This window comes from Bacillus rossius, chromosome 1 (assembly GCF_032445375.1).
Source record: "Bacillus rossius redtenbacheri isolate Brsri chromosome 1, Brsri_v3, whole genome shotgun sequence".
NCBI lineage: Eukaryota > Metazoa > Arthropoda > Insecta > Phasmatodea > Bacillidae > Bacillus > Bacillus rossius.
The window spans coordinates 125682046-125754134 of NC_086330.1; the positions used below are offsets into that span (position 1 = coordinate 125682046).

Here is a 72089-nt window from a genome sequence, read left to right on the forward strand (position 1 = left end):
AAAATTCTACCACGGCGACTTTTTCTCCTTCGATATGTACGTATCGCAGAACTTGGCTCATTTGGTCATTGTGGGAGATGACTGGTGTGCTGTCGAAGATTACGCAATAATATTTAGCTTCTTGAATACGACGTATGATGGTGGATCGAACTTGCTGTCCCAGTAAGTTTATAAATTCATTCTGGGTTTCTGGAGATAGATACGAAACTGAGACTCTTGCTCCCAGCTTTATCTTTGTCAGGTGTTCCATTAGAAGAGGGTCGTATTTAGCTAGGAGGTGCACTAACTCCAGAAAGTTCCCGCGATTGCCACTATCATCTCCTCGAATGTCTTCTCGATGTCCTCTGAAGGCCAGATTCTGTTTGGCTAAGAACTGGATAATATTCAGCAACCTGTACAGTACATCCCTCCACTTCTTCTCCTCACTTTCGAAAACTTCTTGTTTCTGATCGATGGTTGCTTTACAGTTCAGGCGAACTTCCAACTCCTTCCATTTCAAGAAGCTCTGTTCATGGCCCAGGCTATTTTCATGGTCTCCTATTCTTGGATTTAGCTTCCACCATTTGTTGAATCCTTCTTCAGATGCGAAGTTAGAGCCGGAATTGCCAAACAGCTTGCAAGAAAAACAATACAAGGATTGCTTCAAAGGCGAGTACACCATCCATGTTCGGAGAACCTTTTCGCCGTTAGATAATGGTTTGTAGAACCACTCTTTGGTTAGTTTTCGGGTACCGCCTTTCGTTGAAGTCCCTGAGCGAACAACATCGGCAAATTTGGAATCGATGTGCTGTACTGAGTCAGATCCGCGACATACTAGAAGCGTTCTTACTTCGTCGGTCATAGGAGAAGGCCAGCAACCTACATCGTCGAGATTCACATCTTTGATTTCGGCAGGAGCAGAAGGCACGATTTCAATTATGTCTTCTTTGGCAACATTCACTTTTTCTGCAGGCTTATGACTAGATGCTTGAGGTACTTTTAATGAGTCGACTTCGTCTTGACCCTGCTCTGTGGTGGGACCAGAACTACTTCCAACTGCGACGGCAGGTACGTCTTCTTCTTGTACCTGTAAAATAAGTTATGTATTCCCATGAATATTGGCCGGAGGACACATTCGAATTTCAAATAAGTATTTTATCTATCACAAAACAAAAGTGGTTTTGGTGACGGCGCGGTTTGCCGGGCTTATAGGAAAATTTACAAACAAAATTGATTTTGTATGGCAGCTACCTTTTTTAGAGTTTCCCGGTAAAAACTGACTGAGTAGGCCATGTTATAGATGTTATTAAAAGATAAAATGACGAGAAATTTGAGAAAAATCGTTGGCGCCATTTTTGAGCTAAATGAAAAATTATGTTTTCTTTGTATGACAGGTACCATAAATAATCAAGATATCCAAAAACAAAAAAAAAATATTCCTAGACTACTATTAGATTTACAAAACATCCCCTATTGAAGTTTTAAATTCAAGTAGCAGGACAAAATTCAGTCGTAAACTTAAAAATATGTACCTTAACTCAATGTAATTTATGTTAATATATTCCATACTTTTTAAACAATAATCAATGTTCAAACAGCTATTAGAGCAATTTTAAGTGTATTATAAAATAAGATTTAATGTACGAGTGTGACTCCGTACTCGCAGACAAACCTAGGTGAATAGGTTTTGCGAGACTAATGTAAGAAATATTGTAACTTTTGTAAACAATAAATAAATAATAATAATAATAATAATAATAATAATATAGGAGTTTTACTGTGTCCCGGTTTGCGGAAGTTGTTTGGTTTGCCCTGGGTTAAGGTCAAACTTTACAGTACAATGCGTAGTAGTACTAAATTCAATGAGTGCGAAAGAGAGCCATTGACACGGGCCGACGCGTGAAACAAAAGATTTTGTATGAGTAATTAACATAATAAGGAGTGCCGCTCAACTCGGCTCGCGCGCGCCGGGCGGCGCGGCGTGATGCGATGTTGCCGTTCGTATGTAAACAAACAAACGTTATAAAGAGCTCTGTCAGTGATTTCGCAGTTTTTCTTTTAAATAAATATTAAAAAATAGTTGGTGCGCAAAATGTTAGATAAAAATGGAACATTATAGTGTGTCTGACACATGTAATGGATGAATCATAGATCAGATCTCAACCCGCTTCACCGGCGACCCGCCCCCGCGGGTTGCCGCCCGGGGCGGGCCGCCCCCTCCGCCCCACCCACGCTACGCCACTGCACGCAGGGGCTTTCGGACCTCACGACCCACCTCGTGGCTAACCACTGCGTTAGCCTGGCGCCCTCCCGGACACGTTTCCCCGCAAGAGAACAGCCTTCCCGCTAGGAACACCGCCGAGTCTCGAACACAAGAACCCGGGCGACGGCAAGGAAACACTATTTTATTACCTGAATCATAGTATTTTGTTGCTGACTAAGAGCTTTCAACTTTCGTTCAAAGAAATCCAACGGCTTATCAACTTCTTTTTTATGCTTGGTTGTGAGATGCTGCGTAAGCTTTGACGGCTTCATACTCTCACGTGATAAAACATCGCCGCAAATTACACATTGAGGTTTATTATTTATGACTGTGAACCCGTATTTCAAATAACTGTCATCGTAATGTCTATTTTTTTTTCTTTGGGTTTGTTTCACCACCACCGCTATTGACACTCGTACCAGATGTTGAAGGCTGGGATCTTTTGAGAAACTTATCCATTTTACAAATGCGCCGAGCAAGTGAAAAACAAAAGAATGACGTCCGTACTCATCGGTGACTACGCTTAACTGGGTGAGATGAGAGTTGAAACAAAAGAACATTGCGGGCGGCGGCGGGCGGCGCGCGCGGGTCGCTTCCTGTCGCCGCAACGAAAATGCAGCGTGGCAACGTGGCCGTCGCCGACGCAGTTTGGCCCGCGCGAGTTGGCGTCCAAGTTAAGTCGCACGTAGCCTTACCAACTTACCTCGTACTTACTTTCAAAACTCTCGCGGCTTCCTGCAGAGTGTAGATCCGAATAATAGATAATTGTACCAAAATAGAAAATAACATTAACGTAGTCTTTTAATTAAATATTTTTTTGTCTTTCTGTGACACAAAGGGGTCGCCGGAATTTTTCAACTTGTAAACGGGTCGTGAAATCATAAAGATTGAAAAACACTGGTCTATGAAAATAAATGTAGTCCTAATGATTCTAAGTTTAAATAAAAATCACAGTAGTAATAATGTAAAATTATACCCCATGCCGTTGAAATATCTGACTTTTCCTTTTTTTCCAGATTCGTTTCTGGCGAGTTGCATGTAACCTCAATCTTATTTTATTTCCTCTTCTTTGTTTGTCTTCAGCAGCTTCCATTCTTCAAAAAATATATAGGTATATATATATATATATTAATGTTTAAAGCAAACAGCTGACCACTATGATGTAAGACTGAGCGAAAACAATCCGGCCGCGTGCAGCGATTCATCCCCACAAGTGCAGTAGCTTACTGCACGCCCTGTGTCAGGGGCGGAAGGGGGGGGGGGGGGCAAGCGCGCCTCCCTGACCCATCTTCACCCCACCCCGCGCCAACACGCCGAGGGTGGGTCTAGGGCCGAAAGCGCGCCACGTGACGGACAACCAACAAGTGCAAAACAGGCAAGCAGTTATACTCATGCCTCTCGTAAATTAATTCAGTGACCCTTTAATTTTATTGGTGTAAAGAATGTAGAAGGTCCAGCGCATGACCCTATAAAGGTGCCACAGAAATCCCGTGAATAGTTTGTAAGATATGGTAGCATTAAAACCTCATTTTTTGACTATATTGAGGGGGTAATAAAATATATTTTACGATTTGCGATTCATTTTGAAAACCTAATAAAGTCATTGCCTGATGTGTGTGTTCTTTTCGTACGGAAGCAGATTTCAAAAAATTTCCGTAGTTTTCTGAAAAAACGTGTCTTTCAAACACACTGCAATTCTGTTCTAAAGCTAGGTAGGGGGGGGGGGGGGGGGGGGGTGCCTTAATGATGAACTAAAAAAAATAAATGGAAAGAAAAAACGAACTCTGCAAGCAAGTTGTTCTTGCATTGTTTTTTTACTTATGGCTTTATTGGATTTTGAACTATCAATTTTTCTTATTAAAACTGACGTACCGCCGAAGGCCACAAAGCCCGGCCTCCACCCGCCAGTATTGGCCCCCGCTGGTGGAACGCACCCCTCGCCGAACCAACACGAGTCAAAGGAAGCACCCTCCGGCCCTTTAACTTAAACATACTCACCTAGCAAGGACGCTAGAAAATTAAGCCCCATTAAACTCGTCAGGTATAATCACCCAAAGTTAAGTGCCGGGAATGGTGCGTCTTAGTGTGTGTGTGTTGGCACCCTAACGGCATCCCAATTCGCTAACGCAAATTCTTTCCCGTGCGGCCTGGGGCCTTAATTATAGCGGAAAACTGCGTGAGTGCATCGTAGTCGTAATTAATTATAAATTGTGCAGCGAGGGGAGTGTTTGAATAATAAGCGAACAGTCGTGAACTTGAGCCCCATTTTTGAATGTTTTATCGGCTAATTGTGTGGCCACAAATTCAATAGACACAGAACCAGTTGAGAGTAGCCTTAAATCTAATTAAAACAAGAGTGACATGTAATTAGCACGTAAGTTTTCCAGCTTATATTGTATAACAGTAAATTCGAGATTTTGGCGCGAGGGAATAATGACTCCCTCCCTGGCACCATTTTACCACGGCAGTTCTTCGCGGCTCGCGGTCTAAGGCGGACGTGTTCGTCCCGCGGAGTTTCATCACCTTTGTCTCACTGGTAATTATTTAATTCTTCAAAACCCTTTACAGTCACCCTCCGCGAGTCCCTAGACCATTTACGGTGCAGGGCTTAACCCGGCCGCTTTTCATTTCACTCCCGTGACGCGTTCATGTCGCCACGCGAGTAACAGCATAACGGACCTGGCCGACTCCAGACCACAGAAATTTTGCTAATAGAACCGCGCAAACGCCTGCCGGTCACAAACTTTAGTAATTAGCGAACACGTGAAGTGTCAATTTAATTATAATTTACGGGGCTGGCCGACTCCAGCCGAGACACAACATATAACTGCCGTTAGGGAGTGTGGACAATTAGCGTAAGCAGAGTAGGAACTCTGCCTTGTACTTTATTTTAATTAACGTGTCAGTGTAAAGTGTTAGTGCAACGTGTCGAATATAATTGTGTACTTTGTAAACAGTGTTTGCAGCATCGCAAAATTAAGTGACACGCACAGAGCATAATAAAATCCACCAATCGGATCTTGCCGTCAATTATTTCACTCAAACCAGTAATCACCTCAACCGACCCTCCGCATATGGTGTGTTGCAAACCAACTCGCAGCCTACGGACCTAGTTAACACGCTGGGGCTAACGAACCACACCCTGCTCTACCATCCCATGTCTTCAACAACGGCTAGTCACACGGGCTAGCCTGGCGCCCACCTGGTAAATTCGGCATAGAAACAACTCACTACACACTAGGTCCTCCCCGGGTTGCGACCACAAAAACCCGGGTGATGGCAAATGGTGCCCCTGCGAGTGACCAAATTTTGAACAAAATACGTGAAAACTGAACAAACGGCAAGAAAACGCCCATTTTGGACGCACGGGATTAGGCGGGCTGACGCGCCAGGATCGACGGACAAAGGATCCCTCTCCCCCTCCCCTAGCGATCGACATTACAGTGGAGCGCGCGATGCGGGCCACCGACGTCACCACCAGCACCCCGCCACACCTCTCCTCAACCGCGCCCGTTTCCGTCCTCTGCTTTGTGCGGCTGTACGGGCGCTCTCGCCCGTCGCTTCACACGCCCATCCGCATCCCCTCCACCGCCGCGGACATCTTCCACCTCCGCTTTGTGCGGCTGTCCGGGCACTCTCGGCCACCGCCACGCACGGCTATCCGCACTCCCCCTCCTCCAGCTCACCCGTTTCTGTCCTCCGCTTTGTGCGGCTATCCGGGCGCTCTCGGCCGTCGCTTCGCGCGCTGATCCGCAATCCAGCCTGCGTCACGGCCATTCTCGACCCCGCTTTGAGCGGCCGTCCGGGCACCTGTCCCCCCCTCCCCTTTTTCATCAAAACCGGCGCGGAGCGCGCGCAACCGCGTGCGCCAGCCCTGTCAACAGAGCCCAGCTGTCAACACCACCGTGCCCAACCACGCACCATGCTGCCGTACATGGCTCACGCGACGTGTGCACAATGCCAACGGCCTAGGGCCCTAGATTTACTGACAGGCCCATTACCTTGGCAGAGCACCTGCCAATGCCCACCACCGGGCAAAACACCACCGACATGAACTACGAACAAGGGATCAACTATGGAGAGGAAAAATAGAAACAGGATTAGCCATACCACTACAACCTATGCCACCGACCACGGTGACAGATACAAAACCGCAACTGTGCCCTGAGTAAAACTTAAATCACAAAATGGGTAATGACTGTGGTTTTTACCTACACAGTGATAATAACCGGGCTGCACATTTTCAACTGCATCTGGCTTTTTACATGCTGCAAGCATGAGTTTAAACTGCACGGCACACTCCTGCAGGTGATACAAGTACAGCTGGAGTGGAAGAGCCAACATCATTAACAACCTGGTGATTATTACAAACTCATCACATATAATTTTGAAAGGGTTTTTGTTTTGTTTTGCACACAGGCTTTAATACTCATGAGATTAATCTGCATCATTTCATAAAATACCTGGCAGAGCCAATTGAACAGGTTGTGTGTTGCAACTTAAGTTATTCCGTTGGTTCTTTTTGTCATTTTTTAGAGAATCCTTGCTGGCCATGTAACAAGTTTATTGAAGTGAAGGGTTATGTTTATGATTTTTGTACCTAAATTGTAGTGAAAAAATAGGGTATCCCTAAAAGAATGTCCCAGTTTCAATGTTATATTATAACAGTTTAATTTAGAGTATTTACAACAAATAATACATCAAATTGAAGGTAAACTAACCTAGCTTTTCTTACAAATGTTCAAAATGTGCACCTTTAGTTATATGGCACACATCCAACCTAAAGTCCAATTCATCCCACACTTTGGTTAACAAGTCCGGAGTAATGGAAGCAATAGCCTCTTCAATTCTGTGTCTCAACTCTGGCAAATCATTAGGTAGCGGCGGAACGTAGACACAATCTTGTATAAAACCACAAAGGAAAAAAATTGCATTGCATTATCTCAGGTAAACGTGGAGGCCAGCGGAAAACAGCTCTGTCGTTTCGACCATTACTATCAATCTAACGGTCAGGGACTTTGGCGTTTGACCATTCTCATACAAAGAGATTCCAATAAGGATGGGCTACATCCTGTTGCCAAATAAATTTACAGGTTCGACCTCTACTAATTGGGGAAAGAGACATTATTTTGTGCTGTACACAAGAAAACAAACGCAGCATTCGCACATGGGCTTACCTAAAATTGTTTGAGTTACTCTTTAATTGTGACCTTGAACCAACACTACAGTGCTTATGGTTGATACTATTAAATTTTGTAACAGGGACATACTTTTATGGACGTACTATATTTTGGAATACTTATGATCACGTGACCAGCAATGACCATTAGCATTCACGCACCTCTCTGGTGCCAGCTGGCACTTGCCTCTCCATTGTTTTTTTCAATGAATGGATTAAGAAGGACGTGACCACGCACCCTGAAGACATCATGCTTTGTTCACCTAACCCAGTAATTTTATTGAACTACGATTCATCTTTAACATTTAGTTACCTCCTCTGGGTCTACCACCACCAGCTTTGCAGAGCCGGATAGTTGCTTGAAGAATTATTAAAACCGGTAGAAAGCATTTCATTACCAACTGCAAAATATACCCCTGCTCATTTTGCCTTAGAAAATAAAATGGCTACTAAGCATGTCGAAAACAATTAAATTACCAACGATCAAAGAAAAATTAAAGAAATAAATGTTTCTTTTTCATCTAGACTAACTAAAATGCTCAGACTCGGAATGAGAACATTTTCTTACCATGTTGGAAAATGTGTTAAAACACCAAAACATCAAAAAATAAAAAAGTTTTGAACTATTTATTTTTTATTTACAAACCACTGAAACTCTGTATTTCTACTTAAACAAAATACAGACATGAACTTAAAAGTAGCTTCATTGTCATCCTAAATTGTTCTTAAGTAAGAATATATCTTTAAGCTTTTTAAAGGTAAACTTTTAAAACATTTATTTCTAAATTAATTTTTACCTTAAAAATGTTAATGTTATTCAGTGCAAGCACCTATTGCAAAACAATAATATATATTTATATGTATTATATATTTTAATAGCAATAAACATTTAAAAACTTAACAGGAACAACCATCTTACAATGAGAATAAAAATTTCATTTGCGTACTTAAACATTAAAAAACAATAACAGCATTATAAATAGGAAACAACTGTGAAACAGCCTTTACAATTATTTAATTATAATGTATCATTTCAAATTTGTATTTGGTTTACTATCACATATACTAGTACTTTAAGCTTAACATCAAACTAACATAACTATGACAGGCAATAATTGTTCATAATATACAAACAATTTTGTGCATCACTTTACCGTAAAACCACTACTTACATAAATGATTAAGTTTTTAATAATATTTTGTATTTTGTTTCATAAGAAATTATTTGAAACCATTTTCACTTCTCAGCATGGAAATAAAAAAATTTACCTACTAGATTGCATGAAGGTAATGTTTACAAGTCTTTCATACAATAAACAAAGTGTCTATTAAAAAATCGACATATTCTGAGCAAAATGATAGCCAAATATGCAGGTAGCCAGTGATTAAATAATTAGGAGGAAAACAAAAACAAAAAAAAACTGATATGTGATGATTCAAACACCTGGTGCTAGAAAATACAGTTTTACTGTTTACAAGAAGATGTGACGTGTAGTAATAAAATCTAGATTGTTTACCAAGCAAGCATCTACGAGCATTCATGCAGCCAATGCATGCAGATAGGCCAGGTGACTGCATTAACTGCAGTTCTTTTTTTGCTATCAAGTGCTTTGTACAGTAGAATACCGATACAAAATACCTCACTGTAACGCATATTTCACTTTAATGTATTTTTTTAAAATACCCAGCCAAAAATCATATATTTTCAATGCAAAATTGTTTCAGTTTAAAGTATCATAATTTTCACTATAATGTATAAATTTCACAACTAGTGTGGCATAGCTACTCCAAAATTTACATAAAATGATAAATAAATTTTCAAATAAATTATTAATGTTATACAACAAACAAAAAATTAATTAAATCAATCATACCACCGCAATGTAATGTCTAACCTCTAAAATCTCAAAAGAAACAAACGTTTGTGCACACTACCATAGAATAATGTGCTTAATATACGACATGAACAACACAGCACCATTTGATACCTCGAAACACCAAACTTTGAGAGAAAAGTGTATTAATTCAGAGGAAAGTATCACACTAATGTATTATTTGAAGTCCATGCAGTGAATGTTATTGTTTTGAATTTATTTTCACATTACTTTTTAGACACCTCATTGTATTTGTTTTTGTGCTACAAAAATGAGTGATTCTTGAGATAAAAAGAAACGAAAGCAATTCATGCTTAAGAAAAAAGTGGAAATGCTCAGAGAACTGGACAAAGAAAAAAACAACTAGCAGTTGCGAAGACACATGGAAATGTGGCGACGACCGTAAGTACGATTGTTAAAGACCGGGCAAAAATTGAAAAAATGTATAAAGAATCTTTGTTTGGTTGTGATCGCAAAAGGCTTCGTTCCAGAGATCAAAAAATGTTCCAGTAAAAGACCCAATGTTACAAGCTAAAGTAAAACAGTTTGCAATGGAATTAAAGACAAGTCAGTTCAGGGTGGTTGCAATGCTTCCGGGAATTACATAGTATATCATGGAAGGTTGTGTGTGGGGAGGATAAAGATGCAGACACAGAGGCAGCAAACCAGTGGAAGGAAGAAAAGCTGGAGAGTATTTTTAAGTCGTTCTTATTAGACAATATATTCAATGCTTATGAAACTGTCTTTTTTACAGGCTTTTGCCTAACAGGACAATGGCATATAAAGGTGAAAAATGCACTGGAGGAAAAAATGCAAAGGAAAGGTTGTCTGTGTTGTTTTGTTGCAATGCCACAGGAACAAAAAAATTGAGGTCATTAATCATTGGTAAACACAAGACTACCAGATGCTTCAAAGGAGTTTCTTGTCTTCCTGTGGATTATGCCAGTAAGACCCGTGCATGGATGACGAGAGATCTCTTCTCGAATTGGGTGGTGAAAACCAGAAAGGATATGAGAGAATAATTTATTGTTTTGTTAATATAAAACTGCGCAGAACACAGTGTTCATATTCGTATGGAAAACATCAAACTGATGTTTCTGCCACCAAACTGCACATCTCAGTTGCAGCCCCTTGATCAAGGCATTATTCAGAATGCCAAGGTAAATTTTCGAAAACACATTGTTGAGAGGTTGCTCATCAACATTAGGTTGAAATTGCCCACCAACATCAATGTTCCTCAAGCAATTGAGATGATCATAGGTGGATGGTGGAATGTTCAACAAGAAACTATTGCCAACTGCTGAGAAAGTTTAGTATTGTAAACTGTAATCCTGATGAGATCACTGCAACTTAATCAGACCAGGATGCAAGCCACACAACAGCAAAAACATGCAAAAGCAATGACATTGACCCTGGCAATAAGTGTTAGCCTCCATGCAGTTTGATGCTATTTCATTCACAGACTATATCTCTGTGAATAATGACTGACAGTGACATCATTAGTGAAGTCATTCAATCACAGTCATCAAAAGCTGAATCAGATGATTATTCTGACTGTGAGGAGCCACCTGTGACAGCTACGGAAGCTATTCTTAGGTTAGAAAAACTGAAAAAATTCATCTTTAAACACGAAAAGGTTCCACAAGAGATCTTTCTACGGCATAGAACACTTTGTTCAACAGAGCATTATTCTAACTCAAAAACAAACTGAAACCAATTTTTTTAAAAATAAACAAACTTAAGTAATGTAAATTACCAATATTTAAACTGATGTCAGATGTTCACCAAATAATAATTTTGTACCTTATAATAATTTATTTTATGATTTTTCTCTTTGTAATGATGATATGTATGTAATTTTCAGTACTAAGTACTTTCAGTACTGACATCGTACGGCCGAAGGCCACCCCAAAGCCCGACCTGCACCCGCCAGTACTCGGCTCCGCTAACGGAAAGCACCCCTAGCCATGGCCCTCCTGAGTCAAGTGAGCGGACCGCAGCCCAAGATAGAGAATAGCGAACCATTTTAATTACGCATGCAACGCACTCCCGTGCCTACAAAATTCCCCACACAATAATAAAGTAATCAAAAACAAACAAAAGCCCCTAATTAATAGAGTGCGACGTAGGAGTGCCCGGATCACTCACGTGTAGCTTCCTACTAAAACAGCTGTGAGTGCAACCCTTGCGGCCTTCAGCCTAAATTCAGTAGTGAAATGTGTGACATAACGCAAACCGCCCCAAATTAGCATTATCATTCGCCACTGAAGTAGTTATCAAGAAACAGACAGTCTCCAGCTTGACTCTAATATTCAAACTTATTTTAGACAAACTTATTAAATGTCAATTCTAAAACATATATAGATATTAAGTTAATCATTAAGTTTTATTATGTGAATTTAGAGCCACTTAAATTTAGTTAATATAGATTTTTACGAATAACGGAACTTTAGAAACTCTGGCGTGACAGGGAGCTCACCCCTCCCCTCGCGCCAGGGCCAGACGCCAGTACAGCGCGACTCGCGGACCGGGACGGACGCACGTCCCACGGGGAGCCAGCATCTCTTTGTTTCACCGAACGTCCATCTGGTAATTATAGTCACAACCAAAACCTTTTTTTAAATACTCCCCGTGTGCGCCCGGTCCTTTTCCGGTGTAGGGCCTAACCCAGCCGCGTCAATTTAACACGCCCCACACAAAGCATTACGTGGGGCCGTGCAGTATACGGTACGGGCCGTCTCCCGCCACCCCAGAACTTTAGTTAATCGCCCAGTGCACAGGAACAGGCTACATCCAAGCTTAAACGTGTTTTTAATTTAGTAGCGAGCCGCGGTCCACACAGGTGGGCCCGCGCGTCGCAAGTTACCGATTAAGAGATTAGCCGATGCTAATCGAACGCTCTCCCTCAACTGCGACTGGCGTGAGGACTTAATAAGTAAACACACGTAGAGGCACGCAGGTGTCCCTCTCAGATAACGTGTGCAGTGTAATCGTGTACGTAAAAGAACCACAGAGTGCCGTTTTGTCAAGTGTAATTGTAATAATAGTGTAATCAAAACTTCTACGTGTTCCGACGCCTCACTGGCAGTCATGTACCGCCGAGTAGACCTCGCGCCCAATGTAATGAACCAGTGTAAATCGTGAACAATAAAACGTCCACCCCGCACCTCCCGTGCGCGACGTGCGACCCGTAGAACAAACAGAACAGTGTATGTAAACTAACCTAAATAACCCAACCTATTCAGGAAACAAATTCCATCACCGCCGACGGTTCTAGCGGGCCATGCTGGGGCAACGAACCCACGACCATCACACGGTTAGACACCGAGCTAGCCTGGCGCCCTCCCGGAACAGAAATCTCTAAGAAAGCCAGCCACCCCGCTAGGACCTGCGCCCGACCTCGAACACGAGACCGCGGCGGACGGCAGTACTAAGTAAGTAAGTACAAAAACTTGAGGTCCCTGTAAGTACTTAGTAATGAGATTCTACTGTAGGTCAATAAATATCTCTATTAATGTTAGTATTGCAGAGCATCCCACATCAAATTCACATGATTTAATACAGATGTTACTCATTTTTAAAATTGTCCATCCCTTTTAGCACTAAGCCATTTCTTCAGCATCAATAAATAAGAATGCACATCTATATATACACAATATACCATCAACCACACATACACTGTCAAAAATCTACATTGGAATCAAATCAAAAGTAACAGAATTCAGTGGTTCCGCAATAATATGAAAGTAGAGCCGGATTCACAATATCTGGGAACGAAATGTAAACGAGATGCAAACACCCAGAGAGCAAGACTAGAAAGGCTAGAATTCACAACACACTATTTTTACGATACGGTACAGTTATAATCAAAACAAAATTTTGTGAAACAAATCATTAACTGTATGTTGGTTAAACAACGTGATGAAATGACAAAGTGGAATTATTTTGTCAGATAAATGCATCTACACAAGCAACAAATGCAAAATGAAATTACTTTTTTTTTTAAATTTTTTAAAATTAATTAATTTTCAACACCTGGGAACTAAAAAAGACCTAATTGGCTGAACGGGAAGAAGATGGAAGCTGGATGGAAAGAAGTTGAATATTTTTTGTGTGTTCCCAGGCTTCTTTCGTCACCCCACTATCAACTGCGCAGCGGTGTAGTTAGCCTAGTTTGAAGTTTCTGAGTGTCTTGTTACATTGCATTCCAGTTCTGTTCTTAGGCTATTGTGAATCTGGCTTGATACTTAAATGTACAAAAGACTTAATTACATTTTTTGTGATTTTGATTGGATAAAAGTTTGATACATCAAGCACTAATAAGTGGCTACAGTTTGTTTTTGCTATAAAATGACAAACATATTTTGTTACATTTAACTGTGGAACATATTTCAAAAGGGACATGTGAATTCTATTTTTATATATGTAATTGAAAACTTTATCAAAGGTTAAAATAAAGATTGATAACTAAATAAAGACAGTGAAGTAAGTTGGATATATTTAAAACAGGGTTCAAATGCACCAAATTTTAATGCATTATATTGCATTGTGGGTCTAAATTGTAGTAACTTTTTTTGTTTTATAGTAGTGACTAATCTAGTTGTTTCTATTGCAGTGTCTATGTAGATTTTTGTAGTTTTCGACCTTGGTAAATTCTGTTGTGCTCTACATTTCAGTGTCTTATTTTTTTCTTATAAGAATTATTTCCATTGAATCTGTTCTTTTTGTTGTATTGCAATATGTTATTTTAGGTATATCTTTGTGGTTTCCATAGGATTCTGTGGTATTTTGTCGGTTCCTTTGAATTATATTATTTTCCTTTAATTGCTGTACACTTATGTTTGTATTATTTAAAGCAAACCAATAAAAACAAAATGACCCTAAAAACAATCAGTTAACTATCAAGCAGGATGCAAGGATTCTGTAAAGGAGGGGGGTACATTATAACCATTATGGGTGATTGCCAAAATAAGGTACCTAAACTATGTATGGTTTGAAAAAAAAAATTATTACAGTGAAACCCCGTATTTACGTTAACGGTATTTACGTTTTCCCGTTATTTACCTCCTTTGTTTTTGGCCCAATTTATTTTCCATAAGGCGGTATATGTCGTTTTCACGCTTGTTACGTCAGAAAAGTTGCTTCATTCCCGTTATTAACGTCTCGTTCAGTGTTTACAAACACCGAAACATGGCCGCCATAGAAGAAAGATACATCAAAAGCTGCGTATGTGAATGCGTTCGCGTCGTGAACAGTGCAAGTAACCTTGCACTATTCACAGTACTTCTATTTCCACAGATTTCCGCTACGAGCGCTGGTAGTATCATTGGCTTTAGCGGTAAATGTATTTGACACATCTTTAACTCTTTGTCGTTATTAATATCTGTGAGAAAATGGAGAAAGTGAAACAACGAAAAACTATTACCGTTGCCGATAAAATTAAAATAATTGCCAAATTCGACGAATATGTTGGATCACGTGTGGACCTAGCGAAAGAACTTTCAATCCCTGTGAGTACTCTTAATACCATCATCAAAAGCCGAGAAACCATCACTGCAAATGCCGCGCAATGTGGGCCAAGTGCTAAAAAACGTAAATATGTGAAGGACTCGAAATTCAAACAGCTGGAAGATATTCTTCTTGAGTGGTTTTCTGGTGCACGTGCCGCAAATTTACCAATAAATGGTACAATACTGAGAGAAAAAGCACGTGTTATTGCCTCTAGGCTGGGAATTCAAGATTTCTCAGCTTCCAATGGATGGATTGATCGGTTTAAGCAGCGTCACAATATTGTTTACAAGGTGGTTTGTGGCGAAAGCAAAAGTGTGGATGTGGAGACTGTGGAACATTGGAAGGAAAAGCTACAGGAAAAAATTGCTGGGTTCGACCCGAAAAATGTTTTCAATGCCGACGAAACAGGGTTGTTTTTCAATGTTCTACCAGACAAAACCTTTAGTTTTAAAGGGGAAACGTGTCACGGAGGTAAGCTCAGCAAGCAACGGATTACTGTGTTATTGCTTACCAATGCAGATGGAAGTGAAAAATTCCCCCTTTATGTCATTGGCAAAGTGAGGAAACCTCGATGTTTTAAAAACATCAAGTCACTCCCAACAAAGTACGAAGCAAACACCAAAGCCTGGATGACCAATGCTTTGTTTCAGAGCCAGTTGCATGCATTTGATTCAAAAATGGCTTTGTAAAATAGGAAAGTTCTTCTTTTCATAGATCAGTGCTCTGCTCACAAAGCAACCATCCAGCTTCGCAACACTGATATTGTCTTCTTCCCAGCAAACTGCACGAGTGAGCTACAGCCCCTTGACTTGGGTATCATTCAGGCATTCAAGTTTTTGTACCGCAGATACCTAGTTTCAAGGGCAGTAACAATGCTTGATGTTGGAAAAGACCCTTCTTTGATGAAGATAAATCTGCTGACTGCATTGCATTTTAGTGCAAGAGCCTGGAAAGAAGTGAAAGTATCAACAATTCAAAACTGCTTTGCAAAAGCTGGATTTGTGTTCCCAGAAAAGCCTTACACTCTCAGTGAAGAAGATTACAGTGACATTGAAGATGTTGAAGGACATGAGAGGGTGTTGCAGGAGAAAATATTTCAAGATTACGTGGATGTGGACAGTCAGGTGATCACTTCGGAAGTGCAATGTATAGAAGATATTGTAGAAAGCCATGTCAGTACTTCTCAACAGGATACTGACGAAGATGATGATGATGATGAAGAAGTGACAACACCCACGAGTAAAGATGCTCTTGCTGCTCTTCAAACTCTGTGAGACTACATTGGAGTATCTGCTGGTGAAAACTGTGATGGTGTTTTTGATAATTTTTATACTTTAGAGAAGCAGATCATGTGCATGAACACTCAAAGATGCAAGCAAACCAAGATTTCTGATTATTTTACAAAGAAATAGACCTAAGTTAGGCATGAAAGTTTTTGCACATAAGCCTACAAAACTTTTTTATGGTAACATTTTATCATGGCACACATTGCTTCAGTGTTGTATTCACACAATTTTTTAAGTTATATGTTGTAAATTTATTTTTGTTTACATAGGCCTAATGAAGGATTTTTTTTAAAGATATTTCGTTCACTGTGTCTTTTTTTGATGTCTCTGACTACTGAAGTAAAAGGAGTGCATTAAACCAGGTATGTTACATTTTAAAAATATGTTTCCCTCAATTTACACACTCCTGGTATTTACACTTTTTGTCTCTGTTCCCCTGAAAAGTGTAAATAAGGGGTTTCACTGTATATTATATACACCTGTAAAGATTCTTAAATATTCCCCTGGTTTCGCCAAATTCAGTACAATAAGTGGTCAAGATCGATACATTAAATTGAATTAATAAAACGTAAATAGAATTTTGGGGCTGTCCACGGAGTGGACTCTACTGTCCACCGAGTGGACAAATTTAACCTTACCATTGATTTTGGTACTTTTTTTAGTCCGTGGTTATGTACACAGAGTCTGTACTTCTTGATAATTTTTCCAGTTAAAACTCGTAACATAGTTCTCATTTTTTTTTTTTTTTTTAGATTTCTCAGTTTTAAAACTGTCTTTTATTTGGTCATGGATAACTTCAGCAAAAAAAACTTTCTTTTTAACTTCTTCTGAATTAGTGTTGTTATTTCTAAATAACTTTTCCACTCTCTTCCTAGGGGTTAGAGTATCTGCATTAGGTTGTAATGAATCTCTTATTCTCTTTATTCTGTTTTTGTATCTCAAGTTTTCTTCGTAGTCTCTCATTGTCCTTTTCCAACTTCCGTTTTTCTTCTTACATTTTCTTCCTGTTTTTCCTTGAACGCTTTTTTCCACATTAAACTCTGCAAGTTGAGGGTACTACAGAATCTGAAATTTCTGGTGGCATTTCAGGAGAATTAATTTTTAATTCTTCTTCAGTTTCTTTCGCTTTTTTCTCTCTTTTCGTTGATGTCGTTTCAGGTCTCTCCATTCTTTCCTGACTGATCGTTCATCCCTTTCACTCATATTCAAAATTAATTTTTTCCTCATGTGGTATCTTTCCCTTTCTTTAGCTTTTTCTTCTTCATACTTTCTTGGGTTGTTAGTTAACCTTTCTCTAGCCTTTCTCATGCTGATCTTTTTCTGTTCCCTTCGTTTTTTGATCTTATTAGCGAAATTTGAAGTTTTCTTTTTTATGGGAGCCATTATTCTGCAAGATAAATACTAAATCCATCAGAGCGTTTATTGGGCTCTGTTGTAATGATAAAACATTTGAAAGAGTAAAATTAATGTTTTTTTTTAAATGAGGATAGACAGACCACAACCGTGCTGCATGAACATTTGTCAAAAGAGAAAATAATCAATTCAGCAGATTGCAAGGTAAATTATTATTAACATTTAAGCATTTAAGGTATTACAAAATCATGTACCTGTGACAATATTTAAATTGTCAAATATCTTTCTACACAAGTATACTGGATCTAATGAATGTAACAAACACAGTACTTAGTGCAGCTGTATGGTAATTTTCATAATTAATGTATAAATTTCATCAATGTTTAAGTCCATAAATATGTTATGGTCTGTTAATAGGCCTATGCTGCAATGTCAGCAGTTCTGGTACTCGAAATAGCACTAACACTTCCATACAGTTCTCATTAATTCAACTCTGGAAATATTTCACTACATGTACAATGATGTCCCCTCCGTAGCCTGTGAATTCCACGGAGGGGACAGAAACTGTACTTTTGTTTTCTAGTCCTTTAATTTTTAAGGTTAGAATATCACTGCATTTGTAAAAGAAATTTATATGTAGTACTTTTTATCTATTCATCTATTAGAAGGGACAGATATCATTTCTCACCTTCAAAAAGTTGTCCACGGAGTGGACTAAGCGATCTTGACCAACCGTTATATAACATGGATCAACTAATGTAAGTACCAATAAATCACCAATCATCCACTTATGACTTGATAGAAAACAAGATAGATTCTTTTCCCTCCTTTTTTGTAGGGTTCAGTGGCCAGTGCTGCACCCTGGAGGTTTATATTGAAACTATTTTGTATGTCTACACTAAGGACCCATTTCCTGGGGACAATTAATAAATATTAATCTTACTTGAAAATTCAAACCTTTGCAGTCCAGCAATTTTATGATTTCTTTTTTAATCTTTGGACATTACAATTTAAAGAATTAATATTAAATAACATAAAATCATATTGTTGTGGATGATTAAAATGTTATCAAACTGTACTTGGGGACAGTCCACGGAGGGGACATTTAGCACTTTCTTGGTCTCGCATCTTAAATACAAAAACATTTATTTAAGAAATAATATAAATAATAGGCTTCTATTACATTCAAGCATATATCTTATTGTAAAAATTACTATTAATACAAATGTATAATATTTTTAAGGCCTAGGGACATGCTTTAGGTACCTTATTTTGGCAAACACCCTTATATAATGTTATATGAGTAAACTTTCTTTATAATTGAATTCATTTAAAAAGAAAATTGATTGTCACACTAAAATCTCAGAGAATAGAAGACTTTTAGAACTCCCAACGTTTATACACAGAAATTGAAGAAATGATTTTGCTTGAGAAAAGAAAACTTAACATTTTAGTTTTGGATTTTATTTAATTGTTTTTAATACTTTTTCTTACGTATATTGTTTGATAACATATAACATGTACACAAACTGGCATTATATATAAACTACTTGGGATAACAATTTCTGCCACTTCTGTGTATGAGGTATGTCGGACTATACTGGGGAGGAAATAATCCATCGTAACCCACTAAGGATTACAATAATCCTTTCAGAATAATGTCTCTATAACCTTATATAGCTATGTTTGTATAATTTTCTTATTCGGTCTTCAATTTTTTTTTCTCTTTTAACTCTTGGAAGGAGGAATCTGGACCCCACATATGATCCGCTGGCTATGTCCCTGCATCAAGGTACGAGAGTCCCAACAAAACAGCACTACCAATGTAAACAGCACACAAAATAAAGCAAAAACAATAATAACAAATTAAAATCTCTAAAAAAAAACCACTGTAACTCCATGTAAACAACTAAAAAGAAACTAAAAATATAATTGAATAATATTTAACAAAGTCAACAATTTGCAACACAAACAAGATAGCAGTACAAATATCTAACTTAAACTATCATAACTCAACAAAAATAAAGAACAATACTTTAGGAAATTAAAAAACACTAAAAAAAAAAATTACAGCCATTGATGATACACAGTACAACATGTAACAAGATAAACAAATTGCAACACACTACTTACAATAAACAAAAAAGAATTGATGGAAATTAAGAGAACAAGAGAAACCTGTAAGATTAATTAAAACTAATTAAAACTCTATAAGGACCAATACAAACCATCAAAAAACAACAGAATATACAATGAAAACCACTATAACAAAAAAAAAATACACAGGGAGCACTGTAGTAAATGGAATAAACACCAAGAAGTATCTATCTAATAAAATAAAAACCAACCAGTCAGAAATACAATATAAACTCAATGAATCCAATAAATAATTTACTTCGAGTGAAAAACACATCATCATGTAAGTCCATAAAATACATACATAAAACTTTTAAAATATTTGGCATATTCATAAGCAATTTTTTTTTTTTTTTTTTTTTGCTAATTTCAGAATTAAGTTAACACTATTTCAATGCTGTTTCAAATCATTGCACTAGTCATTTCACACACATTTTTACTATAATGTATAGGTAACTTAATAAGTGATATCTAAATAACTTTAAAAATATCACAGTTTCGTATTTTATGGCTGCAACACACTTATACTTGATATAAATTTTTTTAAAATATAAGGTAACAAATTCAGGAACAAATTAACAGATCCTACCTGAGAAGGAAGAAAGTTGAAGGGGGGAGGGAGAGTAAGAGTGAGACAGCGAGGGGAGTTGTTCCAGTTGTAAAATTAATTTTATAAATACTAACAATGATAAAGTGAATGAGCATTTAAAAGCTATAGAAATTAATTAACATAAGCTTTTAGTAACTAAATATGGAGAAAAAATATAAAAAATATCTAAGCAACAGTTATCATAAAATTTGAAATAGAATAACTTCATTAGAACATTTTAACAATGTAGTCATTAATTTGCAAATCACAACACACATCCACAATGTCAAGGCATTCTGGCATTATTTACCAAAATTAGGTAATGGAATATGACGGAAAACTTAAAAAATAATATTTTTTTATATATTGAGGTAGAATATTTGTGTTGTTATATATCAATTTATATTATCTTTAGTTATGTTGGTTGTATCTGTTATTGTCTTGTGTTGTATCTGTAAGTATTTGTTAAGTTACATTCGGAAGTGCTGTTTCTGATAAAACAGGATGCAACCAAATAATGTAGTAGGACGATATAGGAAAGTCATGGAAAAAATTTATGACTGGAAAAGATTGTGTAATATTTGGTTTCAACAATTACGATGTTGCTAACTGCTTGAAGCCATTTTTGAAGGTAAACTTCTTTAGGCGCATTGGTGCCGATATTTACGTGTCGTGCCATAAACCTACTATAATATTTTACATAATTACTGGAAGACATATCAAGCGTATTGGTGAGCCAAATAAATTTCTGTGATAGCAAAAATATTCTGGAATACATTTTTTAGACTTTAATAGTCACATAAATAAATTGTAGTACCTTTAAAAATACATTATAATTTTGGGATTACACCATTGATAACCAAATTTTTTAACAATCCTTTCGGTTGGTGTATTAAGCTCTGCGGTAATATGTGCGACTGATATTTAGAAGAGTGTGAGATCAAATCTCCTACTCTTCTTTTTTTTTTAAATTTTCATATATGACTCTTGAGTACATTTTAACATTGTAGTTACAGAAAATCTAATTATTACTTGTTATTTGTGTAAGAAAGTGTTATTATAATGACTTTTAATACACAGCTCAGACAGTTGATTTCGTTATTTTACACTATGTAGGCATATAACATTAATATTTTACCGACAACTAAAATAATTCATATAAATATTAGAAATGATAGTTTGTATATAAGTGAATATGTGTATGTACATAAATGTAAAAAAGACTAGCTGCCCGACCCGGCTTCGCACGGCTATACTAATGGAAAAAAATTAAGCCACTTCTCCCATTTACAGTAATGGCAAATAAAAAAAATTAAGTGAAAATTTATTACAATGCTGTATAATGTACCGGAGAGAAAATGAATAGCACCGATGGTTTCCCAACTCGTGCACGCAATGTACAACTGATGTACCCGTACTTCGCTACGGCAGTCTACAGGCAGATCACCCTTGCGCCGCTCATTAAAGATGCCCCTCCTTGTGGGTACGCCACTGCCGCGCGATGCCCGTTGCCATGGAGACGCAGAAGACATGAACAATGCAAAATCATGTTCTCATGCAGACATAGTACCCACTGTTGCCTGGTTTTAACCACCCATGGGATCTAATTTTCGGAAAATGTCATCCTGCGTAACATAAGGAACATTACTGTGAAGTTTTAAGTCTGTAAAATATATATACTTGAAAAAAAGGGCAATAAAAAACAAATTAAACACAGAGAGAGAAAAAAAACAATAGTTTAGGTTTGCGATTTAAAGTGATAAAAAGTATTTAAATACTAATTATTGAACTCTTATGAGGGTACTGATTGCTTCGTTGTTAATATCACACGGGTGTTTTTTACTTGTATGGGAAAATTAAGAGTGATATAAGGCATCTAGTGCGTGGCAACAATGTTAATAGGCAATAGGAAATAAACTTTTAGCACCTGCGGCATTGTCAACACACACTTCGTACATGTACTGCATGTTGTATCTAACCCCCTCCAACGCATTTGATTCTAAATTGGACTTTTAGTAAGGATCCCTAATGTTATTGATAATATAATATAGCCTATAGCCTTCCTCGATAAATGTACTATCCAACACTGAAAGAATTTTTCAAATCGGACAAGTGGTTCCTGAGATTAGCACGTTCAAACAAACAAACTCTTCAGCTTTATAATATTAGTATAGATTTAATGTTTGCATTTTTTTTATACAAATATGTATAAAGTTTTATTCCGAGTTTGATGATATTTTGCACACTTGACCTTCAAAACAACAGGAATGTTACTATCTACATAAGATTTCTAAAAATACCCCAATTATACTTTCCCACTTTTTAAAGTGTAATTTTGAGACTTCTTGGTAAAATTTTGTACAACTGATGTTTAAAATAAGAGGGCCATTACTGTCCGCATCTAAATGTGAAAAAAATTTCTGTCGACAACCTTTATGGAATAAAATCTAAATGAGATTACTGAGTACGAATTAAAGAAGTCACATATCTGCAATGTTCAATGCTTTTAAATATTTTTTATATATATAATACTGTTTTAAAAGCAATATTGTAAATATAACATGGTAATTTTCTAGGTGCTTTTCTAAAATTAATTAATAAAATTCTGACAATTATATTTTAAGTCACTCTCATTCTATTTTATGACTGCTAAACAGTAATGCAATATTTCAAGTACACCTATCCCTCACTTAGCACGGTTTCAGATTGCGCGGATTCATTTACCGCAATGTGAAATTTACTGCCCATGTCTTGAATAGCACGTCTGTAAATTTCAGTTAGCACGAAATCTCTGCAGGCCAAAAAAAAAAAAGTCGAGCACGATGCCACAAAGTCTGTTTCAACTTCTGTAATTAACAGATGTGCCGTGGGATACAGTTAGCCAAACAAGGGGGGGGGAAAGATGCGCACGCAGGTCTGTCTACGCTATCGGATGTTGTACAAACATCAGGTATGGCAAGTTACATTGCGGCTATTGAGTGTAAAGGAACAAATGTTTTTATGTCCAATCGTATGCTGCCGTGCCGTACAGTTGTTGCCTGGTCACAAACCGGGCCATGAACTCAGTCTAGCCAGTGGCAGGGATTTCACTGAAACAAAAGCAATGTATGCCCATTCAGCTGCCGGCAACGGTACGTGCTTGATCACTCATAATGCATCATGTTCAAGTATTTGAGACAAAACAAGAAGTATTACAGCGCGCAGATTGTCATGAAGGCCACACTTATGTTGGTCGCACTTTAGATTTAAGCAAGTCAACTGTGCACACAATCATACAAATAAGGACTCTTACCAAAAGTTTAAATAAGTCTGATGCCGTTGATTGTACTAGCGGGAATATATTTGACATTATATATCGGAACAGAAATGAACAGATGATTCACATGGAAAAGGTTGTTAAATGAATGTTGTAATGAAAATAATTATCATTGGCTTGACAGGATTGATGTGAACCAGGTGATGAAACGCGAATAAGCACTTTCATTTTTGAAAAATTAAAATGTAATTATCCGGACAGTAATATCGGTTTCACTGTCAGTAAAGGATGTTTCGGAAAAATATACGACGTAAGTTGAAGTCACGCCCAGGCGGGCAAGTCAGCCAGCCGAATGACGATAAAGTACATAACCACGTATCTCCCGTTATGTGGTGTCGTATTTGCCATACAAAGTGCGATGGGAGGCACATAAAGATAAATGGTGTGACATATTTATAGTTAAGTGTTATTCAATGAATTTATATTACGTAAAGTATATTTTCCTACACATTTTGGAACACATAAATAAATTAGCCTTGCAATTTATGGTAACTAATGCTTCTGAATAAGTGATTTCGAATAACACGAGCATATTAAGAACGAATTAGTCGTGCATATTTAGGAACGAATTAGTCGTGCTAAGTGAGGGATAGGTGTATATTAATAATAGTTCTATGTTTGAACACGTGATATGTTTAGGTTAGCTAATACATTTAAAATCCTGTAAATTTTTTGGTTAGTTTAAGTTAGCGACATCAAAAACACTTAATAGTGTTTTCCGGTACTCCAAAATGCCATTGTTTAAGTTTTCACAAAAAAATTTTTCTTCAGATGAGCACCGATATTAAGAAATTAAAATTTGTATTAATTCCACTATGTTTCACGGAATTATTTACAAAAGAAACAATATGCATAACTTAATTTTTAAAGTTAATTATGTTTCATTGTTAAAATATGTATGATCCACATCATGTTTAAAGTTAGGTAATTTTTCATGATTTTTAAGTCAATATAATTTTGTGAAATATAAAAAATTTTCATACAAAGATTTCAAACGACGAGAGAAAATCTGTACCGAGATCATCCATTGTAATACAAGGTAATTTGAATTTTGCAGGCGTTCTTTAGGCTCAGCCGCTAGGATCGTTGCAGTCTGGTGTCGCCAGCTTTCGCCATGTTAAAAAGCCTGAATTTTCTGAATTTGCTATATTGTCCTACTAATAAAAATTTGACGCAACCTTAATCAAATTCCAGGCTGCAGGCAATGAGTTACTAGCTGTGAAAGTATATCTTATTTAATCAAAGCTAATACACCCTGGTCTATCAACACTGAAGAACATTTTCAACAGTCATTTTTTCAGTAGTGAGGTTACATCTTGATGAATAAAGAATTGACAAACAAAAAAAACCATTTATGGATTAGGGGACTGGTTAAACAGCTGACTAACATTACATTTGTACTTTTAAAGTTCACCTTAAGTCCTTGAAAGACAAATAAATATGTGAGTGATTAATTCTTTATCTGTAGTTCTGAAAATTCCTTTAAAGATCCAGATGCAATTTTATTCTTTAGTATGTTGTGCATTGTTTCACAAAGGATAAACATCCAAAAACATATTTTATAGAAGCATTTCAAAAATGTGGTTCAGTTTTAAATAGAGAAGAAATAATTGCACACTGTGTTCATGATTTCCACTAAACCTAACAAAATAAAAAGTATCAACTTGCAGTGTGTTGGTACAATCTCCACACTGGTCATTGAGATATTGGTGTAGAATTACACCAACCAGTCAGTAGAAATGAAATGTGCTCGTGAAAAATGACAATGACCACTGCATCCAAAGGCAATTTAATACAACCTAGACCACAAAAATTTTCCGGTTTCAGTTAGTACAGTTGCAAAAAGCTTCATCCACATAGTAAGTTTCCTTAAGGGGATTGGTGCACCAGCATCGTATTAAAAAAAACAATATATTTGTTAATGATTCAGCTGCTAGAGAAGATTTGAACCATTCTGGTGTAAAATTTATTTTTTTATTTTTTTATTTTAATTAAGTTATTGCTGATTTTCGGGAATTTTTTTAAATTCGAGCTTTATTAAAAAACTATAAAGAATTCAGTGGTAAAACATTCGCAGATAAATTTTCAGACACGGGAGATATGACTGTGGCCATTATTTTATCTGTAATCATTATTAATTTAACGTATTTACAATTTGAATTTTAATAAATAAGCTGCTACGAAATTACGTGATATTCATTTGCGAATTTAATAACATTCGCGTTTTCATTTGTAATTCAAACGCCTACATATATGTCGGCTGAATGATTGACTTTATTTTAATCTTTAGCTTATTGCAGTTGGACCTAAAGTAAAAATGTAGCTGTAGAAATTTGAGCAGCGTGCAAGCTCGGATACGAGGAATTATGGAGCGCGCTGGACAGTAGTGACACCTTGCGACAGTTTTCCAAACTTTTTGCAGCTCGTTCCCACCCAGCCACAGCTGTCTGCTGTTTACGAAGGGGAGACGGGATTTCGCGGGAAACTGATATGAAGGCCAACGTACTCATTTTCAGTAGATAAGAGAACGTGTTTGGTATAGCTCGGCGTATAATTGAATGGTTATTCTCTGTTATTATTTAGCACAGTGATTTAGCTAGATGTTTTTTGTTGTAAGCGTGAGATTTATTCAGGAATAAAATGCAGAAGAAACCTCCACCAAGCAGCGTACACAAAAGAACAAAGCTATCGAAAGCCATTAGAGCGCTTAGAAAAAAGAATAAAGAAAGATACAAGATTATTTTACTATAGCTTTTTTTACCATATATTTATTTTTCAGAGTTGCGTATGTACAACGCGATGGACGCGATGCGACAACAAAAAGATGTGTAAAATTTTAAACATGTTTTTTTTTTTTTTTTTTTTTCAGCAATGCGTGAACCATTCATTAACTATACTCAACATGTATCCTTATAATTACGTTTGAGTTTTTTTTTATGACAGGCACCAATGTTAACAAGTTTATTAAGCCACAATAGACTTTTTTCAGAAAATTACGTGTAGCAGAAAACACTCAACATAGTATCACACAAAATCAGTTTACACGAATGCAGTTTTAAGAAGTAAGCTACGTAAATAATAGTTAAAAATTATTTAATATCTGCTGGTAACGTTTCCAAAGTATCAGCTTCGCCTTCATTCACGAACAATATTCGTGAGCTTATTTATTTATTATGCTGGCTATTCGTTGGTGACTGTTAGGACTGCAAAATTAGTAAATATTTTTCACCCTATCCTGAGTTAAATCTAAGTGTGCGCGGTTACATGAGGACCTAGATGTGTCTCATGCTTACGCCTTTACACTCTACTCATGCGGGGTATTAACCATGCGCGTAAGGGCGCATTGCCATTGACCTGTAGGATAGTCTCAACAATCCTCTACGAACTCGAAAAATGTCACCTGCTCATTGGCTACTTGACTTGTGACAACTGTTTGTTGTAATGCCTGTGATTCATCGTTGATTTTGTTGAGGAGTTTTCAGTGATTCAGAGCCTCCCATTTAACTGTGGCCGAATTGAAGAAACAGTACACATGTTACATGCTTGAATTCATAGCGAATGGAAACCACAAATATTTACTGATGTAGTGGTTGGTAAAAAAAAAATATTATTTGTATCGCGTCCATTGCTTCGCGCCATTATGGCTCCTATATTATATGGATTTATAAAATATAACGATTCATTTACGACACTTAAGATAAGGTGTGTAGGATTTTAAGAATTCACTTGAATTAATATTTAAGAACATATTTCAGGATAACTTGTGAAGACGCTCGTACAGACGGCACCGGTTGTGATGACTCATTGTTACCAGAGCAGGGGCCACGCATGTGAAACCTCAACACAACTCGAAAATCAGTAAGTGTTACATTGAAATGTGTCTGCTACAAATGTTCAGGAATTATAACTTTGAAATCGAGTAGAAATATTCCTGCAATTAGCATTAGGTATATTTTAATAGACATTGAAAGCGAATCATTAAGTAGCTTCAAAATCCAAATACCGGAATACAGATAGTCTGTAACAATACAGACCTCACAGACTAGATATGGTCCAGATTGTTAATACTAACACATTTGAAAAAAAAAACTGACTAGTTACTGAATATGTTGAAATTTTGTAAACCTGTTACTTTAGATGATTGGTGATGTAATAATGTCTCTTGGAAACTACATAAGATTTTAACTGCTTTTATTTCTCCATAAATTCGCAAATCACCATGGCGGCCACTTTACGATCATGATTTAGTTCTTAAATTTTAAATTAGTTTATTTGTTGAGAGCCTGGTACAATGTGTCTGACCACTAAAGCGATCCGAGCCGCGTAGTGTATACTACTGCGAGGTTGCCGAAGTAGGCTCGGGTCGGGACGAATTTCGCTGTGAAGAAACAAAGGTTTTTAATACATGAAAAATTATCCCAAAGCCGAAAATTTGTACAGTAGTAGAATGAAAATTTCTTAGTAACACGTCAAAAGTTTAAGTACTGCCGCAAACCTTGTGCGTCACACCAAAAACGGGCAGTTAAGTCCAAAATGACAATTTTTTGCAACGATCCACAATAATGGATATTGCAAATGCACTTTATGGAGTAGACCGTCAGTATGGAACCCAAAATAATCTAGAAACATTGCCCTATCTGAGGATAGTGATAAAAAGCACAAAGTTTTAACATGTTTCTATAAAATATACCTTTTAAATCATGAAAGTTCACGAATTCACTTTCATTCAATTTTAAGGAAATATAAATACATCTTACATAAACTTAAAGAGCCCAACGTGGAAATCGCTTGGATTAAACGTTGTTGCATATTTATTCATCTTTAAATTGGTATATTTTTTAAGTGTCTCATACAATTAGTCTGACCATTAAAGCGATCCGAGCCGCGTAGTGTATACTACTGCGAGGTTGTCGAAGTAGGCTCGGGTCGGGACGAATTTCGCTGTTAAGAAACAAAAATTTTTAATACATGGAAAATTATCCCAAAGCAAAAATTTTGTACAGTAGTAGAATGAACATTTCTTAGTAACATTGGTGATCACACCAATAATGAGCAGTTGAGTCCTTAATGATAATTTCTACAATGATCCACAAAAATGTTTCGTAAATTTAATAACTTTAATACTTTTTTAAGCCGGTTCTCATTATGGCACCAAAGTAATATAAAAGAATGTCCTACATGGAAACTGTGATAAACACCTCAATGTTTAAACGTCCTATTATTAAATTGGTAATTTTAATCATAAAAGGTAATAAAAATATATTTTTTATAGAAATTTGACTACATGTTACATAAATATGTTGAGTGTAGCGTCAAAATCACTTCATAAATATTGTCTGTGTGTGTTTTTTTTTAAAGGTTTAAATGTGTATATTTTGAGTGTCTGGTACAATAGTCTGACCACTGATGTATTTCAAGATGCGTAGTGTGTGTGCAGCAGTGTTAGTCACTCGTGCTGGGACGTTTTTTGCTCCAGAAAACTAAGGTTTTTAATGTATGGTAATTCCAGACTGAATTTTACTCTGAAAGAATAAAAGTTTCCTAACTGCAAGTGATTTTTGCTGCTTACGTAGATAAAAATCTTCCAGGATGCGATTTGCTTAGTTAAAAATGTTAGTATGATCGACTCTTTAATTTCTAAATTATAAATAAATAACAATAGAACTTCCCGGAAAGTTGTGATAAACTGACGATATTACGCGAGTAGCAGACCCGTACGTGACTACAGCCAGAGAAAGGCTATTTTCCTTGACCGTTAAGATTTCTGGGACGAACACCCTCTCACAGCTGGGGTCATAAAATACGGTCAAACTCTTGCAAAAACATCCACCACCGCTCTTTGCCACTAGCAATTCAACGAAGTAAGCTAGGCGCAGCACTCCAATGAATTAACTTAGAAAAAAAATACTAAATATGTAATTCTATCAATACATTTTACAACACAACTTATGTTTTATTTATTTTCTGGAAAAAAAATAATATTATCATACGAATTATGTTATAAAAGTGACAAAACTCAATAAGCACATTTACGGTGTATCGTTTTCTTCAATTGTTATGTAGTAAACTAATTTCATATAATTAAATATATATATTTTATAATATAGGCTACATTAAAATGTTGCACAGTTCTGATCTAAAATAATATAATGTATTAGAAATAAAAAATAATTATATTTTTTGGTATTAAAATATTTTTTAATAATAAAATTTTTGTAACAAAATACGAACACACTTATATAAAACCAGAGGTCCTCTAGAATTTTGATTTACAAGTTCCAAGCAGAAATTGTTTATTGTTAATTTTATTGTATCAAAAATCATTCATATAAGAAAAAAGAATATGTATATCTCAATAGATGTAACATGAATACACCCTATCATATGCATTAAATATATTTTAAGTAATTCCTAAATAAGACCAAGTTTATTGAGTGTCGCAGTACGCAGCGTGTTTCAAAGCCCGCCGGCCGTGAAAGATCAGTACGGCCGCAGTACACTGCAACGCTTGGGCAGCTTTAATGAGGCAACTAATTATGCTAGACTCTTTATAAATATACTATCTTAAAGCTAAAAGTATAATTAAAAACATTTATTTAGATATTTTTTCTTATTGGGCTCTTCAAATCGGTGTAAATCGTATTTTTTATCTGGGTGGCAAAGATAAAATAAATATATGTCGTGAATAATCGCTTTATATCATATCTTAAATATTAAAAATTTAAATTTTTTCTAACATTAATGGGCGTATTACAGTTTCTAGATTATTTTGGTAAGTTTACGGACAGTCAAAATTAAAAACTGTATAAATGGGTAGCATTTTAATGGACTGATGCAAGTTGCTGTCACCTAGGACTTAAATGCAAATTTTCGGTGATAACGCACAAGGTCTTCAGCGGTAAACTTTCGGTATGTTATTAAGCATAGTCAACTCTACCACAGTACAAAAATTCAGCTTTGGACAAATTTTTCACAGGTTGTCTTGGTTTCCTGGAGTAACACGAAAGTCTACACGGGGAAGGGCGGCTACCTGATCCGAGAAAGAAGGATAGTGCGAGATGGGAAGCGAAGATAAGAGCTGGTTGGGTGTCCGTGTTGGAGAGAGAGAGAGAGAGAGAGAGAGAGAGAGAGAGAGAGAGAGAGAGAGAGAGAGAGAGAGAGAGAGATAGAGAGAGAAAGAAAGAGAGAGAGAGAGAGAGAGAGAGAGAGAGAGAGAGAGAGAGAGAGAGAGAGAGAGAGAAAGGCGATATTGTGGAAGACCTTCGAAAGATTCCCGCTAGATGGCAGGCCTCAGAGCTGCAACATTCGACAACCTCCCCTCACAGAAGCTCTCTCGCCACTAACTTGCCAAATCTCACCCGCTAGCTTATATACGTGCTGGCTGGCCGTACAGTAGTAATAAACAAGCATTTATAAAACACTTAAGCTCATTTCCAACAAATTCTGACGAATGACTGTTTTTTGTCCTGCACCAATCCCCTTAATCATGGTTGTTAGAACAATACATTACACTATGAACAAAAAGTAAGCACTTTATGTCAACCAAATCTCCATCAAAATTGTAGCAATGTACTTTGCTACCAGGCTAAGATTCTGCATTCAAAATCAAAAATCAATTATTAAAATAATTTTTTTAGTATAACCATATCAATTATGTCTGTCACAACCCCTCTAATATCTCAACAATTGCTGATGATTAAGTGCTTTTTCTATGTGCAGAACATAATAAAGATCATAATGCCCACTTCAGTCTACAGTCTCTAAATTAAAATACAACTATAACATTTAGTGAGTCGTTAACTCTGCAAACTGCACAGTTTTCCTAACCTTTGTATGTGTGTTGATGTGTTTGAACAAATGCTCTTTGCGGTTAAACGTCTTTGAGCAGACCAAGCATGGGAACAGCTTAGTTGGAGCGTGGGTTTTAAGATGGCGATTACGCTGAGTGTTTGAGGAGAACACCTTGGAGCATAATGAGCATGGGTAGGGTTTCTCACCAGTGTGGCCACGCATGTGGACCCTGACAGAGTCACGCCGAGAGAATGACTTGCCGCATGTGTGGCACGAGTACGTGGTGTCATCCGTGTGCGTACGCATGTGTCTCGTCAGGTGGTGGCTCAGGGCATACGACTTGGGGCACAGGCGACATGGGAAGGGTTTGGTACCTGCGTGGCTAACCAGATGTCTCATCAGCTCCGTGTTTGTGAAGAACGTTTCCCTGCAATAGTCGCAAGAGAGCGGTTTTTCATCGCTGTGGACCCGCAGGATATGTTTCTCGAGCGTCTGCCTGTTCATGAACCCTGCTTCGCAATACTCGCATGTGAAGGATTTCACTCTACGGTGTATTTGCACATGCCTTTGGAAGTCGTCTGGAGCCAGGTAGGTCTTTCCACAAACTGAACACACCAGCCTTTCGTTATCCTTGTGTATTGTTTCATGCCTGCGCAAGAGATTCTTGCGAGAAAACGCTTTCTTGCAGATGCAACAAATAAATGGCTTATCCTGAGAATGAACAGTTTCGTGTTTCAATAGGTCACTACTAGTAAAGAATGACTTCTTGCACGTTTTACAAGTGTAGTTTCTTTCCCGCAAATGATTTTTCTGATGGAGAATAAGCAACTGTTCAAGAGGAAAAGTCCTGTTACACATGGTGCAAGGATACACTATGACGTCTCCATTTTTCTGGGCAGTTACAGTTGGTGCGTTCTCAGAGAGTAATTCCGTACCAACGGCTGATGGGTCGATGGACACTACGAGATCCTCTGCTGTATCGACGCCAGGATCATCATCGGAACTATGACTTTCAAGTTCAGTTGTTTCCATGGCCTTACTGTCCAACTGCACCTGTGACAGCCACACAAAACACTCTCTGCATTCCATTTTAACTATACATCATTACTAAACTACACAAACAATGCTAATGCTTAAAATGTTCAAGAGCCAAATATGGGCCCTCTCAGATAACAGTGGACTCCAAACAAAGCAATAAAGGATTCCATGGCAAAATGAGCCACTGGTCTGCTGTGCCTACAGTGTGCAATGGTTATTTGGCATTTGTTTAGCTAAACTGATTGTCATGTGACTGTAAAAAATTGATTGGTTAAGGTCAGCTACATTAATAGTAAAATGTATATAACATGTAAATAATAAGCAATACATAATATCAATATAGCTTACCTAACCAGCTTTCACATTAATTTATGTTCACCATTTCCCTCCTCCAAACACAACTGAATTATTACCCAAATATAAGATACGCTTGACAATCTTCTTTAAGACTGAGCATAATCATGCAACTTAAAAACACTCACCTAAAAGTTTTATGATTTTGGTTAAATAACAGTGTGTCAAGTGTGCAGCCACGTAATTCTCCAGATGAATTCTTCTAGAGCCATTACCACAGGTTAGCATACAACTTTCTGGTGAAAAAAAAAGAACAGAGACAAATTAAATATTAAAATTTTGATACGAGACAAAATAACCAAAACCTTAAATATATTTGATTTTAATTAACTTTAGATATTTGAAATTTCTTACACTTTTCTTTTAGAACCTACAATTTTACAACTTCAAATAATAAAGGTCAATGAAAGCATAGTGTAATACAAACATAAAAGTTAAAAACATGACACTGGGTATTACTGTGTTTGTAATTTTTTCGTTAAAAAAAATTGAAAAAAAAAAATAAAAAATAAAAAATAAACACCTAAAAATAGATTTACTGATTCTTGTATTTTTTTAAATATATTTCTAGGTTATCAGAACTGAACTACCTACTTTTTGAATTATTATCTCAGGTGGATTCGTGCATTCCAAGCACTTTTGCCAACTGTTAAAAAAATTATTATCGTTTTACAGCAATAATACACATGTGCAGAAAGGTTTTTTACTTGTTTATTCTATGTCTAATATAATGAAAGATTGACTAAGTAACTTCATTGTATTTAATATATTTAAAATATTGAATACGTAGTTTAAATTAATAATAGTAATACAGTTAGTCCATAAAAGAATGTGCCGGTTACAAAATTTAATAGTATCAACCATAAGCACTGTACAGTGTTGGTTCAAGGTCACAATTAAAGAGTAACTCAAACAATTTTAGGTAAGCCCATGTGCGAATGCTGCGTTTGTTTTCTTGCGTACAGCACAAAATAATGTCTCTTTCCCCAATTAGTAGAGGTCGAACCTGTAAATTTATTTGGCAACAGGATGTAGCCCATCCTTATTGGAATCTCTTTGTATGAGAATGGTCAAACGCCAAAGTCCCTGACCGTTAGATTGATAGTAATGGTCGAAACGACAGAGCTGTTTTCCGCTGACCTCCACGTTCACATGACATAACGCCATGCAATTTTTTCCTTTGTGGTTTTATACAAGATTGTATCTACGTTCCGCCGCTACCTAATGATTTGCCAGAGTTGAGACACAGAATTGAAGAGGCTCTTGCTTCCGTTACTCCGGACTTGTTAACCAAAGTGTGGGATGAATTGGACTCCAGGTTGGATGTGTGCCGTATAACTAAAGGTGCACATTTTGAACATTTGTAAGAAAAACTAGGTTAGTTTACCTTCAATTTGATGTATTATTTGTTGTAAATACATTAATTTAAACTGTTATAAAAGACCATTGAAACTAGGACATTATTTAATGGACATCCTATATTTTGTTACCTATTTGTAAATTTGTGTTTTAAAAGTAAAGGGTTAAATTCTAATTCAAAAGTTGTTTTACTGCATGAGATTGTTTTTCTATCCAGCTTCATACGCTGTTTGAAATGACAAATGGAACAATATGTTCTTGTATGATTAACATTTTGTTGAGAATGGTCATTTGAATGAATTCTGCTTGTGAGAGTATGTCGGGATGCAAATCTGTTGTGTTCAGAATGTTCTTTGGAAGTGTGATGTAGGTGAGTATTCTAATTACAGTTAGTACAGTAGAATCCCGCTAATCCAAACTAATTGGGACTGATCCCTGTTCAGATTAGCGAAAATTCGGATTACCGGTAGGCGAAATCTTGTCATATAATGCCATACATTGTCTTGATACGTCAATATGTATGAAAGGTCAGACGAAAATTACACCTTTATTATTTATGGTACATATTTATTATAATATACTGTGGGACTTTCGGGGTTGTTGGGGGGTTTTACGGTGTAGATGTCACCGTGAAATCTACACTGCCAATAATTATTATCATAAAATATTTATATTCTCAGGGTTTTTGTCGCTTCCTCTCTCTCCAGTAGCAATCAGGAACACTGCTGCTGGTGTAATTATCCAGGCCGTTAGTCCAGTTAACACGTCACTGCAATGTGTTCCTGCTGAGAGAGTAATCATTCAAAAGAAAGTTGGTAGTGTTGTATGATGTGTGAAGTGTGAACAATTACGTTAACTGTAACCAGGTCTGTTTTAAAAGTAATTAAAAATAGCATGAATAAAATAAAAATAGGAATAGCTGGAAAATGTGTTTTTAATATGGACACACATATTATATAGAATGTCTACAAATACACAATAATAACTATATCTTCTATTTTATTCTTTAAGGACCAAGCATTTTGACAGGGCACGGTTAAGTCAGTTTTTTCCGAGGGTGTCCGAGGATTTACTCATCAAGTCTATCCAGTGGTGTAGCCAGGATTTGGGTATGGGGGGTGTTAAGAAGCATTCCCCACCTCCATATTAAAACGGGGGGTCGGGGGGTCCTCCCCCGGGAAAATTTGGATTTTAAGGTGTAAAATAGTGCTATTTTAGCAGTTTTCGGTACTTAAATTTAAATATTGTAATGGTAAAATTTTTATTAATTTTAATATGAAATTTTTTTGAGTGATGAATAAGACATACTAAAGATTTGGTGCTAAGGGGGGGTTTGAACCCCTAACCCCCCCCCCCCCCTGGCTTCGCCCCTGAGTCTATCATACCTAAATTCTGTTACAGTTTTGTTAACCATTAGTACATGCAAGGTTTTTTTTTCATTATCACAAGGCATTTGTAACATTTTTTTTTAGTGCAAGATCCTTTAAATCTTCATCCGACTAGATCTTGAATATGTTGAAGTCTTTTGAACATTCACATTTGAAGCCATGGGATTTAAGATATGAAATTTATCCCGCTCAAAACTTCAATATTCCCGCGCTTATCCCGTACAAATGTAAGGGTAGAACAACATGGGCACCGCCATTTTTGGAACAATATTATTACGGTATCGCGTTGTATATTACTATCAAACATATTAGGAAAAAAATGCCACTTAAGACTATACAAAAAATACCAATCTTATGTTTCGAAAGTTAAGCTGAACAAGAACACTGGACTTATGAAAGGCGAAAAACAAAATATACAAAATAGCACAAAAATAACATACCCAAGAATTCCTGGTAACATGCATAACACTTCTTACAAATAAACGGTAATTATTGTATATATAAAACATGTAAAGCATAGCACCAAATTCTATATTTGTCATTTGTCCAAAATAATTATTACCATTGACGTATAGCATAATTTGACTTAATAACACCATCAGCTGATAAGAAAACGTTGGACCTAGTGGTGGGTCGATAAATATCAACCAGATACTTTGTCACTGATACGCGCCTGTATCAGGTACGGCAAACGAGTACACTTGAAGTACTTTAGTATCAGTTCAGAATTTGCCTGGAACAACACCACGGCCAATGTGCGCAGAACCCGATCGCAGATGACGGTCACTTGGGCGGAGCTTGTGAAAGGGGAGGGAGCAGGAACGACTAATAAGGAATAAAGAAGGGAAATAATGTAGGGGAGGAAGCGCAGGGGAAGGCGTTGAAGGAGAGGCGCAAAGCGAAATTGTTACGAGTCGTTTGGTTATTGTCCCACATCAAAGTACGCTCAGTGCGCAGTGCGTGCACAGTCTCGTTCAATAATAAAACTAATGAAATTTTAATATTAAAAAGTACATTAATACAAGATATAATATTTATATTTGTGCACCTAACAGCTATGAAAATGCAAATAAATTCTCAGTTGACACTAATAACAGATGTAATCAACATATATGGACTTTTTTTTTCGAAAACAATTAGTAACTAGTGTTTTCATACATTAAAAGATTACGATTTTATCAAAAATTATTAATAAAAAAAAACAGATACGTACATTAGTGAGCATACTATATCAATGTTTACGTTTCAAATGTTTCTTCAAGTCCATGATGATTTATAACTCAATTTTTGTTTACACAAATTACACTTAGCAAACTCATTATTTTCCGTGAAAAAATTCCACACAAATGAAGTCTTTTTCTTGCACTTATCCATTCCTTATTTCACTATAAAGATACTAACTACAAAGCATGACAGCCTGCAACAATGTACATGGTGGTAATTAATACACGGCCAGGACGAACTGCAGTGAATGTTGAACTTATTGTTACTGGCTGTATCAGGCAGGCATGAGAGTAACAGAGGTAGAGAATTACCGGGCGTGATGAATAATGTATCAGAAACACCGATACATTTTTTCGCTGGTGATGACGGCACGGAGGATGTGTACCCTGTAACGAAAATGCTGATACCTTGTCGCTTCCAAGGACCGCTACTGCTCTGATACAAAAGTATCAGATACTTGAAACTAGTTACATTACTGTATCAGTATCAGTTTAGAACAGATACCGAAAATTGCTGTAACAACCCACCTCTAGTTGGACCATCCGGCCATGAGTTTTTGATATAGATTCGATAAATGCAAAGGTAATAAAAAGGAGAAGAGAGCTAAACCTACCCTAGAATGTAGTTGTAGTGTAATTTTTGCATTATTAAGGAATTATGTACATTAAAAAAAATTGGTTGTCAGTAAAGTCGGTTTACGGACGAATTTTTTAATTCTTATGTGGCCTACAGCTTTTCGCTAACGGCCAAAGGGTCATTATGTTCCAGTATAAATCTCGATTTCAAATCGTTATCAAATATCAGAATGTATATTTTACACCCATGCCTTACCCGGGACTCGAACCCAGGACCCCTCGCACCATAAGCCGGGGTGCATCCGACTACGCTACGGAAGTCGGCTTACTGACGATAGTTTAACCTCTTCATGCATGAATTTTCTATGGTGTCAAAAAATAATTAATTAAATGATATGAGTCGTCCATTTCCAAAAGTGCCTGATTGACAAAATTGGAAAAGTTGATATTTTAATTGCATGGTGTTGGCACAACTGATATACACATGTTAAATTACTTTTACAGTGGCAAAAGTTTCTAAATCCTGTTTTAAAATAGGAATGAAAATCGAGTACAAATGCAAAACGGTGGGTCGAGCATGGTTCATTTCCTCGCCACCGTCATAGCGACGACGTGTCGCCGGTATGACGGCGGAGTTATGACGGCCGCGTGAAAATGCGAACACGGATCCCATCGTCATATCTCTCCCGTCGTCGCTAAGGCGCCTTACCTACGACGGCTTGGCAATCAATAATATGCAGAGGTTGGCAGTGAATTTACAGAAAGGATGTGTTTTATTTGGCAGTTGGTGAATCTGCTAGCAATTTACAGCCAATAGAAAACTACCTACACGAAAACATGATTGTGGACATTCGTAAAACTTAGGCATGATGTGTCTATCGAATTATATATTTTCCACAACTATATTCAATATTTATATCATTTTTCCTTGTGCGCCTTTTGGTTTTCCGTAAATATAACTTTTACAGACTATTTTTTGCTCTGTAAAACACCTGTCACGTCACAGTCTCAAAATATAATAAAATCATTTTACATAGCAAAGTCGTTTATGATTATTAAAGAGTATATAAGAAGGTTAAGGAGTGCATTAGAAACTGTTGCCGTCACCCGACCTATGTGAAAGGCCCGGGGGGTACCTGACGGGCGCTACGGGCGTCGCGGTGCTCTTGTTGTCCGGAGGGGCGCCAGGCTAGCGGACTGCTAGGCCGTTGATGTTGGGTCGTGGGTACTCTGCCCCCGCGTGCCCCGCCAGGTACACGGCTTGAATCTACCCTGAATGGTTCTCTCTTGACTGTGAAGGCCGCTCGGCCGTGTGGAGGACGGGAGACTCCGGAAAATTAGTATACACGAGTTGGTGAGAATTACCTTTAATCTAGTCCCGCTACAAAACACTCTCACCAACACTTGGCGACGTCTAGCCGTTACACGATTAACACAGAAAAAACATAACGCTACGCGACATTAATGGTTACCGTGGCAGTCTCATGGGACGCGGGTCGATGCTCGCTGGAGACGGCCAGCGCCGAACATTAACGGGTGCAGGGAGTGCTCTATGAGCGGGCTCCTAAATTCAGCGAAACACTTACGTGTGTGCAGCTGGCAGGCATATGCACGGCGTCCTTAAGTAAAACACTTTCGCTGGAGTCGGCCAGTACCGTACGTTTTGTGCTACGATACGTATCGCGGTATCACACTGAAGACGGTCGGGATAGGCCCGGCTCCGCAAAATACGCGCCGAGTCGACGTGGGCAGCGGTGAATTAACAAAAGGTTTTAAATTTAAAGATTTAGTACAGAATAAAAAGTAATAAAATGAAAGAAACTTGGATGCTGCCCACGGACACACGTCTGTTCCCGGCGCGGAGTGGTTCGAGACTGCCGGACATGGCCGCCTCGCAAGGAAGAGAAACTTTCTCTTCTTTGTGAGTCGGCGTCAAAAAACTTATATTAATTAAATTTACTATATTAACAGTTAAAACATGTTCCAGGTGCCCAATTAAAATGTAGCACCTGGTAATTGGGTGCTTAAGGCTTAACAATAGTTTTAATGTATTTAATTATTTAAAATGTGACATCAAGTTGGCGACTGTAAATTTACTACCATGTTGTCCCACTGTGAATTGTTTTAGAGGGACTTCTCCTATTCCGACATTCACGGGCATTTTAATTAAGGCCAGTGGCCGCGGTGACTGTTAATTTGGTTTGTTGTCTATTGGGGTCACGCCCGAGGCGCTCGCCTGACTCAATCCGGCTGGGCAAGGGGCGCGCTCCGAAAACGTAAATAATTCCTTCTATCATATAATTATCGTGTCAGTGTATTTCCTGTTGTAAAATATGTTTTGTATAATACTTTGTAATGTTTCGTAATTCATTAATGACTTGTGTTTAAATATTTTTGTATATATTTTTCAGTGCCTATGTTATCATGTAGAATTGCAAGCCTGGGCCGCCGCGCAAGTCGCGTCTCTCCCACGCCGGCCAGCTTCCCCTTCCTCCCCTCCGCAGACCACGCGGGCGGGCGGCGGAGTGTGAGTTGCTATCAGGCTGCCGCACGGAGCAGACCTGCTTCGCTCCGCTCCACGAGGAGTAGCACGTTATGGAGTCCAGGTCGCAGCGTGGATGAAACGTCCGTCACCCGACGTGGTCGTCCAGGCTGTGACAGGCTTCCCAGTGATAAATCTCGTCAACAAGATCGCGTCTTCTTCACTCCGAAATTCGCTCCGCTCGAGACGCACGCTGTGCACGTCCGAACTTCCGTAACCAGTACGTTTCATCACGGGACTACCTCCGCAGTCACATCGAGTCGTGTTCCAGTTGTTACCAGTGTATTTCCGGGAGTACGGGTCGCGGCGAGGGAGGATGCTCGTCCCGCAACGTGTCGGCCAGGCTGCGATAGGACTTCGACGGAATAAAGGAGCTCGTGAAAACAGACAGCAACATCTTCTCCTTGCAACCTTCTACATTTCCTCTTACCTATACAAATTTCCCTCCCGGTCCCATGTTTCACGGTTCCAGCCACATTGGCCTGAACTCCACTTTCTCTTCGACTAGAGCTACGCGGGCAAATCAGGGCGAGTCTCAGGACAATTCGCAGTAGGGACTTAGGGACCGCAGGCCGAGGGACGTCATTATGTTGTCTTTTCTGTGATCTTGTGAAAGAAAATGAGTTTAAATATTGCAAATGTTGAAGAAGAAGTGAGAGTTGAAGGTGTTGTGAAAAGTGAAAGTGGAAATAAAAGTAGAAAGAAACAACTGAACCCAGGTAATTGGAAAAAGAATGTACTAAAGAGGCAAAAACATGTTTCCAAGTGTCTACCAACCATGACCAGGTGCAACCATGATGCACGTAAAAAGTCTATTTTTGAATGCAACAGCCTCAACTTGTAGGATATTAGAAGATTTCATCAAAAATTCTTCTCTTCGGTTGACAAAGTTCTACAAGATTGCTTTTTACTGAAGTACATTTCCAGTCAAACTCCTGCTAGGCCTAAGTGGAAAACATGATGTCCAGGTTTGTCAAAAAGAGTTTTTAAATATACTTGTAATTTCTAAGAATAGGATTCAGCGGATCGCCAGGTGTAATCTTCTTACTGGAGAGAGCCCCAAAGAAAATCGCGGTGGTGATAGAAGGAAAGCTAAGTATTCAAACATACATAAATCAGTGAAAGCTTTCATTGAATCTCTAAATCCTCTTGAATCTCACTACTGCCGGGAAAGGGAATGTAAAAGTGATTTATCAATCACCAAACTTTGGAAAGCTTATAATGATAGTGCTACACAACAGCTTGTCGTGGAGTATGAGTATTTTAGATCCATATTCACCAGGGAGTATAATTTAAGCTTTAAAACTCCAACAACAGATGTATGCTCCATGTTCCTTCAGTTAAAAAGCAAAATCAAAAGTGCACAAGGGAACAAAAAAGTTTAACTGATGACCAAACTACGTGTTCACAAGTTAAGAGCAAGTGCTTTTTATGAGAGTCTCAGAAATAAACATAGGTGTAACAAAGTTTTCGTTTGACTGCCAAAATAAACTTCCTTTACCAAAGTTGCCTGACCAAAGCAATTACTATTCAGGCCAACTGTACCAATATAATCTGACTATTTGCGAAGGCTCTTCTAAGGACAACCAGACTAATAAAAACACATTCATCTATACATGGGCTGAATCTGACGATTATAGAGGGTCAAATCAAATTGTATCTGCTGTGCATCATCGCCTAATGAACACCACACTTCAAGAAACCAAAGAAATTGAACTGTATGCAGATGGAGCCGCAGGACAGAACAAAAACTCTCTATTGATAGGAATGCTGAGTAACATACTTGTTAAAAATTTGCCTCGAAATGTGAAAAAAATTTATGTCTACTTTCCCATCACTGGACATTCTTTTCTTCTGGCAGACAGGATTTTTGGTCGCTTGAAAAGAAAGTTTAGGAAAATGGAATCCATAACAAGCCCTGCCCAGTACATCAATGCTTTCAAAGAAGTAGGGGCAGTTTTTGAGTTAGGAAAACATTTCTCATGTTTTGATTGGAAGTCAAGCTGTTCTGAAACCCTAAAATCCCTCAGATCATGGGCTTTTACTTTGTCTAAGTGCAAGCGCTTTGTAATTTCTAGGAGCAATAAAAACAATGCACTAGTTCGCGGCTCAGATCAGTTGCTTAATGAAGCAACCCCCCAGCAGACTTTCGCCTGAATAAGGGGATTTCATCATCGCCCGTGTGGGCCGCGGGTCCCGAATGCCGCAACTTGGCATCGAACCCCGCGACCCTTTAGGAGTACCAGGTCGCGTTCTGCCACCCATAACCACCTGTCTTGACCTATGTGTATTATGTTTTGGCTTTTTTTTAAATGTTTTTCTGAATAAGTTGCGAAGCTGTGTTTATTGCAAATGGCCTGGAATCCAGCTCTACCAAGCTTGCGCCACGCGGGCCCCTTCCGCCCGTCCTGTCGGGCGTCCTTGCCCCGCCCCCTCTCGCCGGTCGGGAGCTGTCGCCCCCCTTCTGACGCCCCCTCATGGGAGGCGGAGTCGGTTCTCTTGTGGTGTTATGTCCGTGCATCGCGTCCCGTGGGTTGTCGTCTCCGTCTACGTCCCTGCTTACTACCCGCTGTCCTCAGGGGTGGATGTGTCCCCGTCGATGTCCCTGGTCAAGCTCCGGTGGTGTCACCACGAGGTCACTGAGGTCGACTGGTATTTCCATGGCAGCATCGTCATTGGCCACGTCCTCAGCTGGTGGCCTGCTGTCGTTGTGGTTGTCGTCGTCGTTTGTCCCGTCTGCCAATCGGATATTGTCTCTGTGTACCTTTGTCGTACGTCAGTTGGCGCGACGGACGAAGTACGTCGTGGTCCCTAGTCTGTCAATCACCTCCTGCGGGCCTGACCACTTAGGGGCCAGGCTTGTGCAGAAGCCCCTCTCGCCAGACGACAGGAGATGACACCTGACGAAAACCTGCTGGCCAGGTTCCAGTTGCCCTGGGGGCTGGTGCGTCTGCGGCGTGCATCGGGCCAGGTAGCATGCCTGGCGTCGTCGGGCGTCTTCGCGCAGATCGTCCGTGGTCGTGTCGTGCGAGTCCGTGAGTGTGTGATCCTCCCCGGGCAGGGCGATATTTCGGCCCTGCACCAGTTCAGCGGGGGAATGGCCCATGACATAGTTTGTCCGACGGCGCAGGCAAAACAGCAGCGTCGGCAGGTGCTTGTCCCACTTGGTGTGGTCCTCGTCCAACCAGATGCGCAGCTGAGTCTTAATGTCCTGATTCCGCCTTTCGGTCGGATTCGCACGCGGATGGTAGGTGGGCGTCGTGTGATGCTCCACCTCCCACCCCGCGCAGGACATTCGCCAGTTTCTCCCCGTGAACAGCACCCTGTTGTCCGTCAGGGGGACCGCGGGGTACCCGTATCGCGGGAAGAACTCACGCTCAAGCAGGGCAATCATGGTGCCGGTCTTCACGTTTGGCACTGCGAACGCCTCAAACCAGCGGGTGAAGACGTCCGTGACTACAACGATGAACGCCGGCCACGGGACTTGCGAGGATAGGGCCCTATTATATCCACCACCACAGTGTGGAAGGGATCTCGGGGCCATCGCGGGACCTGTTGCTCCTTGCCGTCGGGTTGTCCGGACTTCCACTCCTGGCAACGCAGGCAGGCCCGCACGTAGCGTCTCACTTCTGCCGCATCGCCAGGCCAGTGGAACGTCCGTCTGACCTCACTCAGCGTCTGCTCTGCATCCGGGTGTCCCACCAGGGGGTGGTCATGCAGGTAGCCTATGACCCAGCGCCTAGCCTCGGGCGGCACATGAGTCTGCCACCTGCTCGTCCTGTCAGCCCCCCTGGTCTGGACCAACCCGTTCAGACTCCAGCAGCCCGGTACCACCCCATCCCCGCACTCCGTCAGTCGAGTCTGGGTATCGAGGTCCCGGAGCTACGCAGCGTGGACCCACGAAAGCAGTTCGGTCATAGTCTCTGGTCGAGCGTCAGGCGCAGGGGCACTGGAGTTGGACAGCACATACAACGCACATGGCCACGGCACCGAGTCCTCGACCCCGTGTTCGTGCTTAGGTAGGAGCACCTCCTCCCAGCCCTGGTCGTCGCGCAACTCATTCTCAGGATCCGGATTCCGGGACAACTCGTTGGCCAGCTGATTCTCTCGTCCAGGAACGTGTTCAACCATGAACGAGAATTCCTGGATCAGCAAGGCCCACCAAGTGAACTTAAACTTCCGGCCCTGAGTGTAGTCATGCCAGCGGAGGCATTGGCTGTCGGTTCTCAGCGTGAATAAGCGCCCCTCGACGTGGTGATGGTAGCGCTGTAGGGCCCAGATCACTGCAAGACACTCCTGCTCATTCACGTGATACCTCCATTCAGCCTGCCCAAACTTTGCGCTGGCATACTCGATCACACGCCTCACGCCATGGTCATCCACTTGGTACAGCACCTCACCCATCCCCTCCTGACTCGCATCCGTCTGGATGAAGATGGGGCGGTTGAGAACCAGACGTGAGAGTGTGTGACAGTTCCTGAACCGGTGCTTAACCTGCTGCAAGGCCTAGTCCGCAGCAGGGGTCCACCGGAACTTAGTTTTTGGCGATAGTAGGTCCGTCATCGGGGCCGTGATCGTGGTGAAGTCGGGGACAAAGGACCGCAGCCAGTTGAGCAGCCCCAGCAGCTTCTGGAGCTGCTTCCTGGTCCTCGTGCCCCCCTTCCCCTCGATCAGCTCCAACTGCTCGGGACGGGGACTTCACCCCTCCGCTGTCACTATGTGTCCCAGGAACTCGATCTCAGTTGCCCCAATGTGACATTTTTTTGGGGCACAGGTCAGTCCGTGTCTGGCCATACGTTCAAGCACCAGTGCCAGATGGTGGGCGTGTTCCTCCCACGTCCTGGACCAGATGATGACGTGCTCCAGATAGGCACTGGCGAATTCACCAATGTACCCATCCAGAACAAGTACCATCAGGGCCTGGAACGTGGCAGTGGCGTCCATGAGACCAAAAGGCATGGCGCAGAACTGATATCGCCGGCCGTCTGGTGCGGTGAATGCCGTTTTCTGGCGGTCTTCAGGGCATACTGGCACCTGCCAGTATCCTGATTTCAAGTCAAGAGTTGTGAAGATGGTCGCGTCCCCCAGTCCGGCTAGAGAGTGCGTGATGTTGATTTGTGGGGGCGGGGCGGGAATAGTCAGTTTGTTCACTGCCTTGAAGTTCACACAAAAGTGTAAACTTCTGTCCTTTTTGGTGGCCAGCACCACCCGCGAGTTGTACGGGGAGGTGCTGGGCTCAACCACTCCGTCACGTAACATTTCGTCAATTTGTGTCTGGATAGCCTCCCGCACTCGGACACCAAACCCGTATACCTTCTCGAAAGGAGGGTGGTGCGGTACTATCGGTATCCGGTGCTTCGCCACAGTCGTCCGTCGTAGCCGGTCCGAGGCCGCAAATACCTGTGCTTGGGAGGCGAGGACACTGTTGATGGTGTCGACGCGCTCTGCGGGGACACCGTGATGATGGTCCTCCAGGCGGATGACTGACCGAGGGGGACTGGGGGAACCTGGTGTACGCCGTACACCGTCCAGCGCCCCCGGGTGCCGAAGTGCATCCGCCCACCTCGTACTTCCACGGTTGTTTCGACCTCGTACAGCCATGGGACTCCCAGGATCAGCCCCTCGCAGAGCTCTGGGACCACCCAGGCCTCGATGTGGCTGACGTGACCAACGATGCTCAATGTTACCTGAGTGGTGCCCCCTGTTGCGACGACAGCATCCCTGGTGGCCAGCTGCACCAGCTCCCTCCTCGGGGTCACCGCCACCGCCATCACCAGGTGGGCCGCGATGTAGGATCGGCTGGCGACGGTGTCCACCAGGTCCAGCATCTCCCGTCCGTTAGCATGGACGGGGACTCGCAGCAGCTCCTGCTCCTCGGAGCCGACCTGCCCCAGCTGTGCAGTCGTCTGTTCCCCACCGCCCCCGGCCTCCTGGTCGTCCGGGCATGGGGAACTCGCGGTGAAGTCCTCGGCTCGTTCCGGAGTTGACGCGTTGATGTTTTGCTTGCCCACCTCGCCGACGGCAGGTCGACAAGGCGGCTGGTCCGGCCCCGGTAAAACCTCCGTCGGGGCCTCTGTGGTCGTGGTGGCGCTCTGTTGTCCCTGTGGTCGCTCCGGCACGGAAACAGCTGGCGGGGAGCATTTCCGTCCCCCATCATTTCCCGATGGCGAACATGATGTCGGTGTTGTTGGTGCAGGCGATGGTTGACGAGTTCTGCTGGTTACTGGGTCTGCCGGTGGTTGGCGGGTCGGGGAGCGGCATCCAGTTGTCCCTCTGCCCCTGTCCCCACGTTTCCCGTCTGCGACGTGGTGCCTTCGCGTGCCTCTTCCCATGCGGCTCTGGTGGGGCACAGGCGATGCCAATGGTATGCCTCCAGGCAAAACTGGCACCGCGGCGGGCGCTCGTCCCTCTCCTGCGCTCCTGTTGGCCTGGTTTCTGTTCTTCCCTGAAGTCCCCCTTCTGCTGCAGACGTCTCTGGACGTCCCCTGGAGCCGCCTCTGTTGGTCGTCTTCCGAGGTCCCACGCTGTCGGCGCGCCTCACCACGGCCATGTTACTGTTTGTGACTTCCGTAACGGTCACCCCCCTTGATCCTGCACGGGTCTGGGACACTCGCGTGCCCCTGAGTGCTGTTCTCCACTGCAACATGTCGAGCTCAAATATGTGGGCGATAGCCACGAACTCCTCTGTGTCTCGTCTGGTGGCTGTCCTCATTAAGGGGCGGAACTCCGGTAACAACTGTTCAACGATAGTCGGTAATGCCGCAATCACGTCCCCACTTGTTCCCAACCGTCGGAACATGCGCAGCTTTTCGTAGATAAACTGTTCCGCGCTCTTGTCTTCGTCCTGATTCCGGCAATAGAAAGTCCGCAGACACATCGCACGTGCCTGATCGTTATCGAATCTAGTCTCGACTTGACGTAATAAATGTCCCCAATCAGTATCAAAACTCCCGGCGATTGACCACCAGTTTCTCGCCTCACTGCAGAGCTGTCCCGCCACTCGAGACGCCCACTCTGCCCGTCGCACCTCGTACAACTTCAGAAGGTGCTCGCACTCTCGCAGAAACTCCCGCAGAAACTCCCGCGGGTCCTCATTGTCACTCCCCGAGAACACTGGCAACTCGAACTGCGCATTCACGGATCGCACTACCAGCCCCTCAACGTCTGCGGGCCTGTCGCTCTGTTCCCGCTTGCCGCTGTTGTCTGTGCTATCCATGTCGTCTGCGCTCCCGTCTGCGCCACTGGACCCGCACACTACGTTTTTGACTTCAAATTTGTCAGAGTACTCTTCCCCGTACACTTCTGAAACTGATCAGATTGTCTGTGTCCTGTTCTGTCTGTTTCAAAGCCATCCTACACGCCGGCACCACTGATCCGGGACGGATTTGTAATCTCCCCAGTAATACAGTCCGCGCCTTCCCATCGCGTTATCTTGCGCCGGTGATCCCGCTGCGTCGCCGTATTCGATAACCGTCGCTCCCACGTCGCGTTATCTCTCGCCGAAATGTCTCGGGTTCGCGCCGTACCAGCGCCATGCAGCTGCACCTGCTTCCGTCCTGTCTGCGTGCGCTTACGTGCGTTCGCGTGCGTTTACATGTGTTCGTGTGCGTTTACGGCCACACTAGTTGGGCGCGATTTGACGTCCCTCGGCCTATGGTCCCTTATTGCCTGTTGTGATTTGTTTTGAGACTCGCTCTGATTTGCCCCCGTAGCTCCAGTCGGAGAAAGAGTGGAGTTCAGGCCAACGTGACCGGGACTGGAAGGTATGGGACCAGGAGGGAACTTTATGTAGGTAGGAAGAACGGTGGATGGTAGCAAGGAGAAGATGATGATGTCCGTTTTCACGAGCTCCTTTATTCCGTGAAGAATCTTGCCGCAGTCTGGCTGGTACGTCGCGGAACAAGCGCCCTCCCTGCCGCAACCCGGACTCCCGGAAATAAACTCTTGGTCGCAAAATGCGACCCGGTGTGACAGTGAATTCAGTCCCGTAGCGAATGGTACCGGTTACGAAAGTTCAGCAGTGCTACGTAGCACGTACGTGGCTTGTTACGTATGCGGAGATAGTTCTGTAACGTTACGTACTGACTGAGAGAGTTCGGCTGTTCGGAGTAGCACATACGCAGCCTGTAGCATATGCGGAGATAGTTCTGCAACGATACGTACTGAGTGAGAGGATTCGGCTGTTCGGAGTAACACATACGCGGCCCATGACATACGCGGAGATAGTTCTGTAACGATACGTACTGACCGAGGAAAGTTCAATGGTACAACGAATTCTGGCACAGTGCTACTCGATTGCAGAGGCTGTCCCATGTCACTTATACTGACTGCGAACTTGAAGCTGTGCTATGCGTGTCCCAAACGGAGCGGAGCGAATGCGCGTCTGCTCATCTCCGCGTCTGGTTCGCCACTGCCCTTCTCCCCCGTCCGCGTGCCGAGGCCTGCGGGCCCTGGAGGAGGGGAGGGAAATTGGCCGGCGTGGGAGAGGCCCGGCTCGTGGTGCGCCAGGCTGCGATTACATTACTAACATAGCACTTGAAAGAATCACAGAATTATTAAACGACATGACAAGTAATTAATTAATAAAACGAAAATACAAATTAATTAATGAGTTACGGATTAATGACAAACGAAGTATTTGTACAACATTTATACACACTATTCAAGACATGAGAGTTCTGTTACGTTACAAATATATACAATCGTGGAGGCTCGTCATCACTTAAAAAATGTACATAAAAAGTATAACTGTTTACACCATGATGTCTACTGACTTTCTAGGGCACACGCGGGTGCATCCCTGCTCGTAACAGTTCACTGACGGCGCACTAGGGGAACATACCTCCCTTAAGCCCACGTCGGTGGACACGTATGGCCTCTACAGCTAGGAGGGTACGACGACTGTCGTCAAAACCTTCGGAAACTAATAAATTTATATGTAAATCATATTGCTCAACATAATTACAGTTTACTTAACCATTCCTAACAATAAGAAAAATACAAACAATTTTTGAACGCCACAAACAATATCTGGCATCAAGCGTGTACAACATACATAAATGCAACAATTCAGTCTTTACAATTAATCCAACTAAAAACAATAAACTTACTTATACATCATAACTGTACAACAAAATTATAATTTACATAATTAAATTCAAGGAAAAATAATATTAAAAAATGTTTTTAAAAGTTGCAGAAAATATTCGGCATCATTTGTGTTCAGTATGCACAAACAAAAAATATTTAATACGCCTTGCACATAATGTGTTGAACTTCAAGCCACAATTGCAAATAAAATAAAATATCTGATGAATAGAAAATCTCAATACAACCACAATTTACTTTTTATCTACACTCAGCAACACACAAAACCATTGCAGTTTATATTGTGTGAAAATTTTCCATGCAGTCCGGACAAACTGGTTCTTCACATTTCTTGCACAAAAATCTTGTACGTCTCTTGCATTTTGTAACACCCATCATGCCTCAAAATGTAATCATTTTGAATTATTTAAAACGAGCCTTGGAAACTTGCTGGATAAAAAAAATAAGTTAAATAAATTGATTTACCAGAGGCGACACGAGGTGGGGAACAAACAAAATTTAGGAGCTTCCTGTAACAAGCAAGGAGGAAGTTGCTGGATCGTTAAAATTAATAAATAAAAAACTACACGATTAACTTGATCTATAGTTTCCCTGTTTTATTTGCCCTTATGAATTATCTTGTTTCCATTATTTTACATACAAAAGGTTTTAACAAGTTTCAAAGATTAAAAAAAAGAACAACGAAAAGGGGGCCGGCCCGCGATTATTTAAAACAATTTACATTCTTAGTTTGAAATATACACATTTGCATTATGAGTTTCACACCCAAAATTGGATGGATCCGATGATTACATTGATAATTAGTTCTATTCGTTCTACATGTTTTTGAGGAAAACACTGGTCGCTGGTGGGTTGGTCATCCGCTTAAGATAGTTCGTAGCTAGGTAAGGGGGAAATGTTGAATTTACATTACCACCCGAGGTCTTCAAACGATCACGTCGGGTAGTAGAAACGTTTCTTCTAATGTGACCCACGGAACAGGAAGGGGAGGGGCCACGAGATGGGAGCACTCAGTCTCTCCCTGTCATCGACCCTGTCTGCAAAAGTCCAAATCAAAACTGATTAGAACTTGTATACAGGCAGTTTATGGGGCAGAAAATGCCCAAAAAAATTTAAGGGGAAAAAAAAGGGGGGGTCGCGAATTATCACTCACCAAAACAGGGGAGTTGCCCAGCACGCTGCAGTCGTGGAGTCAGCCAGGGTCTGGAGCTCGCAAATTGCGCGGCAGGACGCGGATGATTTCTTCATGATAATATTTAAAAAAAAAAAATTCGAAGGCAAATAATTAAACTATGCAGACAGACTAATCTACTAGGATTGACTTGAGGGATAGCATCCCTTATACAAAGCGACTACATAGTCGTTAGCGGTCGGATGAAGTCTTGCAGAGTCTGCCGATTCGCCGATACTCGATGGAGATCTGTCTGCAGACACGACACGAGTTGATCTGTGTCGCGGCAAACCGCGTCTCGTAATTAAAAGTAGCCGCCGGCGCTTACAGGTGGAGGGGAGGTCTGGGCCGCCGAAAGATTCCGAACTTGCCCGAATGCGGGCGGAAAAAAAAAACTCTGGCAGGAGTTTTGAAGTTGGCATCACTGGGCGACAGTAGAGAACTCTGTCGGAGGGGTCTGAGTTGAAAACAATCGACTCGCCCACGGCGTCCATATAACTCAAGGGAAAGCAGGTGCTGCTCTCTGGCGCCCTAGAGGGTAGACTAGCGGAGAAGTTCGCGACTTGGTCGCTAGGTAGCTCTTGCGATCAGTTTTGGCGCACTCGTTTTTTGCGAGGGGACCTTGAGGACGCTCACGGTTGACCAGGGGGTTACGACCGGTCATTGGTCTTACTTGGAACTGAGAAGGGGGGGGGGGGGGTAAAATGCAACGCTGCTGGGAATCTACGTCCCGTCGTGGCTGCAGAGGAGCGAACATAACACTAAGACGTGATGAAAAAGGCCAATCTCAGCTCGTCTCTGAGAACTGGTCGCCTGCAAGCTACAGGCTTGTCTATGCAGTTAGGGTCACGAAGAGAAATGATATTACAGGCTTGAGGCGTGACTGAAGGCGGGGGAAATGGTAAGCTGTCTGCCAGTCAGGGATTAGGCCAGCAAAATATCCGATACGCCGATGGGAAAGGGGCTTCAGAGCACTGAGACAAAGTTTAACTCAGAGGAGTACACCAGACTAACAAAGTAAAACCAAACTATAGTAGAGCAAATCAAATTTCCACACAAAAAAATTTAAAATCATAATAAAAATTTAAAATATATCGTGTCGAAATTACTAATTAACGGCACATACTTCCCCCCTGAAAGACGGAGTCAGGGTGGCCCACTTGAGCCACCAAAAACCTGGGTTCCAGAAACTTACCCTGTACCAGGATCTACTGTAGTAAACTACTTACAATGGCTAACAATTCTTACGTGTTTAAATAAAGGCTAAAACTTACAGATAACTTATTGAATTAGGGGCGCCCCTATAAACTAGACAACTTAGTGTAACACTTCTTAACCTAAATTTCTTATAAACTAGTACCATGGATTTTTTTATTTTACTTATGATTATGACCTAGGTTTTTTTTTATATCAACACGTTGGTTGAGTATGGCATGCCGTAGTAGGAACGCTGTTCCTTTTATTAAGAAACACAGTGAAGAGTGCCCTCATTTTAGGTTGGGGTGTACTTTCTTCAACTGAGAAATGTATGCGCGCGCGCGATATTCGCCGGAGCTGGGGTCGGCTAACGCGACCGTGACTGGCGTGAGGTATCGCTGGATCTGCCAGGGGCCATTCCAACGGTATGAAAGCTTGGCTGACCTCTTGTCGATCGCCTTGCTGAGTGTGTGTGCTCTGCACAACACTAAATCTCCTACTCTGTAGGGATTGGGATAGCATTTTTTGTTATATTTTTGCCTGCTTGCCTCGTGGGCCAAGTTCAGGTTTTTACGAGCTCTACTCCAGACTTCCTTAATGTTCCTGGGGTCGTCTGGTAGTAACTCTTTTACGTCCATTGATTAGAGAGTGGGGTGTTGGGCTTGTACGTAAACATGAGTTCAAACGGTGTTGTTTTGTGACTTTCATGTCTGGTGGAATTGAAAGCCATTTGCAACCACACGAGATTGGAATCCCACCTATCCTGCGAGTTCGCATGGAATGCTATTAAGGCAGACCGGAGGTTTCGGTTGAAACGCTCCGCATGCGAAGGCTGGGGGTAGTAGGGAGTCGTGGTCACATGCTGAAACCCGTGTGAAAAACACATGTTTTTGAACTGAGTCGATTTAAAGTTTGTGGCATTATCGGAAACAATAATGGAAGGTACCCCGGATATTTTGAAAATATAATTTTGGAGGGCTCGAATGATGATTTCGGCCGTGGCTCTTCTAACAGGGATGAGCCACACAAATTTTGAGAATGCATCTACGCATACTAGAAGCATCGAATTTCCTTCTTTTGACCTTGGGAAGGGTCCCACAAAATCAATGAAAAGTTTTTGCATGGGCCTTTCGGCCACATCGGAACTCAAAAATCCGAATTGTGTTTTCTGGGCAGGTTTGCTCAAATTGCACAACTTGCATAATTTGACCCTCTGGGTTATGTCTTTATGCATTCCGTCCCAGATGAAATGCTTGCGGATGTTTTCAATTGTTTTAAAAATTCCTAAATGTGCGCCCAAAGGTGACGAGTGGTAATATTGAAAAACCATGTCCCTGAGATTTTAAGGTAAGGCTATTTTAAAATTCTTACATTGCTGAGTTCTTCGATAAAGAATTCCCTTAGATAGTTTGTGGTATTTTGGGGGTGAACCTGAGTTTATTTGCGCAATTATGTCAGACAGTTGCGGGTCCGAATTTTGGTGGGATCGTAAATCCGAAAAGGCTAGCGGAAAATCTGTGAGCAATGCGTGGCAGGCCACAGGATTGTTTTCCTGAATCTCGGAGTTGGAAGGATTCTCGAACATTCGAGAAAGAGTATCTGCCACGATGTTCTGTGAACCACGAATATGTTGGATGTTGAATTTGAGAGAAGCAATTTTTACAATCCACCGACCTAATTTACCTAGTTGCTTTGGATGGGCTAGAAGCCAAGCAAGGGCCTGGTTGTCGGTTTCTAGTAGGAATTCTTTGTGTTCCAAATAGGGCCGGAACTTATCTATGCCGAAAACTACGGCAAGGCACTCAAGTTCGTATACCGAGGAGGCTTTCCTCTCCTGGTGTGTTAGGGTTCGGGAGGCGAAAGCTATAGGTTGCCTGCAGCCATCGAATTCTTGTGACAACACGGCCCCAATGGCCACACTGGATGCATCGGTTTGCAAAATAAAAGGTTTACTGAAATCAGCCATTCTAAGTACTGGAGGGCTAGCTATTGCATGTTTTAGAAAATCAAAAGCTTTGTCCTGTTCTGGACCCCAATTGAAAACGGAATTTTTCTTACGTAGAGCATTCAGTGGTGCTGCATGCTCAGCAAAATTAGGTATGAATTTGGCGTAAAAATTTGCCATGCCAATAAACCTGGAAATGCCCTTAGCATCTTTAGGGGGTTGGAAATCCTTTATCGCTTGTGTGCGATTAGGGTCAATGGTTACTCCTCGACTTGAAATCAGGTGTCCGAGGAAAGAAATTTCCTGCACTGCAAATTTCACCTTCTTTGTATTAACAGTGAGGCCGGATTTACGTAGTCGCTTAAGGACTTCTTGCAAATGAGCCATATGCTCTTCAAAAGATTCTGAGTAAACAACGACATCATCAAGATAATTAAACACAAATTTGAATTTCAGGTCGCCGAAAATTTGGTCTAGAAGGCGTGTTAACACTTGGGCGCCTGTGGCTAGGCCAAAGGGTACTACCTTGTATTGATACAGATTCCACGGAACGCAGAAACTTGTGACGTGTTTAGACTCTGGTGTTAGTGGTATTTGATGATAGGCCGAATTTAGGTCAAACACACTGAAAAATTTGGCTTTACTAAACCAGTGACATGCCGAATTTAGGTCTGGTAATGGCGTCATCTCTACTTCAATTTGCCGATTTACGCGGCGGAAATCGACCACCATGCGGTGACCTTGGCCTTGGTCCTTGGGTACTAAAAATGCCGGGGAGGCGAAACTGGAAGTGGAAGGTTCGATAACATCTTTGGCCAATAAATTTTGTATGTGATCCCGCATTATCTGCATTTTAGGTCCTAATAATTGGTAAGGGTGACACCTAACTGGGGTTTTGTCCAAAAGCTTAATTTCATATTGGGTGAGATGGGTGAGCCCTAATTTTTCACTCAAAACGTCGGGAAAGTTACGGCATAACTTCTCTATTTCTTGTTTCTGTTCAAAGTTAAGATGGGTTAGTGAAATGTTATTATCACCTTTAGCCTCTGTGTGAATGGCATTTACTTTGCTCTGACATTTTGCGTCAGGTGACACAAAAGAAACAAAAACTTGGTTGTTAAATTTAAAGTGAACTCTTCGTGCTTTCAAATCAATTATCATGCCTGTTTTTGCAATAAAATCGGAACCAAAAATTAAATCTGTGGCCAAATCATCTGCTACTAAGAATGGGAAAGACCAAGAAAACAAATCTATTTTTACTTTAACAAAAACAATACGATTTACCTTCAAAGGCTGTTCAGCAGCTGTAAAACACTTTATTTTTATTGGCTCTACCTTTTGAGTCAAACGGTCTTGTTGTAATTTCCTGAATAGTTGGCCTGACACGAATGATCGCACGGATCCAGTATCTATTAGGCCTGGAACTTCTTGTTTTCCAATTATTGTGTTGGCGTAGGGCAAAACTGTGGGTATATTAGCTAGAATATTATGACATGTTCTTTTGTCCGTGGTTCGCGGACAATTACATCGTCTGCACATAGGCCTAAACGTGTTACAGTTTTCCGTTTGCTTGTCTTGACGAGCTTTGTCTTTCTTAGCTCGCCTTTGTTTCTGTTTTCTTCTTTTGTTTTTTCCTCTGTGTGGGGAAGCGGTGTTTTGTTGAAGTTTTTGTTCGTAATTTTTATTAGGGCCTTGGTGAAGGGAAAAATTCATAATGGTTGTTTGGGTGGCTGGCTCAGAAAAAATTCTTTCTGGCCAGCAGTTTACACGTTTTTTGGATTCTGCGAATAGTTAGAATTTGTCCGATAGTTTCTTGCACGACACTGCTCAATGTAGTGCCCAGACTTTTTGCAGTACCTACAAACCGGTATGCTCTCATCTTTGTACTGGAGCCTAGCGACGTGTTCATTGCTGTTTATGTGTTGCGAATTTTTGTTATAATACTGCTGTTTATTTTCTGTTATTCTGGTATTGTTGTGGGCGTAGACATTAGCTTCTCGATTTCGCTGGTGGTCTGCGTATTCTACATTTGTGTTGGAGATGCACAAGCGATCAAGCTCGGCAAACTTTTGTGGTCGGGCCTGAAAAACTGCCCGCGATCTTTCTTGAGGGTTAATTCCATCAAGTATGTTAGAGACTATCTCACTCTCAGACACTCGCAACCGAAGAATTTGAGCGGCTAGTTTGATGTCTGCTATGTAATTAGGCAAGGCTTCATTTCTTTGTTGTAGCCTGTTGTACCATTCCAACCTGATGTTGGTCATCAAACGGGCTGGAATAAAATAATTTAGTATATCTTCGTGAAATTGGTCAAAAGAATAATTTTGCTCAATGGCGAGCGTCACTCGCTCGCTCAAGGGTGGTTGTGTAAAGGGGAAAATAACTTCTAGGAGTTCCCTGTCTGGAAGGTTTGCCTTTTGTTTGATTTTGAACAAGTTCTTTAGGAAGTCGATTAGGCTCCTGGGCTCCAACCCTGTGGTTTCCTTAAAATTAGCCAGCAGTCTTTCAACGGGATTTGGTGTCTTAGCGTAAAAACTACCTCCAGTTGTCTGATTGAAGGTAGGAACCACAGGTACTGGGTTCGGTGCTAGATTAGAGGCGTGAGGTGTGACTGGTGGAGGTTGAGTTTGGTTTTGAAGTTGGTATACCTGCGGGCCCAATGGCAGGTATGTGGTGGCGGGGCTGGGGTAAGGAAGTTGTGATTCTATCCTGCCACTAGGGTGCACAGGGGCTGGTTGTGGTAGCGTAGCTGCCAGGGTGGAAGGAAAGGCTGTCAGTGGCGAAACTGACCTTCCACTGGCCGAGGAGGTGGGAAGGGCTTCCGGAGAGGTATGGAGGGATTAGAAGGCTGACCGGAATTCATGATAGGGGTTGAAAATGGCAGGTGAGGTGGAGGGTAGGTATATGGGTTGGGGCATGTAAACAGGATGAGCTGAGAGCGAATGCATAGGATAGGCGAAGGTGACATTGGTGCTCGGGTGAGTACCAGTCGCCATGACAGTCGCAGATGGAAAATGAGATGGTGTGAGTGTCGAAGTCAATGCCCGGCGACGTGATGTCACGGGGGGTGAGGGTGGTGGGGAGGGTAAAGGAGGTGGGGTAGGGACTGGGCTGCCTCCAGTGTGCATTTGTTTTGGGGGTTCCTGTACTTGACTGTCAGTTACTCCTCCTGCCACTGCCTCTACGGGTTCAAGTATTCTTTGGTCGATTGCGGCTAGTTTGCTCCGCAATTGGAAATTTAGACCAGGAATCTGTTGCCTACATTTCTCGATCTCCTTTTGGTAGATACCATTTAATTTTTTGGTGGCTACTATTGTGAGGTTGGTAAATCTCGTGCTAATGTGACTCAAGCGAGTTAGCGCACGTAAGATGTTGTTTCTATTTGTCTCGTCTCGTATAGAATTAGTGTAACTGTGGAGTTCCTGAAATTTACTACAAACACAGTTAAATTCCTCCAAAGAGTCCAAGTCAGCGAGATTAGTGACTTGTGGTTGAATTTCTTCGGCACACGCAGCTCGGAATCTTCTCCGGAGCATGCCCATGTTACCGAGGCTTGACAAACCTCGAAATCGGAGTTCGTACTCCAGCTCGTAACGGAGGAGATACTCCGGCATGAGCATTGTGTCCCTTTCGTAGGTGGACCTTGGTCCAGTCTTACGAGGACAGCAAAACATATACAAAAATTTACGTTGATTAGTCAACCAACAAAGGCTTAAAACTATGGTTGAAACAGTACCTTAAATTCTACACAAGACACTCTTAATTTAACTTAGCTTAATAATATCGTAGTTGCTCCGACGGGTCGGAAGTATGTGCCCAGAATACAAAAAGTTAACTATTGCTGCCGGCAGACGAATGAGTTGGTACGTCTGTTGGCGTCTCTCTCAGAGGTAAGCGACCTCCGGGACTTGCGGGAACAAGGGGTGTGTGTGTGTGTGTGTGTCCGCGCGAGCCTCAGACACGAACGAGATATGATAACACCGCCGGTCGCCCGGGGTGCAGGGGAGGAGGGGATGTCTACGGCCTTGTCAACAGCACGTTCGGTGACGCGCGGTGGGGAGAGGACAGCTGGCTGGCTGAAGGACGTCTCGCGCGCTACGCGCTAGCCTAAGTCCACACGGGAATTTAACTCAAGATAAATTTTAAAATTTTAACTCAATATAACTACGGGGTGTACCAGCGATCAGTTTACAATATTATTACAAAATTGCTATTATCAAAAATTAATTTAAAAAAAAAATTTTTTGTACTTTTATTTTTATTTTAGATATGCTTATATTATTCAGGTATGCCTATAGATCAAGGAAACCATGCTCTGCTACCAAGTTGTAACACCCCTCATGCCTCAAAATTTAATCATTTTGAATTAATTAAAACGAGCCTTGGAAACTTGCTGGATAAAAAAAATAAGTTAAATAAATTGATTTACCAGAGGCGACACGAGGTGGGGAACAAACAAAATTTAGGAGCTTCCTGTAACAAGCAAGGAGGAAGTTGCTGGATCGTTAAAATTAATAAATAAAAAACTACACGATTAACTTGATCTATAGTTTCCCTGTTTTATTTGCCCTTATGAATTATCTTGTTTCCATTATTTTACATACAAAAGGTTTTAACAAGTTTCAAAGATTAAAAAAAAGAACAACGAAAAGGGGGCCGGCCCGCGATTATTTAAAACAATTTACATTCTTAGTTTGAAATATACACATTTGCATTATGAGTTTCACACCCAAAATTGGATGGATCCGATGATTACATTGATAATTAGTTCTATTCGTTCTACATGTTTTTGAGGAAAACACTGGTCGCTGGACCGACGGTACCTTGAAGTACCAGATGGCTGGACTATATGAAATGCCCAGCAACACAATTCTGCAAGAAATACAAGGAAAGCATTGATTTTTAATGAGTAATTATTACATAGATCAAGATAGTAATTAGCAAAATATCTTATATTGTTATTTTTTATTTTTTCTATTACTGGTACTTTGAAGTACCGTTGGGCAGTTATGATGCAATGAGGACAATAATACATAACCTCAACAGATTTGACATTTCAATATAAAAATACCACCTTTCTCATAAAAATCAAAATTCTAAGTAAAATTTTAAACATAAAACAAACACATATATCAAAATTAATATTTACATTCAAAGAAACACAATACATATCATATTTCTTATAAAGTTGACACATTTTTTCATTACTGCAGTCAAATAATTTATGGACAGAAACTCAACTTTGACTGGCTTATACAAACTGCTCATCATGTACATTATTTACATGTTGTGATACTCAACAAAACAATTCTTCTTTTCATTGCAACATAAGAATATGTTGCAATGGGAGCATTTGCTATGCGGACGTGACTGAGTTTTTTTCATGCTGCACACTTCACAGCGTCCCCTTTGGTTCGTAAACTCTGGCCAATGGATGCCTTTGTTACTGTGCCGAACATCTTTCGTAACTGAGGGACCTGCACTCCTTCTCTTTGAAGGACCTTGCATTTGCTGACAGTTAGTTCCTTTTCTTTTCCCGGGAGAATCCTTCTTCCTTCCCAACTTGTGCGTCATTAACCCCATTGAAACATTTCTCCGAAATTCTAATAAAGATGGTTTTCCATGTAAGTTTGAAAAAATAACATACGCATTTACAAACGCAATGTCCAACAATCCCCAAAAAATTCGATGCCACCACTTTTTTGATCTGCGATTCAGACCGTAGGCTACTCTGAGACGGTCCGCATGATCCACGCCACCCATATATTTGTTGTAGTCAACAACAGCTTTTGGGCACTTTACCATTTCTCTTGTTCCATCTTTCTTTCTGCGTTTAACTTCTGCATCCTCTGACCCATGAAAATTTGAAGCCAGATGTACAGCCTTCGTGTCTTTCCACTTGAAATAGGCAATTCCAGTGGTAGAGAAGCTACAATCAAATTCTCCCCTCTGCAACGCCTTGTCTTCGACAAGTGATGGGAGTCCTTTTCGATTGGGGCGGACTGTCCCACATGCTAATGTCCCTTCCACTTGAAGCTTCTCAAGGAGAGGGATGGATGTAAAATAATTATCAAAGAAGACTATTTTCTTCTTGTTCAATTCTTCTTTGCATAGTGACAGAACAACCCGTTCTCCTAACCCATAGCCACTAAACTCTTCCTGTAATTCTTCATCTTTCCCTTGATAAATACTAAACTTTTTAATATACCCTTTACTATCAGCCAAGCACCAAATCTTGTAGCCCCTTTTGATTGGCTTCATGGGGTTGTACTGTTTCATGCTTGAATGTCCCTTGAATAAAATTGTTGATTCATCAACAGACAGTTCACGTGTGCCATGATACACTTCCCTAAACCTTTGATTCAGGTAACGTATCATTGGCTCTAGCTTGTACAATTTGTTTTTATTTCCTTGTGGAATGCTTGAATTGTCATTGACATGCAGTGAGCTCAAAATAGCATCAAATCTATTTCTGCTCATTGTTTCTGACACCAATGCCACTCCTAAGTCATTGGCTGTGGACCAATAGTGCCTCCAGTTCGGCAATCTATGGTAGCCCATAAAAAAGTTGATGCCTATAAAGGCGTATAGTTCTTCAGGCTTGAGGTTCAAAGTTTTGTTGTTTTGAGTAGCATACAAATTGCTTTGATACACTATATCATTTATCATGCCCTCCACAAGTTTTATAAAAACATCTGTAGCCAACTCGCAACCTTCAAAAACACCTTCTACAACACCTTCATCTAAATCGTAGTCAGGTACAACAGTTTCATGTGTATTTAGCTTGTTCCATCTACGATTTCGCTGCGACTCTGGCAAGTTTTTACTTTTTACACTGTTACCTTTTGAAGTGGTTGGCTGGGAAAGTAAGCAATTGTCCGCAACAATGTTGTCTTCTCCAGTGCCGGGAACAACACTTTCGTCAGCATCTTCTTCGTCAGACTCTTCATTTTCACTGTCATCTGGGAGTATTGTCGTCACTATCCCCATATTTTCTATTTCTCTACTAAAAATAGAATCAAACATATTATCATTAGTGGATGTGTCAAAGTCCGCATCAGAGTCGTTTTCGACATCTGTCAATAGACTATCTTCTGGAATGTTTTCAACCAAAACATGTGCTGTACGTTTTTTTCTCAACTTGCTAAGCAGGGGAGGCATGATTTATAAAAAGGTCACCAAAAAACAATATTTCAGCATCAAAAAATTAGTTCTGCAGAAGATAAAATGATTGTTTACAAACTGTAGCACAAAATAACTAGGTTACTTATCACATTACACTGAGTTCATCTATCTGCCCAACGGTACTTGTAAGTCCACCAACATTTTTTTGTAATAAAACAATTACCAGTATCAATAATAACATAAAAATCGTCCTATATATTCACCTGTTATTATAGAATAGAAAAATCAATTAGTTAACGTTTACCAACAGCACGAGCGCGAAATATCATAACACAAAGTCGTTCATAGATATGCTATCACAACAATGGTACACCTACCCACAATAAATAGAATTGTAAAATTCTAATACCACCAACATCAAATATGTTTTTTCCCTGTTAATAACGACGGTACTGTCAAGTACCGATGGGCTACTAAAAGGAAAATACAAACATTTGTATTTCTTATGGATGTTTCAATGTCGTGGTACTTAGAAGTACCATTGGTCAGTAAATGAAAACAGAATTTTCAATAATATGGGCCACTAAGGGTTAAGATAGTTCGTAGCTAGGTAAGGGGGAAATGTTGAATTTACATTACCACCCGAGGTCTTCAAACGATCACGTCGGGTAGTAGAAACGTTTCTTCTAATGTGACCCACGGAACAGGAAGGGGAGGGGCCACGAGATGGGAGCACTCAGTCTCTCCCTGTCATCGACCCTGTCTGCAAAAGTCCAAATCAAAACTGATTAGAACTTGTATACAGGCAGTTTATGGGGCAGAAAATGCCCAAAAAAATTTAAGGGAAAAAAAAGGGGGGGTCCCGAATTATCACTCACCAAAACAGGGGAGTTGCCCAGCACGCTGCAGTCGTGGAGTCAGCCAGGGTCTGGAGCTCGCGAATTGCGCGGCAGGACGCGGATGATTTCTTCATGATAATATTTAAAAGAAAAAAAAATTTCGAAGGCAAATAATTAAACTATGCAGACAGACTAATCTACTAGGATTGACTTGAGGGATAGCATCCCTTATACAAAGCGACTACATAGTCGTTAGCGGTCGGATGAAGTCTTGCAGAGTCTGCCGATTCGCCGATACTCGATGGAGATCTGTCTGCAGACGCGACGCGAGTTGATCTGTGTCGCGGCAAACCGCGTCTCGTAATTAAAAGTAGCCGCCGGCGCTTACAGGTGGAGGGGAGGTCTGGGCCGCCGAAAGATTCCGAACTTGCCCGAATGCGGGCGGAAAAAAAAACTCTGGCAGGAGTTTTGAAGTTGGCATCACTGGGCGACAGTAGAGAACTCTGTCGGAGGGGTCTGAGTTGAAAACAATCGACTCGCCCACGGCGTCCATATAACTCAAGGGAAAGCAGGTGCTGCTCTCTGGCGCCCTAGAGGGTAGACTAGCGGAGAAGTTCGCGACTTGGTCGCTAGGTAGCTCTTGCGATCAGTTTTGGCGCACTCGTTTTTTGCGAGGGGACCTTGAGGACGCTCACGGTTGACCAGGGGGTTACGACCGGTCATTGGTCTTACTTGGAACTGAGAAGGGGGGGGTGTAAAATGCAAGGCTGCTGGGAATCTACGTCCCGTCGTGGCTGCAGAGGAGCGAACATAACACTAAGATGTGATGAAAAAGGCCAATCTCAGCTCGTCTCTGAGAAATGGTCGCCTGCAAGCTACAGGCTTGTCTATGCAGTTAGGGTCACGAAGAGAAATGATATTACAGGCTTGAGGCGTGACTGAAGGCGGGGGAAATGGTAAGCTGTCTGCCAGTCAGGGATTAGGCCAGCAAAATATCCGATACGCCGATGGGAAAGGGGCTTCAGAGCACTGAGACAAAGTTTAACTCAGAGGAGTACACCAGACTAACAAAGTAAAACCACACTATAGTAGAGCAAATCAAATTTCCACACAAAAAAATTTAAAATCATAATAAAAATTTAAAATATATCGTGTCGAAATTACTAATTAACGGCACAATTTTTTGGTTGACACCTGGGAGCCTGCTTTACGAATGTCTTAGAAGGATAGTGTCCTTCACCATCATACCTTATTACAAGTCCCATTCTTGGCATTGCAATTCTCGTTTTGCCAACATCATCATCTACAGATGGCCGTCCTCTTTTCTTTGCTGTTCCTAGAGAGATGAGTGATGAGGCAACAGAAGCTTTGAAAGACAGTAGAGACATTTTGGGATCTCCGTTCTTCAATTTGAACACATACCATAAATTGACGAGAGCCATGTTTACTAGGTGAAAGAAAACCCTTAGGTACCATCGCTTGTTCTTGAAATCATGTGGGTAGTGCGCTATCATTCTGTCCATAAGGTCCACTCCACCCATAAACATATTATACTGTTCTACACTATAAGGTCTCGGAACTTCTACTCTCTCCTTCTTAGACCTGTCCCATCTGTTTACCTCATCTTCAGGTAATGCACCAGCATAGGTAGAAATGGTATGGACTGTATTATTGTCCATCCACCTCACTATAATTATGTTGTCAGAACTGGTGATAACTGCAGACATTCCACGGGACAAAAGCTTGCTGTTAGGAAGTTTCTTCATGATGTCCTTTGGTACTCTGTTTGTTCGCAATGTACCTACCACAAAGATGGCAAGAGATGGCAAGTGCCGAAGCAGTTGCAAAGTAGTGAATAGGTTGTCCATGAAAAGATTATAGTTGTTCACATGAATGTCGTGACACAGTCGTATAACACTATCGCCAACAGGACCGAATTCACTTAGTGCACCTTTCATTCGTCCTTCATAAAGTTCGAAACAGTAAACATACCCCTTCGAACTTGCCCTCACCCATATCTTGAACCCCCATTTCTTTGGTTTGCTCTTGATATACTGTTTGAGACTACTTTTACCTTTGAATAGTATAATCATTTCATCTATTGACTGATATTCTTCTGGTGTTATTGCACTGTGAAACTTGTCGTGCAAAACCTTAGCAACAGGTCGAACCTTCCAAAATTTGTCCTCCTTCAAATTCTCTTTTTCCTCATTATTGACATAATTAATAAATCTTTTTATTTCTTCAAACCTGTTGACAGACATGCTGTTTGCAATGATGTCCATTCGCAAGCCGTGAACTGAAGACCAATACATTCTGGTAGATGGATATTTTATGTACGTCATCATGACGTTGACCCCTAAAAATAATTTTAGGTCTTGAACTGTCAATTACAAGTTGAATTTCCCGCACTGAGCTGCATATCTGTTTGTCTCCATGGTAATCAGTTTGAACAATGTGTCAGGAAACATATAATTGAAATAATTATATTCAGTAACGCCATTTACGAAACTCTCAGGCTTCTTTGCTCCCAAAAATTCTGGACAGTTCTGTGCAAATTAATTTTCCCTTCCAGCATACCACATGTCAGGTTTCTCCTTGTGAACAGGCTTCTTTCTTCTATGTATTTGTGAAGAAGCAGATGGTAGAATTTCCTCAAGAGCTTGGACAGTTTCAGGAGCTTCATTTTTATTTCGAGTTCTGCGATGAAGAGGATCGTTTTGATCTTTCAGGCTAGGAATTTTACTCTGCATTGTGTAGCTATGATCATGTTCAACTGTAGTATCTTGTATCGCAGAGTGAATATCGTCTGGTAAAACATCTTAGGCACATTTTGGATCATTGTTGGCAGATTTAGTAGAGGCATCTTGTACATATTCCATTCCCAATGTAGCTTCTTGCAGTTTTTCATTATCCGATGTTACATCTGTTTCGTTCTCATTCTCACTCATTGATCTTAGATCGGAGTCGGAAGGAAGGTGACGATTATACATCAATTCAGCATCTTCATCCATTTTAACTATAAAAGAAAAACTTAATTTAGATATTTTTCACTTTAACTATTCACAAATGAAAGAAAAAATTAAAATATAATAATCTTCATGAGTAATTTTCTGTAAAAATAAAACTTTTAAGAACATAACCTCCATGAATGTAACAGCCATTTCTGCATGGTGGCATCATATGAGTCCATTTGGGTATTATACATTATAAACAAAATAATCTTCTGAATAGCATATCGTCGGTCTAATTAGCAAACCTCGTAACTCCCTGAAGACAAATTTTACAAGAGAAGCAAAAAACTGAATAACTTTTTTGTTTGTACTAAATATGTGTTTAATTCATCACATAAAAGTTAAAACACCCTCTGACGTTTGTCAACAAACTCTGTGTCAGTTTTTAATTATTAAACCTTTTTTTAATGGAGTTACGAGGTTTTACAATCATAAATTCAAACTAAATATGGAGATACGAGGTTTGATAAGATATAAATCTTCTTATTGGCGTAAACTTAATATTGATATAAGAACAATTTTGAGATGAATAGTTATAGCACCAAATTTATTCGTGTATTATAAAAAAGTATCTCTAACAATACAAGGGTTATTTCCGATATTGAACAGTAAGGACAGTATACAATACACAACAGCAATATTGTATAGTACATAAAATCAACATTGACTATGAATTCGTTTGAAAGAACATCAAGATAAAACTAGCTTTTAAATACTGATAACTGAGGCAATAAATATTACTCCAATAAATTGTAAAAAAAAAAATTACCCCTCAGAAAATCAATGCTTCAGTTTTGAAAAGGAAGGCTATCATAAAATAAGTGATAGTCTGACTCCATAGTTGTTTTCAGGGACTGCAAATGGTCGTATTTAGTTTTCTTTATCTTCAGCCTCTCAGTGTACAGTGCTGGCAAACGATTAAATGGCTTATCAGTAATGTTCTTTTTGAGAATAGGCAAGTTCTTCCACTCTTCTGTGAAACCCAACTTGTAGGAAATAACCCCATCTGGAGTGTACTTCAAGGCTCTGATGCCGGTAACACATGGATCCCCAGTTATTCTGCCTGGTCTGATAGAGCTATACACTTGAGCATGATCAAATTAAAAAAAAAACTGTGAGTCAAATAATGAACTTCATATGGACGTGGATTTCTGTGTGCTTCCCTGCAAGTTGCAATGTAGTCAGCTGGAACATTAATCTTCTTGTTTTTCAGCTTTTTTTTCTTCTTCGAGTGCATGGAGTCTGCCTCCATTTGTGTGTGTCCGACCTCCAGAAACTTTTTCTTTATCGTTACACACTTTGTCACCGATATCTGTAAGAGTGCATTGGCGATAGTCACATTTCTGTTCTGATAGCAGCAACCATCACAATACAGTATCAATTTGTCGGCATCGTTCCTCAAAGGTAGTTGCGACAAGATGAAGTTGCAAATTATTGTAGCAAACTCATTTGAACCAAGGCCCATCTCAGTCTCGTTCCACAGATAACAGAAGCCATCTTTGGCTTTCAAATCGAAAACAGTAAAAGAAAACAATGAAAGTGCCAATATTGTAAAGAATGTATGATGTTCTACAAGGAATACTCATGAGATCCATGCCGAAATCATTATTGGCTCTTGACATTCTGAAATGAAGAATGGATAGCTAAATTGTATAAAATAGTTTAGACATTACCTCCAAAAACATTTGATATTATGGCCTGTATTACAAAAGTTTGAAAAGTATAATTTATTGCAATAAGTGTTTTGCACGCATAAATAACCGATGGACAATAGTTAAAGTGTGAGATAATAATAAAATGTACCTGCTCCATACGTTCAAACAATATCGAAACAATTAGAATAATATTTTTAAAAAATTAATAGACAGTCCAACAATAACACTGTATTTGTATACTAACAAAATGGAGTTACGAGGTATGCTAATATGCAGAAAATCGACAGCTGGAGATAAGAGGTTTTCTGAAAATAGGATTGTAGCCCATAGGGATTGTTTATTGTTATGATCTTTGGAATGGTAATAGAACACTTAACTGAGTATATAATAGTGCCAAAAAACAATTTTTGACAAAAAGTGGAGTTACGAGGTTTGCTAATTAGACCGACGATATACAAAATAATAAGCATGTCCTACAAAGATGATGTGAATTTACCTACCTTCACAAAGCCCCCACAAATATATTGGAGTCTTCTACAAATAGCAGTAAGAACCCATAACTACAAACAACATAACTCACAGTATCAACTCATAAAATTGAAACTAAAATCTGAGTCTGGTGTCTACTACCTGTTCTATGAACTAAATAAGAAAACAATTGTAAGCTCTATGGTGTCATAGAGTAGAAAGCATATGGTTAATAATTGTTTTTTGATAAAATTAAAGGTGGCATTGTATAATGCCAGTATGCTTGAAGAGGTTAACGTGACGTCATAACAAAACATTGATGAAATGATTACATAATTTTATGAATAAAATTTAATCATTTTTATTGAATTATCACTATTTTGTATGGATACAAAGAAGGAGTGAAATGAAATCTACAATTTAATTGATAAATTTACTTTTATTTGCACTAATTAATTCAAATATGTTTATTACTTTAACAAAGAGATTATTTTAACTATAACTTTTATACATGTTTGCTATTTAACTTCTTCCATTCTGTGTTATTCTGTTAAGGATAGGACGATGGCAAGAAAAGTAGGAAACGAATGGGAGTGTTTCAAGTTTAATGTGCCTCGAAAAAGTCAAATCGATGGTTGTTCCAATCGTGTGGAAGAGAGATATTTGCGCCACGGACTCTGCAGCAATGCTAGGAGGAACGGGTTAGCAAAGAGCAATGAAAATGTTACATTGAAATGCATGAAAACAGAATTACACCATGGACTCGGTCGCAATGCTAGGAGGTTCAGATTAGCAAAGAACAATATAAAATGAGCGTAACGGGACACAGCGAAACGGGACAATGTGCGTAACGGGACACTTTTTCGTGTGTGCAGCCGGCGTTCATCGATTTATTAGACGTTGTCACGTCAAAAAGTATATGAGCGATGCACAGATATTCAAATTTTTGATTAAAAACCGAATTTAATCATTTTTTGAAAACCTATTCCTTATATAACATATAGCATATGTAATTGAATTTGATCAAAATTGTATTTTATTTAAGGCACTGTACTCTGTCAAATTATCGGTACCAACACTTTACAATCAGTCATGTCAAATAAAAATTTGAGGTTATTACATAAACGGAAAAGTCACTAGCGGGGCAATGTTTGTTTGGCAAGTTAAATGACTTATATTCCTATCAAATATTTTGCATATACAAAGGTATCTAAAATAAGTTGGTTGGTAGATGGGATCGGCCAAATAAAATCATGCCTAGTGAAAAAAGAAAAAATATTTACCTATATGTTCCAGTTTCAACGATTTATTAAATTGGCGAAAAGAACATGGCCTATAAAAGAGGTTTAATTAAGTTACATATTAAAATAATTTTAGTACGAATGTCGTATGGGAAAATATTTTATAAGTAAAAATTAATTTATGTTTCTACAACTTTAAAAAAATCCTAGAATTTAATTAATTAAAGAGATTTTAATTTGTTAAAAAAAATTTAAAAGCAAAAAAAATATTTCATTTTTTATTCAATATTAGGTTTTAAAATTTTGCGATAGTACAGACCGAAAATATACTTTCTTAGTGTGACATTATTAAACACACATTTGAAGTTATATGTCCAAATATTTTGAATAAAATTGGGAAATAATTTTTCATCTAATACTTCCCCTCCAACTCTGTTGACAAATGAGTCGTCCATTTTCAAAACTCGTTAAGTCCACAATTTTCCGAAATTGAGATTTTTGCGCCATTTTGTAGAGCATAGCAATATGCATAGCTCGAAGAAACAAAACTGTTACAAAAGCCGTTCCCCCCAGCCCTTGAAAAAATGAATTCAAAACTGGATACAGTTCCAAATCTCGTCAAGTCCATGGCCAAAACAGTATCAAAACTTGTTATGTCCACCAGCACAACAAGCTACAAAAGTCGTTAAGTCCAGCTAGTTTTCTGTTCACATTTCTTACTACAGATTCAAAATGTGTTATGTCCATAATGTATTTACCCACCGAATGTTGGCAGAGATCATCCAGGTTCATTTTTTTGTTGGTCGTATAGTAACCGGGTCTTAAAAATTAGTTGTGTTAGTTGGTGAACATGTAAAAATTATTTTTGTAGAACATGTAAACATCCTTTATAATATTGTTTTTGTTTTGCTCTGTTATTGGTTATTTTTATGGTGGAATTGGTCGAGTATTGTATTCGTAAATAACAATGCAAAGTGATGAAACAATACGTCCAGCTATACCTTGAAATGCAAAAAAAAAAAAAAAAAAAAAAAAAAAGATAAGGAATAAGTAGACATTGATGAAATCTATAGCACAGAGGATGAGGTTAGTATAAACTCTTCCCCTTCATGGCCTATCTTACTGATTTGTTGTTTTTAACTAAACTCGTTCAACAGTTTAATGAAAGTTTTGTTATTATTTTAGGTACACCGGCAAGGTCTTGCCGAGGATGCCTACATGCCATCCCCAGAGAGGCTCATATCAGTGCAGTGAATTGATCATGCAAGACGTTCAACACATGAACCAAAACTTTTATGTACATCCTGTAATTGGGTGCTTAAGGCTTAACAATTGTTTCAGAGTATTTAATTATTCGAATTGGGGCATCAAGTTGGCGAATGTAAATTTACTAACATATTGTCTCACTGTAAATTGTTTTAGTGGGATTTCTCCTAATCCGACTTGATCATTGTCACGGTCACTTGAATTAAGGCCAGTGGTCGCGGTGAATGTTAATGAGGTGTGTTGTCTGCTCCGTGCATGCGGTGTTCGCACGGAGTGGCTACGACGCACATGTCTAATGTCTGGTAATTAGTAATTTTGTCCAAATGGCATTTCCCTTAATTGTTTTATGGGTTCAAACCCCCGGGGTTCCATGCCCTTAAGTTTCTTTACGTCTATTGGGGTCACACCCGAGGCGCTCGCCTGACTCATTCCCGCTGGCCTGGGGGTGCGCTCCGAAAATGGTATCGGGTACTAGCGTTGCGGAGCACAAGCTTCGAGGCCATGGTCGGTAAGACATCAAGCCAAGTTGCCTGCAAACTGGCATTTTAAATTTCAACATTGCAAACAGTTTATCATTCAGAATTCCAGCACTGGTATCAAAGTCAGAGGAGAAACCACCTACAATGTAAGTATTGGGACTGCAAGAAGCATCTGCAGAAAAGGGAAGTCATGGAATGAAACCACACCAAGTATCATTGCCAAAGGAGAGGTTATCAAAGCTGCCAAGCTGGAAGATGTCAAAAAACTTCTCCAGAAACACTATGGGGAGCACTGGGTGATGGATGAAAGGTTATCTTTTTACAAACAGCTTTGTATTAACCAAGAACATTTAATACAAAAGAGTCATGAAGAAGAGGAGGTTGACGATATTGCTGGGGATCTTCCCAAAGAAGATGATAATGTTTTGGGCATTTAAGTTGCACATAAATGGCAGACATTTTTTTTTGCAGTTATAAATTGAGTGGTTCTGTTGGGTTTGCAAATTGCATGTATATAAAAATAAAAACTGTGTTTATGAAACACTGTTTTAATGCTATCCCTGATTTATCGAATTCCGCCATTTTGTTAGACAAAACAGTTACAAAACTCGTTAAGCTCACATTATATTTATTTATTAAAAATCTGCTGTTGTGCGATTTTATACAGTAATACCAATAAGTAGGTACTTACTCAAATAAACAAATGTATACTAATTTTCCCATTATTTTATCTCTTTTAGGAGAGAAATAAAACATTTTTTCTGTTTCCTGAAAATTTTTGGAATACAATTATTGGACAGTGTGACAGGGCCTTTGATGATATGATTAAAAAATAATGAATAAAGTTTTACGACTTAAAAAAAAAGAATCTACAAAAATGGCAAGAAGCCAGACAATCTACACATGGTGACTTTGTAAATCAAAGATAATAAATGGCTATTTAGTACCCTCCATCTGTAAGGGCCGGTTTTATGACCTCCGGCTAAAGTTCCGGCTAAAATTTAACCGCATGCTATAGCTTTTATTTCGGTTTTATGACTCCCTGTTAACGTCTACCTTCCAGTTAAAGTTCCGACTAACCTAGCGGGTGGATGAACCGGCCGCTAGCTGCTTAACCGGAGGCTAAGCAACAGAAAATAAAATGGCGATGTATCAGGCGAGGTTAGTTGTTGTTAGTGATGATGACTATTTGAGGAATTCTATTGAATATTTGCAGGATGCGATGGAATAATTTATTACTAAATGTAAAATGCTTCGCATTCGTCAAAGTTTTATTAAAAATTACATGGCATGAAAGTGTAGTCACGCTTTTCTATTCTCGTCGAGTCGTGTATTATTATTTGACTTTAATTGATCACGAAGTACATAAAACGTATGCTATGTATATAAACTTAAATGTTCCTGCTTAAGAATATGTGTAAATAAGTGAATTTTAAAATTGCAAAACAAGGGTTATTATTACCGGTAGGTACCTATAAAATGCGTGTTTTCGTGGAAGTTGTATCTGTGAATTTTTATTCGTAATACAGTGGACATATGCCGGGAATGAAATGCACTTCATACAACTTCAGACGTGGTTATAATTCAATGAATACAATTGAATGTGAAAATAAATGTTACCCAATTATCCCTTCCCTATCTTACAAACCATTAGGTACTTATTATCTACCTGCCACGCAAGTGCAAAACGAAAACAGCACTGGAATTATTCTGTTTACCGTATCCAAGTTTATCCCTTGATCCTTTCGGCATGACCCTTTATATGTTGGTCTTGTTTTACATTATACTTGCTGTTTTAATTTAGAATGTTGAAAAATCCTGTAAACAACACAAAATACCTAACATATCACGATGCAAATAAATTATGTCAGGTCTTGTAAAAATATATTTCTTTCATATACATTTTGACGTCGTCCGACCGAAGGCCACCCTAAAGCCCGACCTGCAACCGCCAGTATTCAACCCAGCTAGCGGATTGCGCCCCTAGCCATGGCCCACCCGAGTCAGGCGAGCCACCAGCAACTAAGGTAGAACCCGGCCCCACCCAAATAAACAGACCGTCATTTAAACCAACCACATTATAAAAACAAACTCTGATTATTAAACTGTATTACGTATTAATTTAAAGTCGGTTGACGAAAGTGCGACGTAGGAGTGCCCGGGCACTCACGTGTGTGATACGTCGATACGTGTGTGAGTGTTCCCCTGGCGGCCTTATGCCTGTATTAGTCAATGAAACCATATGACATAATTATTCATCCCTCGTGTTACGTTATTAACCCCACCAGAGCAATCCGGCAAGAGACGAACAGTCGCTGGTGTGACGTAAAATTTTAAATGAAATAATTCCTAAACATAATAACTTCAATGTGTAGAAGGGACGAATGACCTTGATTCAGCTTTAATAATTAACGTAAGAATTTAACGCCCTTAAATTCTATTATTAACAGATCATATCAGAAACTAACGTAATGAGGTCAACCCTGGCGCGAGGGCCACCGAGCCTCGGCCGGGCGCCATGACATGACGCCAGTACAGCGGGACTCGTGGACCGGGGCGGACGCACGTCCCATGGAGAGACATCATCCTTTGTCTACATCGAACTCACTCTGGTAAATATAGTCACTTCTTAAAACCTCTTTTTTAATAATCTCTCCGTGCGTACCCGGTCCAATTATTCGGTCCAGGACCTAATCCGGCCGCATAAATCTAAAACCCCCCTGCACCACACCTGGTCCGCGGGGTAGGTTCAGCATCCGGCACGGGCCGTTTCCCGAGGAACAGAACTTTAGTTAAAATCAGTCGCTCCGGCTCTGACACCACC

At 40.1% G+C, this 72089-nt stretch overlaps 1 protein-coding gene across 2 annotated transcripts; it reads right to left on the bottom strand.

Moving 5' to 3' along the window:
- Positions 1-8334: 8334 nt before the first annotated feature.
- LOC134544864 (oocyte zinc finger protein XlCOF6.1-like) lies at positions 8335-36225 on the bottom strand. 2 transcript variants are annotated; one of them, XM_063388520.1, is made up of 3 exons: positions 35979-36225; positions 32798-32905; positions 8335-32330 (listed from the first exon to the last, which is right to left on the bottom strand). In XM_063388520.1, exon 3 carries the CDS (start codon positions 32307-32309, stop codon positions 31272-31274), a length of 1038 nt encoding a protein of 345 aa, XP_063244590.1. In that variant the 5' UTR covers positions 32310-32330; positions 32798-32905; positions 35979-36225; the 3' UTR covers positions 8335-31271. The 2 variants fall into 2 exon arrangements, with proteins under 2 accessions (XP_063244590.1, XP_063244591.1); XM_063388521.1 differs by having other exon boundaries at positions 35857-36225.
- Between the last annotated feature and the right edge of the window lie 35864 nt (positions 36226-72089).

Coding starts and splice junctions, on each gene's coding strand:
- LOC134544864 (XM_063388520.1), bottom strand. CDS start 32,309: ATGGAAACAACTGAACTTGAAAGTCATAGTTCCGATGATGATCCTGGC.